The 71,464-nt window shown below is 48.3% G+C and overlaps 1 protein-coding gene and 1 long non-coding RNA gene across 3 annotated transcripts; one reads left to right on the top strand and one right to left on the bottom strand.

The window, feature by feature from the left end:
• LOC106508654 lies at positions 12,797 to 52,070 on the bottom strand. The gene is made up of 5 exons (XR_002339575.1): positions 51,365 to 52,070; positions 45,230 to 45,471; positions 32,783 to 32,933; positions 26,500 to 26,601; positions 12,797 to 14,007 (listed from the first exon to the last, which is right to left on the bottom strand). It is a non-coding gene; the product is annotated as an uncharacterized LOC106508654 (long non-coding RNA).
• Positions 41,433 to 56,491, top strand: LOC106508653. Of its 2 annotated transcripts, none has more exons than XR_002339574.1 (2): positions 41,433 to 41,699; positions 46,900 to 51,355. XR_002339574.1 is itself a non-coding variant. In XM_021076734.1 (2 exons), the coding sequence occupies exons 1-2, from the start codon at positions 41,590 to 41,592 to the stop codon at positions 56,205 to 56,207; spliced, it is 723 nt and encodes a 240-aa protein (XP_020932393.1). In that variant the 5' UTR covers positions 41,433 to 41,589; the 3' UTR covers positions 56,208 to 56,491. The 2 variants fall into 2 exon arrangements, 1 of the variants encoding a protein (XP_020932393.1); XM_021076734.1 differs by lacking the exon at positions 46,900 to 51,355 and adding an exon at positions 55,595 to 56,491.

Raw genomic sequence — 71,464 nt, 5'->3', positions numbered from 1 at the left:
TATAGATTCTGATATGGAGTGTCTTCATGGTCATTATTGTTTTTCTCACATCTGTAGTTTCAACTTTTATTTTCTCTTTACCTAGAAGTTGTTTCATACGAGGTTTGTAAACTTCAAGGCAGAATAGTACTGCAGTTTTATTTTGAGCAGAGTGTTGTTTGTACTACTTCTATTTTATGGAAGTTACTGATATGTTCTTTATGATCACTTTTTTTGTGAATACGCTATGGACACTTAAGAATTTTCCATTATCATAATGTAGATTTCAATAATGTCTCTATGGTGTGCCCTGTTAATTATGTTGTTTTAGATCTTTTATCTCTTTCTTCCCTCCCTTATCATCTATCTGGTACCCAGAGCCGTGTATCACTGTCTATTATTAATAGGTTTCCATAGGTATCTTCTTGCATCTTTTCTAGTTTTTTGCTTCATGGAGATGATCGCAGTGCTATTTGGTGCATAAATATTAATGTGTTATACCGTCATTTTAGATTGAAGTTTTTAATGTTAACGAGTGTCCTTCATTGTCATGTTTAATGCTTTGCGGTTTGAATTTGACTTTGTCTGATGTCATTATCAGCCCCTCTGGTTTTTCATTTGTTTGTTTCTGATTGCCAGATATATTTCCATCCATCTCTTTTTGAATCCCTTTGTTTTTTGTATGTCTCTTTTACACAGCATATTGTTTGGTTTGTTTTGTAAGTCACATTTAAAATATTTTCTTTTGAAAGGTGACTTAAGCTCATTCACAATTTTTGTAATAACTGTGATATATAATAACAATTTTATCTCAATTATATCATATTATTTTGCAATAACATATATTCTGTTATATATGCTATGTTTCTCTCTCTCTCTCTCTTTTTTTTTTTTTTTTTTTTTTTTTTTGCTTTTTAGGGCCACACCTGCGGCATATGGAGGTTTCCAGGCTAGGGGTCCAATCGGAGCTACGGCTGCCGGCCTACACCACAGCCACAGCAACATCAGATCCGAGCCAGGTCTGTGAACTACACCACAGCTCATGGCAACACCGGATTCTTAACCCACTGAGCAAGGCCAGGGATCGAACCCATAACCTCATGGTTCCTAGTTGGATTCGTTTCCACTGTGCTACGACAGGAACTCCTATATTTGCTGTGTTTCTTAGAGGACATTCTTTATATGGTTTAAATCCACTTGAAAGTTTGAGATTTATTTTATGGCCAGCATATGGTTTATCTTGGGGTTTTTTTGTAATTGATTTGTAAAAGTTCTTTATATATTAAGGATAGAGATCCTTTATCAAATATGTTATAAATCCTCTCTGCTTTTAGTTGATGGAAAGAGTTGTTGTCTGAGGAGAACAGAGAGTCAAATGAAGAACTGCATATTAAAAAGGGTGAATATTTCTCTATTACTCATTAAACTACTTGAATGCGTTCCCTCTATCTGTAATTGTCTTAATTTTATTTATTTATTTTGTCTTTTTAGGGCAGCCCCTGAGGTATATGAAAGTTCCTAGGCTAGGGGTTGAATCAGAGCTGCAGCTGCCAGCCCATGCCTCAGCCACAGCAACGCCAGATCCTTCATTAAGTGCTCAGTAAATGGTGATGACTGTTTTTTTTTAAATTGAAGTATAGTTGATTGACAATGTTGTGTTAGTATCTGGTGTACGGCAAAGTGATTTGTTTATACACACACACACACACACACACACACACACATATGCTTTTTCTGATGATTATTACTGTTAGGAATTACCAATGGGCTTCATTCAGTTGCAAAGTTTTCTCTGAAATGTAGTTTGAGAAAGTAAATAATAAAAGCCTATAAACATAAAATTAAGGTTCTTTGAAAAAAATAACTTCTAAGAGATATCCAGGGTTACAGCCATAATAACAGGTTGACAAGCTCTAGTCAGCAGTATTGACGATTTGCTCTTTGGAAAAATAAATAGTCCAGTAATGTGCTAGATACCACATTTTAAATAAATACTGAAAAACTCATGCAGAAAAACCTTATTGAGAATGGTCTTGGTTAGTGTCACAAAGCAAATGTGGAAATTGAAGAACCCAAAAAGAACTATGATCATTCCAGGAAGACAGCTTGCTTCTGAAATATAAACTAGCGCTTAGTGAAAGTAAAATGCATTTGTGTGAGTGATAAGTGAAAACTGCGTATCATACTCCATCCTGAAAACCTTCTCATGGCCCCCCTGTACTTTAGAAAAGCCTAGCTCTTGACCATGGCCCTTCAGATCCTGCCAGTGATGCCCCTGCCCCTTTTTCTGAACTCACCTCCTACAGCTCTTCTGCAAACACCTTCTCACACATCTGTTAGATTCCTTCTGGTCTCAGGGCCTTTGCACCTGCTGCCTGGGTTTCTCTTCCTCCAGATCATTGCATTGCTATTCCTTCTTATCATTCCAGTCTCATCTTCAGTGTCACTGCTTCAAGGGAACTGTCAGCTTGCCCTAGTATCCATTTCAGACTCTCTTCCTGTCCCATTACTTTTTCATTTGTCACCATGTAAAATAATGCTATGATGTCAGTATTTGTTTATTGTCTGTCTCTCTGTGAGGGAAGAGACCTTGTATGTCATATTTACCCATGTCTCTAGCACCTAGAACAATGCCTGACCTACAGTTGGTTCTCAGGAAGTATTTGTTGACAGGTGCTATTTCTGGATGCTTTGACAGCCTCAGGTGAATTTTTGCCTGGGGGACTTGGCCATCAGACTGAGTCCTATTCTGATCAGAGTACACCCAGCTCATTGAAGATATGGAAATCAAATAACAATAATAGCAATGGTCAATGAATAGTTGTTTTTACTTCATCTTATCCTGGAAAGTATTTGTGATAGACTAGGGCTCATAGTAGAAAAATCATGAGTTACCTTTCAGGATCAGAAAAGGGACCATTCAAAAAAAGAGGCCATTGTGGGAAAAAGTGAAAAGTACTTGAAACATGAAGTCCGAAAAGCCCCTATAAATGGGTTCCTAGCTTCCTGGCTGCTAGAGCAAAAAAAAAAAAAAAAGAAAAGAAACACAAATATTTATAGAATCCACCATTGCTTCATTGACTTTTAGTCAAGAAACTCGAAACTGGAGTTCCCTTCATGGCTCAGTGGTTAACGAACCCGGCTAGGAACCATGAGGATGCAGGTTTGATCCCTAGCCTTAGTCAGTAGGTTAAGGATCCAGTGTTGCTGTGAGTTGTGGTGTAGGTCACAGATGCGGCTTGGATCTGGAGTTGCTGTGGCTGTGGTGTAGGCTGGCAGCAACAGCTCTGATTCGACCCCTACCCTGGGAACCTCCATATGCTGTGAGTGTGGCCCTAAAAAGCAGTAAGAAAGAAAGAAAGAGAGAGAGAGAGAGAGAAAAGAAAAGAAAAGAAAAGAGAAAAGAAAAGAAAGAGGGAAAGAAGGAAAGAAAAAACCTCCCTGGCACAGAGTTCTCATGAAAATGTGTCACCTGGGGCAGGTGACAAATCTACTGAGGAATAAAAGCAGATGATGCCTTTATTTATTTATTGTCTTTTTTTAGGGCCGCACCCGCAGCATATGGAGGTTCCCAGGCTAGGGCCCTAATTGGAAACGTTGCCGGCCTACGCCAGAGCCACAGCCAAGCCAGATCCGAGCTGCGTCTTTGACCTACACCATAGCTCACAGCAACGCCGGGTCCTTAACCCACTGAATGAGGCCAGGGATGGAACCTGCAACCTCGTGGTTCCTAGTTGGATTGTTTCCGCTGCGCCACGACGGCAACTCCCAGATGATGGCTTTAAACCACACCCCTCAGTCCACTCAATGACTGGTTCCACTAGATGGTGTTGCAAAGCCCAGACACGTGGCTGGACAGCCAAGAGCATTGCTGCTGTGAAATGGTGGTTGTTGATTCCACTTCAAAGGAACCAGCTTCGTTACCTTGTGCTGGTCATTTTCCCCTTTCCGAGCCTTGGCTTCTCCGCTGAAATAGTTCTGAACAGCACCAGCACATAACGGGAGAACAAAAGAAAGATTATTATTCCCTTTATAGTTCAGCCCTTAGACTGTGATCAGAGGATGAGCAGCTGGAGACATATTCTTCCTGAAGTTTGTCCAAGAGATGGGCAAACTTTTGATGAATCCACGGGAGACCTGCCTTCTGTTGGCTAATTTACTGGAACGCTATTGGGGAATCGCAGCTGCAGGAAGACAAGGCTTGATTTCCCAGGACGAGGTGGCGAGGGAGGTCTCTCTTGGACGTGGAAGAGAAAGGGTAATTAGGTTCCACCTTCTTTTAGAGCGGATTGCTGCTGTGGGCCTGCCCACCCTTGGGTCTGAGAGACCTGACAGCTCCAAGGCCAAGTGCCATGTTCCCAGGTGGGAGGGTATCTTTAGCAAGTGCTCCTGGGGAGCTGTCACTCACATGCTGCCTGACCCCGCAAAAGATCCCAGAGGAAGAAATAGATTCCAGGCAGGGACAGTGCTGTGTCTGTCTGCCAATGCCCCGCTTCACCCAACCCAGGTTGGCAGAAAGCCTGAGCAGCCACTTAAGGTCGGTGTCTATCTCAGGGTTCAGGGCAGGTTCATCCTACCAGGTGGGGGCTCAACGCCTAGACCCAGCCTCGGTGAAGCCTTGGATTGATTACGGGGCAGTGGGGGACATGTAGAGAAACACAGATGGATTATGTGGTCACCATGCACCATCTCCATCACTGCCATTCTTCCTTTCTTTTTTTCCAGGGCTGCACCCTCGGCATATGGAGGTTCCCAGGCTAGGGGTTGAATCACAGCTACAGCTGCTGGTCTATGCCACAGTCACAGCAATGCAGGATCTGAGCCACATCTGCGACCTACACCACAGCTCATGGCAATGCCAGATCCTTAATCCACTGAAGGAGCCCAGGGATCGAACCCACATCCTCGTGGCTCCTAGTCGGGTTCATTTCCACTGAGCCACAACGGAAACTCCCTGATGTTATTTCTTGTAACTCCCCCACAGCAAGCCAGGGAGTTGGTCTTGGCTCCAGGTGAGAACATTATGATTCAGAGAAGCAAAGGGACTTGTTCAGAGTCACACAGCCAGCAAGCGATGGAGCTGGGATTTGAACCCGACTGAGAGAGGATAAAAACGTCTGCCCTCTTTGGAGAAGGGAAAGGAACAGGAGGTAGAGAAAGAAGAGCAGGGCAAGTTGATGGAAAAGGAACAGAATGAGAAGGAGCTGGAAGAGAGGAGAGGGTACAATGGGCAGAGGGGCCAGTGGAGGAGGAGACAGAAGACAGAGGAGAGGAGGTGGAAGAAAAACAGGGCAGGGTCGGGGACGAGTGTGTCTTCCTTTCCTCCTACTGCTCTGAGTCACTACGAACTCACGGATTCAACCAAGACAACTGTATTCTCTTACAGGGATGGAGACGGAAGCCTGAAATGACACTTGCAGGGCTGAATCAAGGCGGTGGCAGGGTCGATCCCTTCTGGGGGGTCCCAGGGAGCATCTGCTTCCCTGACATTCCCAGCTTCCAGTGACGCCAGTATTCTTTGGCGTGTGGCTCCTCCCCGCAAAAGTCCTGATCCGTTTCCAGCCTCACACGACCTTCCTTCTCTGACTCCCCCTCTCCTGCCTCCTGCCGCCCTCTTATAAGGCACCTTGTGATTGTATCAGGCCCACCCAGGTAGCCTGGGCGGATCCACCTGGCTCTAGATGTTTAACTTCATTGTATCTGCGAAGACTCTTTTGCCATAGAAGGTAACCTTCCTGGATTCTGGGAGTTACAATGTGGCCCCGTTTAGGGGCCATTAATCCACCTGCCACCAATATGAAGGAAGAAGAAGAACAGATGGAGAGGAAGGGGAGCTCTCTTCGTGGCTTGGTGGTAATGAACCCAACTGGTGTCCTTGAGGACTCGGGCTCAATCCCTGGTCCCATTCAGTGGGTTAAGGATCCAGCGTTGCCGTGAGCTGTGGTATAGGCCGGCAGCTGCAGCTCCGATTTGACCCTTAGCCTAGGAGCCTCCGTAAGCCTCAGATGTGGCCCTAAAAAGCAGCAGAAAAAAAAAAAAAAAAAAAAACGATGGGAAGGAATAATACATAGGGGGCTGTGATGGTGGAGATGAAAGAAGAGAGGCTGGAAAAGGTCCTTTTCCTCTTGGAGCCTTGGTTTCCTGCTCTTAAAACAAGCATGATGACAATCTCTTCTCCCCAGGGTTTTGGGGTGCTACAGAATCGTGCCCTCCAGGCGCTCAGCCCAGCTCCCACCATGGCCACGTTCTCTCCTCACCTCTCTGTCAGCCCACCTCCTGCCCTCCGGGGTCTTACCCTAGGGCTCCCAGGTTCTTGCTTCCCACTGGAAGTACCTCGGACCCTCCTCACCCCAGCCCTACCCCAGCGGGGACCCTGGACTAATACATTGCAGCTTGAGCCTGCAGACGGCCTGCTGGCAGGGCGAAGGCGCCCTGCTCCTCCCCAGCCCAGCCCCACCCGTCACTTCCAATCACTCCAATACAAAACATCCCGCCAGATCCTTCTCAGCTGCCTTTCTCTGCTCTTGAACGCCAGCGCCTGGCCCTGAGCTCAGACCTGCAGGGGTGGGTGCCTGTGGACTTCAAGGGCAATGACGGCTCACCACCCCGTCTCCCTCCGTGGCCTTGGCGCTTTTGCAAAACGCCAACCTGTGCACTGTACCCTCTCCTGACCATCAGCATCCCCCAGTCCGTCTCCATCCGGGTCACCAGAGAAAGCCCCCCGTGAACATGAGCCACCAAGGATCCTTCAAGACATCACTGTTTCTTTATGGGGAGGGGACTCACATTTCTTGAGTATCTCTGTGAACCGGGTCCTTTGTAGACATTAGCTCAGATAACCCTCATAACACCCCTGGGAAGTAGGAGGGCTGAGGCTCAGAGCAGGCATGCCTCTCTCCGAGGGCGCACAGCATCCTTCCTCCTGGGTCTCACTCTATATCTAGCTACCCAACCACCAGCCCCAGTTATGCAGCACCTTCTGTGGCCGAATACTTTATGGTATAGTGGGTTGTGTCCCCCTGTCCCCCCAAAAGAAGGCTAAACCCTGGTACGTGTGGGCATGACCTTATTTGGAAATAGTCTGCAGAGGTAATCAAGTTATGATGAAGTCATACTAGATGAGGGTGGTTCTAATTCCATGACTGGTGACCTTATAAGAAGAGGGAAATTTGGACACAGACACACGGAGGGAAGAAAGCCATGTGAAGGCTGAGGCAGCAACTGGTGTATTTATTGGCCAAGGAATGCCAAGGATTTTTGGCAACCACCAGAGGCTAGAGCGGGCAAGGAAGGACTCTTCCTGGGAGAATCTGGAGGGTGTGTGGCCTGCTGACATCTTGATTTTGGACTTCCGGCTTCTAGGATGTAACCGTTTCTATGGTTTTAAGCCACCAGTTTGTGGACATTTGTTACAGCAGCTCTGTGAAACTAATACAGATGGTGTTTGATCCTTGCTCCAACCTTAGGACATAGGAACTCTGTTTCCATTTAGTAGAGGAGAAAATTGAAGCTTGGAAAGAAAAATGTGTTGCTGTGGGTCCCTTGACCAGTCAGGATAGAGCTGTCACTTAAACCCAGGCTCAGCTAACTCCCAAACCTGCACCTTCCGCTCAACCAGTCATGGAGCTGCAAATCTGGATACGCACGCGTCACCAGGGGCGCTGATTAAAATGGTCATGCCCAGACTCCATCCTGCAGATGGCAATGTGGTCGGCCTGGGCAGGGCCCCCCGCCTCCCCGCGTCCATTATAACAGCATCTCTGGAGGGTCTAAAGCAGCCCTGCTGGGAAAATGTCACTTCTCACTGTTCTCCCCTCACCCAAAGAAGTATGTCTGCCTGTTGGGTCATTTGGTGATTTGTCACAGGAGGGAGGGGCGAGGACGAGGTGGGAGGGGGTCGGAGGTGGCAGTGGGGAATGCTCGGGGTGCAGAAAACACTCCCTCCACACCCGCCCAGGGAAGCTCAGCCCTCCTGTCACCCATCTCGCAGGACCCCAGCTCCCTCAGCCCTACCCTGCCCCCACCCCAGGATTCCAAGCCTCCCAGCTTTGTCCCTCTGGGGCCTTCTAGAGTCCCTGCATTGCGGATCTGGAAGTTGTCCACGAGGCATCTCATTCAACCAGCCCACTCACGCCCGCCACCCTGTTACAGTTGGGAGAAATGGGGCCCCGAGAGGGAAGGGGCTGGTCCCAAAACACCTGACATCCCTGACAAAGCTTTGCTTTAACTCTGAGGCCCCCGACTCCCAGAACATACCACGCTAAGCCAGAAAGCAGCCACGGGCAGGCGTCAAGCCAACAAGGAGCAGACGATGGGCCTCCGGAGAGGTGGGCAGACAAGGTGAGGGACTGGAGGAGAGTCTCGCATACACTGCCCTGTGCCAGCACTGTTTAAGCCCATTTTGCAGATACAGAAACAAAGCCTCAGAAGTCAAAGAGGGCTAAAGTCACCTGCCCAGGCTCTGGGAGCTCAAAATTGGTGGAGCTGGGTTGTGAGTCCAATTCAGCTTGCCTCTCAAGCCCCGTGCCTCCTCCATCCTGCCCATCCACGGCTCCAGCCCTTCAGCCCTGTTCCCAGACCACACCCTCCCAAATATGAAACTAATTTGCAAACCAAGTGTTCGGTGCCATTGGCAAGAGGCACAGGCCTCGGAGCGATTAGTGCACAGCAAGTGCAGCTGAGCTCACAAAGAGGCATCCAGAGGGTGTTGGCAGCAGCCCCCCCTTCCCCAATATTTCAAGGGAGAGATTGAAGCCACATGTTTGGAGGCCATAAGCTGATGGCTGGAAAGACGTTCCATATAAACAGCATGAGGCAGAACCTGTCACTCGGCCTCACCTTTGGTCTCTGACCCAGGCTCCAGCCCCCAGAGCCAGCAATTGCCAACCTCCCCCGCCCTCCCCAAATGCTGGCTCCAGAGTGCTGAGGGTGGCTGAGCTCTGGCTGGGAAAGGGTTAAGCAGAAGGCAGCAGGTGCAAGGGCAGAGAAAAGACAGGTTCTCCCAGGCCTCGGGGTGGGTGGATGGGAGCCAGACAATGGGGGGCTGGGGGGGGGGGAGGCCGTTCTCCAAGTGGCCTTGATCCCCTCCTGCCGCCTGTGGAGTCTGGGGTCAGGCTCCCACTTGGCCCTTTATCCGCAGCAAGCTGGGCTCCCTCTGGGGGCCTCAGCACCTCCTTCAGAGACAGAGCAGCTCGGGCCCCAAGCTCTTCAGGTCCTAGAGACCCAGCCAGCTTCCCCTGGCAGGGGCTGAGCGAGGAAAACAGGCCCCTCGGAGACCCAGGTGGGGTGGGGAGGAGGGGGAGGGGGGACCCCTGCGCCACACGGGGGGCTGAGGGCTCAGGGTTACCAGAGCCAAGGCAACACACGTGTGTTTCGAATTTTCTTTCAAGTCTTCTCAGTGCCTGCCTGCTCGCATCCCTCCCCCAGCCTCCCTGTTCTGGGCTGTAATCAGTTTGGATGGAGAACAGCAGACACACTTGGGGGCAGGGGGCAGGGGGCGGGGGTGGGGAACAGTTGGGGCTGGGAATCATTTGGGGGTTTTGTTACCTGCCAGCAGCTTGCAGGCCCATCTGAGGGGGAGGGACGTGGAGGTGCTGAGGCTGGCGGTGCCCCAGTGGGCAGAAGCACTAGACAGGGGCTTGGAGGAGGGGCAGGAGGGGCAGCCCTTGAGTTCCAGCTGCACCCAGGGCCCACCCTCTGCCTCTGGCCCCGTGTGACCTTGGCTGTATTATTTGACCTCTCTGAGCCTCAGTGGCCTCCCTTGTGAAACAGACCCAGGATGCCTGTCCTGGCTGTGAAGATTAAATCGAATAAGCCTATGGAGGGCTTGGCACAGGGAGGCGGTCTGCAGGCATGGACTCCTTTGGGGGAGTGGGGAAGGCAGATGAAACAAGGTCCCTTTGCCCGGAGCCTGCGAGGCCACAAAGCCAGCCCTTGGACTGCCGAGGCCATCAGCTCAGTGTAACTCATGCCTGAATAGCCAGTCGTGCTTTCTGCAGCCGCTGACTGTCGCCTGTGTCTGTGGGTATCACTGGGAGGGCAGGAGGTGTCTGCGTCAGCCTCCCCCCTTCCCCATAAAACTGCTTCCCTCCCCAGGAGGCAGAGTCCCCGCCTGGACCTCTCCTGCCCTGACCATTGGCCACTGCTGTCCCCAACACCCCTTACTCAGCATCTGCTCAGACACATCCGCGCTGCTCGCTCCCCCTTCAGGGACACCCCCATTTGGGGTGTGAGGGGCTGAATTGTACTTTCTGTCCCCTCAGTGTCGGGACGTCCCTCTGGATGGGGCGGGCCCACCCCCCAGGTTCCAGGTCACTCATTCTGGACCTTTTTAAGGTCCCAAAGTCCCCTGAGAATCAGATGAGAACACTGCTCCTTGCTTCTGGGAAAACACAACCCCCACCCCCACCAAACTCTTCCCACCGCCGTGTCAGAGGCTCACAGATGCCCCCGGAGCTACTAAGTCAAGAAGACGCCTGCTCGAGAACTTGAACCCCATTCTTACCAGAGAGAGCTGGTCCTGGGATTAAGCATCCCTGCTCAGAGCCCTGCTGCAAGGGCAACAGAGGACCTTGGTGTCAGATGATCAGACCCCAGCCAAGGGGGCTCAGGCATTCTGCTGGGCGATCCCGAAGAGGGGCCAAGACTCACCCATCCTGCCCCGTGGCTGCCCTCCCGTCTGAAGACTCTCCCCTCTCCAGACCTCGGAGACATGGCTTCCCACGTCAGGGCCGGAGGATACAGGGAGCTATGCCAGCATCATCCACCCTCGTCTTACAAAATGGGGAAACAGAGGCTCGGAGAGGCTCCCTGTGTCAGCCGAGGTCACAGGACCTCGGCCAGCTCACACTCCGGTCTTGGCGTCTGAAGCCCCAAGGGCACCGTGGGCTTGGAGCAGGGGATGCGGCCGATGGCGAGGCAGCCAACCCATGGGGGCAGGGGGCAGCCCCCTCCCCACCCCCGCCCCTCGGCTTTTGTTAGCAAGGGATGCAAAGTGGCAACTCGGAAAGCAGAGGTTTCCGGCTTTTGCCAGATTGTAGCTGGGAGAACAGATGGCCAATTCATCCCACCAAACTTGGCACCTCGAACAAAAGAAACAATATGTGTTTGGCTCCCTAATCTTTTCCTCAGGTTCCCAGGCAGGTGACTGGAAAGTCTGATGACAAGAAAGAGTCGACTCACTTCTCTTAGGACACAAACCACAAACCAGGCCCGGCCATTGTTCCACCTGCCCCCTCCACCCATCCCACTCTTCCCCACAGCTCCCCCTTCCCCCAGGGGCTGTCCGGGCCCTCTCAGCAGCAGTTCAGAGTCCCCCACCTGCAGAGCGAGGGTGGGATTGGGGGGGCGAGGACATGGGGTGTCTGTTCTCTAAGCCTCATACCCTTTCTCCCTTCTCCCTCACAGCAGCCTGATTATGCTCCTATTTTGCAGATGAGAAAACCGAGGCTTGGGGGGGTTAATGGACAGCCCGCATGGTCTGGAAGTGGCAGAGCCAAGCATGATAAGAGCAACGGATCTGTGTTGAGTTTCTTCTGCGGCCCAGCCACTGCCCTGATTTCAAAATATTAGGTGGGGCGTTCCCGTTGTGGCTCAGCAGTTAACGAACCCAACGAGCATCCATGAGGACCCAGGTTCGATCCCTGGCCTTGCTCAGTGGGTTAAGGATCCGGCGTTGCCGTGAGCGGTGGTGTAGGTCACAGATGCTGCTCAGATCCTGCGTTGATGTGGCTCTGGCATCAGCCGGTGGCTACAGCTCCGATTGGACCCCTAGTCTGGGAGCCTCCATATGCGGCAAATGTGGCCCCCAAAACAAAACAAACAAAACCCCCCAAAGCCAAAAACAACCCAAAATGTCAGGTAGCACGGCCTGGGGTCTGGTGAGCTGGGCATGGGAACACTCCGGTGGGGAAGTCTGAAGTTGGGGCCCAGGTCTCCCACAGAGTTGTGAGGCTGGGGAGCTCAGCGACTCCATGGGGATGCGCCCTGACAGCTCTGGGTGACCGCGCACCTACTGTGTGTCTGCACTGGGTTGGGACTTCCCATGAGCTTCCCCTCATGGGCTCTGTTTGGTGTGAACCATGGCCCTGGTTTTACAGACGAAAAATCTCGAGCAAGGAGAAGCGATCTGCCAGAGCCTTACAAGCAGTTACGGGCCGGCGCTGGGACTCTTTCCACTGCCTCAGCGGTTTCTCTTCGCCCTCCACCCCCACCCCCCACCCCTGCCCCAGGGAGGGTGTTAATGAGGCTGTGCTGGGCGCGGTAGGGGCAAGGCGCTCCGTCCACAGGTGCCAGCAGGTCTTCCCGTGGTGGCCAGACCTGGGCCTGGCGCCACTCGGCCCCCGCCTGTCTGCTCTCCCCCACCTGGGGTGGTGGCTAACACCCCTCTGGGGTGGGGTGGGGGGCCCTGCTTGTGTCTGGGCCCTGCCCAGACCCCACCCTGGAGACCCAGAGTCTGTCTCCCGAGGATGGCTGTCATTCCATTCTGGAACTGGTAGGCAGGGCGCAGGGAGTCCCAGGGCCGGCTCAGAGGACTGGGGAGCCCAGGGAGGTGGGAGGTGATGAAGTCTGACCTCCAAGGCCTTGGAGGCCTGGTCTCCTTTTGTCTTGTGTGTGTGTGTGTGTGTGTGTGTGTGTGTTTTAGGGCCGTACCGTGGCATATAGAAGTTCCCAGGACAGGGGCTGAACTGGAGCTGCAGCTGCCGGCCTACGCTAGAGCCACAGCAACGCCAGATCCCAGCCATGTCTGCGACCTACACCCCAGCTCCCAGTGATGCCGGATCCTTAACCCGCTGAGCAAGGCCAAGGATCGAACCCGAACGCTCATGGTTCCTAGTCAGGTTCGTTACTGCTGAGCCTCAGCGGGGACTCCTCCTCTTGTCTTTGGCTCTCTCTGTACCGTCCAGTTGGATCCTTGACCCTTTCCGCTCTGCCTCTGAGTGACTCAGGGGTCAAAGAGTTTGTGGCCTGATAGGAAAAGCCAGGATGGAAAGCCAGGAGGCTGAGTCTGGGCCCCGACGCTGCTGGGGGCTCTGGGATGTCCTTTCCCCTCTCTTGGCCGAGCTGCTGGACACACTGGCTGCACACACTTCAGAGCACTGCAGGCCCCTTGGGCCCCCACGCCCAGGCCATCCCAGAGCAGTGAGGCGCTCAGGAGACACTGTCTGTTTTCTCCCTCCAGGGAACACCTGAAGAGCAGCTTCTGGTCCTCAGCAGAAAGAGACTGAAAGAGGGAAATGTAAAAAGCCTCGAAAGCGCCTCTCGCCGACAAGCTCAAGCCCTGTTAGCTTGGCTTCCATGCCCGCCCTACCTCTCTGTCCTCTCTTGACTCGGCAGCCACTTCTCAACCCCCTAGCCAGCCCCTTCCCATAAGGTCCTCCGCTTCAATCTTCTGCTCAGGAAAGCCTGCTTCAAAATGCACGGTCAGGGGAGGATCCAAACAGGAGGGTTGTCACTGAGCTCCTACAAAATGTATCATCACCTCCACCACCGCTACCTTTATTACTATCACCATACTTCATTTCCATCACGGCTGTCATTACCACTGCGGCCACCACCTCCATCGCCACCCCACCCCCATCATCACTGCCATCGTCACCATGGCTACCACCACCTCCATCGCCACCACCATCGTCATCCTACCATCATTCTATGTTCCCTTTGCTCCTCTAACAAATGACCACAGATTTGACATACGGAACCTCTCACTCAAGCTCCTATTACAAAATACCCACAGGCTTAAAAATAGCAGAAATTTATTTCTCACAGTTCTGAAGGCTCTGAGGTCCAGGATGATGGTGCTGGAAGATGTGGTTTGTCTCAAGGTCTTCCTGGCTCATAAATGACCGTCTTCTTCCTGTGTCCTCACTTGGCAGAGGGAACAAGGGAACTCTGTGGGGGGAGGGGGGCGTCGCTTATAAGAGCGCTAATCCCATTCGTGTGGGCGGCACCCTCATGTTGTCATCACCTCCCAAAGGCCCCCATCTTCTAATGCCATCACATTGGGCGTCAGGATTTCACCATAGGCATCTGCAGCCAGAGAGAGAGACACAAACACTTAGACCCTAGCAATAGGTGACGTAACACAAAATATTTTATCTTACAGTTCAGGAATTTGACATGTAGGAGTTCCCGTGGTGGCTCGGTGGTTAATGAACCTGACTAGTATACATGAGGACATGGGTTTGATCCCTGACCTCGCTAAGTGGGTTAAGGATCCCGTGTTGCTGTGCGGATCCATATGCCACTGGTGCAGCCCTAAAAAAAAAACAAAAAAAACAAAGATGCTTGTGATGACACTGGGCCCCCCCAGGTCCTCTAGGCTCACCTCCCTATCTCAAGATGTGCTAACTAGCAATCCTCATTAACCCTCGCCATACACTGGCACATATTCACAGCTTCCAGAGATTAGGCCTTGGGCATCTTTAGGGGCCCATTTTTCTGCTGATTGCAATTGACATCTCGACCTCCAAAACTATCGCCAATATCCCACCCGCTTCTACCACCACCACCACCATTTTCAGCAGCACCCCTGCTACTAGCACCAGCACCTCACCTCTACCTTTTAAATCCTGGCTCAAATGTCAGACCGTTCTACCTCTGTCTTTTGCCTTTTTTTTTTTTTTTTTTTTTTTTTTTAAGGGCTGCACCCGCGGCATATGGAGGTTCCCAGGCTAAGGGTCGAATCAGAGCTGTAGCTGCTGGCCTACATCACAGCCACAGCAACACCAGATCCGAGCCATGTCTGCCACCTATACCACAGCTCATGGCAACACAGGATCCTTAACCCACTGAGCGAGGCCAGGGATTGAACCCGCAACCTCATGGTTTCTACTCGGATCCGTTTCCACGATGGGAACTCCAGACCACTCTATATAAAGAAAGGCTTCCTTCCGACCCTCTCCCCCACCTTCCACACACAGACACAGACACAGACACAGACACAGACACTGGAAGGTAACTCCTTGAGGGCAGGGACTTGGTCTTATTTGTTCATTGCTGCATTTAACACCTGGCACTGAGGAGGCATTCAATACATGTCCACTGAATGAATACATGAGTAGATGAACAAAGAAATGGTCGTATTTGAGCCTATCATAGGGGATTTGACCTGGTCCCGAATGCCAGGGAAGGTGTCTCTAAATGGGTGACATCAGGGCTGAGATTTGGGGGAAGGGCAGGGGTTCACGAAGTGGTTGAAAAACACAGGAGCAGGAGTTCCCATCGTGGCTGAGCGGTTAATGAACCTGACTAGCATCCATGAGGATGCAGGTACCATCCCTGGCCTTGCTCAGTGGGTTAAGGATCCAGTGTTGCCGTGAGCTGTGGTGTCGGCCGCAGACGTGGCTCGGATCTGGCATTGCTGTGGCTCTGGCACAGCCAGCAGCAACAGCTCTGATTAGACCCCTAGCCTGGAAACCTCCCTATGCTGCGGATGTGCCCCTAAAAAGACAAAAGGCAGAAGAAAAAAAAAAAGGTGTATTGTCAAGCAAGTTCCCATTATGGGAAAATAAAGCTTAATCATGCCAGGGAGCTCTGGGATCCAGTGAAGAATTCTCACCCCAGAGTCACGAGGAAGCTGGGCGACATCAGTGATGCTTAGTCACTGGTTGGAGGCTGCTTTCGAGGGCCGCTAATCCCCATCACCTCCAGCCGTCCACACATAGGGACAGGAAAGGCTCAGTGGCAAGAAAAAGCCCTCAGGCAGAAAGGTTTAGGTCCTGAAAGTTGGAGGTCGGTTGTGTGCCCTGAGATGGTAAGGATGGGCTGATGAGGGGAGAGAACTGATAGCATCTGCTGCTGGCAGGGAGTGGTGAAGTGAGAGTTCAAATCCAGGTCTTTGAGATTTCAGAGTCCATGAATGGATACGCACATGGATGGATAAACAGATCGACACAGATGGACAGAGATGTGAACAGATGAACAGGCAACTGGATGTCTCGGTGGGTGAGCAATGGCTGGCTGGCTGGAGGTCGAGGTGGGTGAGTGGATGGGCAGATACGTAATGGATGGATGAATAGATGAGGAATGCACGGTGCATGGAGAGATGGCTCGATGATGGAAATTGCCGTGTATGAGCAAATCGGTAGATTGTTTAAAAATAGTGTCTGTGACTAAATGGATAGATAGAAACATGAGCTGAGGGGGATTGGGGGATATACGTGAGCAGGTAACGGGGAGGCTGGATGACCAGGTTTGGGAAAAGAGAGGGACTGTGACTTAGGAAAGTCTCAACCGTGGCCTTGGTTGAACTGAACTCAGCTAATAGCACCTCGTGAATCCGCAACCCCCACCCCCACTGCTCCAGGAGGTTCCCAGTCTCAGAGGCTTCCCAGCTGTGGTCTCATATTGATGACCAAGCACATCCAGGGAAGACATGCAGAAGCAGGGCCGATCCAGCGTGGCCGTGGCAGAGGGTGTGGGTTGGGGGAAGCCCGTGGGATGAAACTGGAGGAGCAGGATGGAGCCCAGTGGGTCTTGCACCTAGAACAGCGCTGCCCAGCCCAGAGCTGGCTGGGAGCCTGTCCAGGGGAGAACGTCAGAGGGTTGACTCTGGCCACCCTGCCCTGTGGGTGGGGGCTGGACATATTTGCTCCCGCCCCCACCCAAGCAAGGCAATGTTGCAGAAAGGGAAGGCAGCTCTCCCAGTAGGAGCAGCGCTGGCTCAGAAAGGCTGGGAAAGGAGGCTGATAGCAGGACAGGGAGTCCCTTCATCTTGGCAGAGCCAAGCAGAGCCCGGGGACACCGGCTCCAGCCCAAGCACAGCTGATGGGCCCAGCTCTGCCAAGTTTCACCGCCTGGAGCACATTTTTTTTTATGACTGAAGAATAATGAGAGGCAGGCATCCCAGCCCTGGCCTTTCCCTGGTGCACGCGCACACGTGTGTGTGCATATGGTTTGCATGAGTGACCGTGGATGCCGTAGGTGGGTGTCTGTGTGGGTTTGTGTGTCTGTCAGGGTTGAAGGAACATGCTGGAACATTTGGCATGTGTGAGTCTGAGTGACTGAGCACACTTGTGTGTATATGCGGCCGTGTTTGAACGTGGGTAGATATGCTTATGTGTATGTGAGCACATTTGTGTGCATGCTAGTATTTGTGTGAATGCTTGCACAGGGCTGAGCCTGTTGGCATTTGCATGAGCCTGTGTGGCTGGAAAGATATTCACATCTGTGTATGTGGGCCTATACTTGCTGTTTGCATATGTGAGCGTGTGGTGCGCGTGTGCATGCATGCACACACATGTGTACGTGCATGCAGGTGGCATTGCGTACCCATCAGGGAATGGATTTCCTGGCATAAGGAGTGCCCCTTCTTTGGCGGCAGCCCTCTTTCTTGCTGTCCCCTCCCCCACCTTATCCCTCTAATGCAAACTTCAGAAGCTAACCATTAATGTTCACAAACATTCTAGGTTATTTCAGGCCTCCGTGACTTTGCAGATGCTGCCCGCAATGCCCTCTTCCTTCTTTCTGCCCATCTTCCAGGTCCAGGCTCATACCTTCTGTACTATCTGCCTGGTCACCCCAGATGCCATCCTCCTCCAGGCCCCCTGTGGCCCCTCGGACAGCCCTCCCTTATGGCCAGGAGGTATTTTCTGCTCCTCTTCTAGACTAGGAGTTTCCCGGGGGTGGGGTCTGTGTCGGATTCCTTTTTGGATCCCCAGGATCCAGAATAGGGTCTGGTCTGGAATGGGTGGATGGATGGACAGATGTCTGAATGGCTAGATGGACAGAGGGGTGGATTGATGGGCAGGCAGGGGGACAGAGAGATGGGTGGATGGTGGGTGAAGAGGTGGGTGGATGGATGGATGAGTCATGACTAAATCCAGCTCTTCGGCTCTAGACTCCTGGATTTGAAGAGAGCCTTGGATTTGAAGGCTGGCAGAATCCTGGATTTGAACCCTGGATTCGAAGGCTGGATTTGAAGGCTGGCTGAATCCTGGATTTGAATTCTGGATTTGAAGGCTGGCAGCTCTTGCTCGGCTTTCCCTGCCTCGGTGCAGAAGCGGTGGTCTCTGCTTGCAGAGGAAGGCTGCAGCCTCGGAGCTGGCCTGCTTTCTCTCAGGAGGGCTGGCTCCAGACTGGCCACCTACCTTACGAGGGAGCAGATTAGGCCTGAAGAGGCATTGCTGAGTGGCTTAAGTTCGCCCCTGTTTGTGCTCGGGGCTTTCAAAGGCTGGGGAGACTGCAGAGGAGGGGTCTGACTTCAGGCCCCACTGCTAAGTGGGCAGGGATTGTGTGCCCTTCAGGCCTTGACGGCAGGTGGCTTAAGGCCGGGCCCTAGGAGTTTTCAGACAGGAAAATGGTGTTTTGTCTTGTTAATGCATTCACATGGCTTTGAACTGGAGAGTAGTCAGGTGTCCCCAGACGGCTGCTTTTGAGCTGGTCCAGGGAGGGGGCAGGGCCTGGCCAGGCCCCGGATTACAGAGGCCTTCCCGGGGGAAGGGGGCCTTTGATGGGGCCGGGTCTGTTGTCCGGAGTCTGCTTTGCTGGTGGCTGGAGCCCCTAATGAGGGGAAGGGCTGTTTTGAGGCATTGCCCTGGTTCCCCTTGGGCAGCAGGCGGAGGCCTCCTTTGATGTTGGAGTCCTTAAGCCAAGTGGGGACTAATTGCCACAAGGTACAGAATGTTCTGGTAGCTTGGGGGGTCTGCAGCTTACTCACAAGGCCACAGCCACCCTGGTGTGCAGAGGGGGGGATAGCAGCCACTCTCCTGATGTGAGACAACTCAGGAGGGTTTGGGGCTGGTTTTGTTTGGTTTTGTTTTTCTTTCATGCTCACAGACCCAGCATAGAATGGGAAACACACTGTATACGAGAGACACACACACACACACACACACACACACACACACACTCCTTACTCTACAGCAATTCTGTAAACAGTATTGTGTTTGAAAGCATGATTTTTTAAATCAAAAAGTCACAGCGGTAGGTGTGATAACAGCAAAGAGAAAAAGAAAGCAGTTTCTGGTAGGCTGGTGGCAGATGGATTCAGATCTCAGCCCCAGTGTAGCCACTTATTAGCTGGGGCAGGTCTCTGAAGCTGGCTGGACCCTAGCATCCTTCTCCGCCTGACACCAGTAGGTGCTTATGTGCATCTGTTCTTTCAACAGTTAAGGTGACTGCATTCTTTTTTTTGTTTAGTTTTTAATTTTTGTTTTTAGAGCCGCACCTGTGGCACACGGACGTGCTCGGGCTAGGGGTCGAATCGGAGCTGCAGCTGCCAGCCTACACCACAGTCACAGCAATGCAGGATCCAAGCCACTTCTGCGACCTACACCACAGCTTATGGCAACAGCAGATCCTTAACCCACTGAGCGAGGCCAGGGATCAAACCCACATCCCTGTGGATACTAGTTGGGGTCATAACCCGCTGAGTTACAACGGGAACTCCCAAGGCGACTACCTTCTTGAGATAATTCACTAAAATTAAACGTCTGTTTCCTGCAGGCGTGGGGGCAGGTGGAGAGCCTGGTGGGCGGCCGTCAGTTCCATCTCGCTCATCTGATTGGAGAACAGGGAGAGGACGTTTCCTTTGATGTTTAGTATTTGTGCCCGTGGAGCTTCCATCTCAAAGGAAGATGACCGTCCCGTTCCTGTATGATGCTCGTCCACACCCAACTCTCACCTCGCCCTCTCAGTGAAATCTGGAGTGAGCGTGGTTTTCTGCTATACCAGGCACAGGGGCCAGGTGATCTGACTATATGGTCTCTAACCCTCACAGCGATACTTTCAGAGATGGGTCAGCCTCTTGGCCAGATGAGGAACCCAAGGCTCACAGAGACCAGTGCCTGGCCTGAGACCCTCCTCTGGGGAAACGGGAGAACCAACGTTCTGATCAGCCTGGCTCCCGCACCCAGGCCCTCTCCAGACCGCCCCACCTGAGTGATCAAGCTGCTCTGAGCTTCATTTTCCCCGTCCGGTTAATCAAAAGAGTAATAGTCAACTCTGCCTGGACGTAAAGACATTTAAATGAATATATAATGTAGGACTGGGTCACTTTGCTGTACAGCAGAAATTGGCACAACATTGTAAATCAACTAAATTCTAATAACAAATTTTAAAAATGAGATAATCCCGGCAAAAGACCCTAGGGAGGGCCTGATGTACCTGGCAGGTACTCAGTACACCAGCTGTGTCCCTCCAACCACCCTCATGACCTGCTCACACACACACACACACACACACACACACACACACACACACACACACACACACACGAGTCCCTCTACTCTCTGGAAGCTGGAGAGGGGGCAGGTCTGTGCAAAGGGGACTCAGTGTCCCTCAAAGTTGTTTTGGGGTCCAGGGCGCCCCTCGTGTGTGGTTCTGTCCTGATCTTCTGGCGTCTGGAGAGGGGTCCTCCCTGAGCCCCATCAGTGACAGAAGCCTCCGTGAGCAGCCTCCTGAGTGAAGTTCAGAGGGGACCTGCCCTTCCAGCTGCTTCCCCAGTCAGCAGCTAAAAAGCAGGAGCGAGGCACTGGTGCCCGGTCAGGAGGGGCAGGTGGAGAGCAGAGGGGGCTAGGGGAGCCAGCCTTGGTTCTTCCAAGGCTGGACGCCAGCGCCAGAGATCACATATCACCCACATCCTTTCGCTCATGGGATCCTTCTTGACACCCCACCATCAAGAAACGGTGACCCTCAGCTACACACGAGAGGAGGGGTGGCCTGACGCAGCTGGCAAGAGGCTGAGCAGAAGCTGGCACCCAGGCCAGGAAGCAACTGAGAATGGGCCTCAGGCGTGGCCTGTGGTCGCAGACAGATGGGTCCTCGGGGCCTCAGCCGAGAGGAGACACCTGCCCCGAAAGACCTGTCCTGAGACAGACGCCGCAGCTGGCCGAGGGCACCTGGTCCCGGCCTGCCTTGGTTCACTCTCAGCCGCCCCATCATGCCAGTCTTGGCTGGGGGAGGGGAGGGGTCTCCGGCCGAACTCAGGACACATGGGGGAGGGTTGGGCACTCTGGCACACTCCCTTTCTTCTTTTAAAAAAACCCACGTGGAAACGGCTGTATTGTTTTATAACAATACATAATAAAAGTATTGTTCTTTCCGTGTGGAAAGTACAGGTGGTAAGATACGAAAAGAAAGATGCCCAGAGATGGCCACTGTCCCCAGTCCGTTGGGTACACACACGCCGGGGGCGGGGCTGCCTGTCCCCACTCAGTATGCCACGGGCATCCTTCCAAATGTCCATCCCCACTCCGATTTTAAATGCTCACATTTCCAAGGACCATCACCGTCTCTTTAACCGGGACCCCCACGGTGCCGCATTGACTGTTTCCCGCATTTCGCGGTAAGACCTCTTTCCCCACTGGTGCAGCCTCTCCGGAGGCTCTGCGTGGAAAAGTGGCATGGCTCTGTGGAAGAACCTGGGCATTTTGGATGCTTCTGATGGCCATGCTGTCCACTGGGAAGGTCTGTAACTGTACCACCAGCTGAAGTGCCCAGAGAGCTGTTTCTCCTCCTTGGGACCAACAGCGGGTAGGCACAGTCACATTTTCATCTTTGGTGATGGGACAGGTGAAATAGTACCTTGTTTCCATGGGAATGTCTTTGCTGCCTGAGCTTTCTGCTTTGTCTTTGTCTTTTTCTTTTTTTTTCTCTTTCTTTCCTTTCATCCTTCCCCTTTCTTCTTTCCTTCCATCCTTTTTCTTTTCCTCTTTAGGTTTTATAGCTGCTTCTCTAGGATTTGCTTTCCAGTTGATTTTTTTTTTTTGGGGGGGGGTCTTTTTAGAGCTGCACCTGAAGCATAAGGAAGTTCCCAAGCTAGGGGTCGAATCAGAACTGCAGCTGCCAGCCTACACCACATCCAGGGCAACACTGGATCCGAGCTACATCTGGGACCTACGCTGCAGCCTGCAGCAATGCCAGATCCTTAACCCACTGAGTGAAGCCAGGGTTCAAATCCATATCCTCCCGGGCCCTATGTCAGGTTCTTAACCTGCTGAGCCATTATAGGAACTCCCTCCTGTTGATATTTAAAAAAATTTTTTTTAACATTAGAGTATATTTGATTTACAACATTGTGCCAATTTCTGCTGTACAGCCAAGTGACCCAGTCATACATATATATACATTCTCTTTTCTATATTATCTTCCATCATTGTCTATCCCAAGAGACCAGATAGCGTTCCCTGTGCCGTACGGTAGGAGCCTTCTTCATTCATTCATTCACTCAACACAAATTTATCAAGTGCCTATCCTATGCTAGGCAGCCTCTATTGCAGGGAGGGAGGGCATATTTTAAAGCAGAAAATCAAACCAATAACCTCTCCATTATAGTTGTAATCAGCCTTATGAAGAATGGTGGCCCAGGGGGATGGGCTCATGGGGGTGTCTGCTCCTCCTTAATTTCTAATGGACTTGATTTTCTTTGATAAGGAAAATCAGCCCTTCTCAATCTTATATAAAGTGCTGTGGAGTAGTTCCATTTTATTCCACTCCCAGATTTCTCCTAAACTGCTCCAACAAAGACATCTCTAAATGAGTGACTCTTGTTAAGGAGAAAAGGCGCAAGGGGTTCTTACTTCTCTGCGAAAAGTCTGGCCATCATCCAAGGCCCATTCGGGCTGTCACTTTCTCCAAAAAGGCTTCCTAGGTTCCCCAATATAACTTCCTCTCTTTTGATAAGGACAGTGATATAATCAGGATGAATTGGGTTTCCCCTCCACAGTAGCTGGTTGGGATCAGTTCTCTGATCAGACACCCCCCCCCCCCAGGGCACCAGGACTGAGATTCAGCATATGGCAGGTGGGTTGCTCTTACATATGTACTGTTTAAACATCTTTTAAAATTGGGAACAGTTTTTTTCATGATAACTGAGGTTCACAGAGCAATTTCTGGGTGTTTGTTTGGAGACTCGTCTGAGATCCACTTCACCGAGAAGGGCCAGGAGCCTGCCCAGGGTCACAAAAGCAGGATGGACGCCAGGACAGGACCCTGGCATCATGGCCAAATTCAAACCCTGTGCTTCTTTGCTCTTCTGGACTAGAACTCCTGTGAGACCCGAGCCTTTCAGATTCTGGAGCTTCTAGAAAGGGTTCTTGTCAGGGGTGCCCTGGCCTGGGGCTTGTTGGTACCTCCAATGGCAAACTGAGACCAGAAGCCCAGAGCCCAGCATTGCAGATAGGCATCTGGGTAGTGCCTGCAGATGGTTCCAGTTGTGACCGGCCATGGGCTAGGCATGCCTTCCCTGCTGGCTGACGTCATGAGCTCATTAGAGCAATGGGGTTTATTGTACAAGGCAACTGTCCAAACAATAAATTAAGCTGCACAATTTAGCACTTAATTATCCTCCCGCTCGTCTACTTCACTCTCGTTCCCTGGGTGTCTGTCTGGGCCCTCCAGCTAGATGGTGAGACCTTCCCTGTGCCTCACACCCAGTTGATCCATCACGAAGCCCTGTTGGTACCAGCTCGGGAACATCTTTCAAATACTTTCCCTTCTCTGCATCCCCATGGCCTTGACCTCAGCCAGCCCTCACTCTCTCTGCTGGCTTACTGCCACCCTGATCTCTCCTGTGACAACCCCCGTCTCTGCACTGCCCAAGGGATATGGATGGGGCTTCCCTTGGTCTGAAATCCACCATCCCAAGCCCTCATCTTGGCCTTCGAAGCCCCCCGGGAGCAGGGTGTGCTGCCTACCCCAGCAATCACCTCTTCCCAACCCCTCGCAAGGGCTCCCCGCCCCCTCAACCCTGAAGACCTTGCAGTTCTGCCCCCAGGAGGGGCAAAACCCCACTCCAGGCTATTTCACTGCAAGAACTTCTGCACATGCCACTCTCACTCTGTGAATTCTCCCCCCACTCAGCCCTTGCCATTCAACTTGTCAACTCTTGCTTGTCCCAGCATTCAGCTCTGGAATCTCCTCCTTTGAGAAACCCAAGGGTATTTTCTTGGCACACCCCACAGCTGAGATTCATTTCCTTTGCCCTCTTGGGGCTTCTCTTAGGATGCTGGTCCACAGGGATGCCTGGGAGAATAACATCAATAAAACTGTCTGCCGGTGGAGAGCGCTCTCACTCCCAGACCAACTCACTTTACGGTCCCTGCAGTTAAATCCTTACCACCAGGCCCTGAGGAGCCACGATAAAGGTCCCTCTGCAGGTGAGAAAACTGAAGTTTGATCTCCAGAGCTAGGTCCCCATTTGGCCAACCTGGCCCAAGTCTGGAAGGGAAGGGATGGTGCCAGGGCTCAGGGCAGACAGCTTAGGGGACCACATGGGGCATCTTGGTGGGTGCGGAGGCCCAGGGAGGGCCTCGGGGGATGGGGAAGCGTGGTGGTTTGGATCAGGGCCACCTTTAGAGCCAAGAGCTCTTGGCTGGTCAGTTAATAGCACCTCCACCAAGCATTCCCTTTTGCTCCCCCATTTCACAGTCAGGCAAATGAAGGTTCAGAGAAAAGGAAAGAGGAACAAAGTTATAGAGGAATAAGGACCAAGTTATAGAGGAATAAGGACCCAGAGGTCCTGGGTGCGGGTTCAATGGTCCCAGTGGGCTTCGGGTCCACTTCTCGTCTCCCCCCCCACTGATTCCATCACGATCCCCCTGGGGAGCCGGGTTCCCCACTAGCTGTTAAAGGTACAGAGGGCCCCCACCTGCTTTGCTCATAGCTGGGCTTGCCTGGCACACAGTGGGCACTCACTAAATATGTGTCCACTGAACTGATACATGAATAAGTACAGGGAGAGTAACCTGCCTCTCTTCGGGCCCGCAGGACCTGAAGGAATGGTTAAGCAGCTACCTAAGCCCCGTATGCCCACGGCCTCCTCACAGCCACCCTCTGAAGGTAGCGTCCTCACACCCATTTTACCGGTGAGGACACTGAGGCTCACAGAGAGGACAAGATTTGCCCAAAGCTCTGCAGTCAGAAAGTAGTTCTCAGCCACCCTAGGAAATAAAACATTTACCAGGCTGTTTTTAATTTTTTTTTTTTTTTTAAGGAAGGATGTTTTCCTTCTGGTGTGTAAACAGGGGAATGGCTCCCCTTTGTAAATATCGTCACTCCTCAGGGGCTCTGTCAGCTTATGTTGCTTTATTTATCAACATTCAACATTCTGCAGTGGGGGGAAACCCAAGAATAGATCCTCAAGTGGGATGCCAAAGAAGATGTGTGCTGGGGGGGGGGGGGCGCGGGAGTCAGGTGGGCGGTCTTTCCAAGCGCAAAGCCCCGGGCTGGCCAGGAGCTGGGAACAGGGGTCCAGGCGCAGGGCAGGGCGGGGCGAGTCCTTCCAGCATCTCCTGCCGGGGGTGGAGCAGCAGGTTGCAGTTCAGTGGCATGTCCCTCATTTCCATAAGGGGGAGCTTGTGCACAGGAGATTTCCTCTCGGCTAGAGGGGCCTCGGCATCCAGGGACTGGCTCTGGGAAGTGGCCATTGGGGTGGCACCTGAAGGCGTCTGCCCTGAGCACTGTGTCCTTCCCCGGGGGGCAGAGGCAGGGGCTGCCACGAAGCTATAGGCAGGCTGCCCCATCTCATCTATCCACCTGGGGAACCGAGGAAAATGAGGCGCAAGGCCCTGTGTGGAAAAAACACAGCTTTGGAGCTGGACAGGACTGGGGCTCCTTCTGGTGCCATCACCAACCTGCCCATGACCTGGTCACTTCCCCTGGACCACGGTCTCCTTATCTATAAAACGGGAACGATATCCACTTTAGGAGTTCCATGGAGCAGTGACAGCGTTGCTGGGAGCACAATAAATGCCCCCCAGACAAAAGGAATACCCACTCTCTCTCGGGTTCTTTTCCTACATAGATTATCACAGATTACTGGGTAGGGTTTTCTGTGCTATACGAGAATCAGAGCGAGAATGGCTGTGTGTACACGTATGACCAGGTCACTTTGTTGTGCAACATAAATGATCACAACCTTGTGAATTAACTATTCTTCAATAAAACTTAAAAAACAAACCAAAACCAAAAAAAGGAACAACAAAACCAAAAGGAATATTACTACACCGATTGTTGTCTGGATTATTCGTGCAGGTCTCAATGGCCACCCTCCCCCTCCCAGAAATTTCTGCTTATTCCCCAGCCAAACCTCAGTGGAGATTTGTACAGGGTTTGGCCTCCCTGAGCCAGACAGAGACAAGCCCAGCAGAAAGGCATTTGTTTCCTTATTTATTTTAATATTTTTTAGGGCTGCAGGTGCAGCATATAGAAGTTCCCAGGCTAGGGGTTGAATCGGAGCTGCAGCTGCCAGCCTACACCACAGCCACAGCAACGCAGGATCCTTAACCCACTGAGCAGAGCCAAGAATAGAACCCGTGTCCTCATAGATACCAGTCGGTTTCGTTTCTGCTGAGCCACGATGGGAACGCCCAGAAAGGTATTTAGAGCTCCTATGGGCAGGTGCCAAACCAGGTGCTTCTCTTAACAGAAACGATGATGAAGCAAAAACGTTACAGAATATTTTAGAAGGAGGGGAGAGGACACATCCCCCCCCCCCGCCGCCCCCCACTTAACTCCTCACCCGGATTCAACAACAGTGTCTCTTCCTTCTGAGTGCGACCCACCCTGGTCCACACTGACCTTTTGTGGAATTGCAATCCTGGAGATGCTATCAGGTGCTGCTTTATTCCCGACTTGCTGTAGTTTCGGATCTGACTCACACCATCTTCTTTCATTTGGCTCCTGCCAGAAAGCAAAGCACATGTTTCACGGTCCCTTCTCCCCAGGAGGAGGAATTTCTCCACAGGCCTCCCTCTGAACACGCTCACGGAGCTGCATTTGGGGGCAGAAAGAAGGGATGGCGACAGTCTGCTGCCCTTTGGCTGCCTTCTTAAGATGGAAATAGCATTTTCTCTCTGATTATCAAAGTAACTTACATGTCCTTTAAGAAATGGGGCAGTTCTGAAAAGTTCAAAGGACGAAGGTCATCCAGAAAAAAAAAAAACCCCAAAATCACTGCTAACATTTCAAATTTTAATTCATCCATGCACGTACCAAGCCAGTTACAAGGAACTCTTACAAGATACCTTGTTTTTATTCTGATTTTCTCGGTCAACCATTGTGGTCTGACTCACTTATTATAAGTGGTGCTGCATCATGTTATGGTATGGATACCACACAGTTCCTTTAACCAGTTCTCTACTGTTGGACATAGGGGTTATTTCTGCTTCTTCCTTTTCTTTTTTTCCTTTCAATTTTATTTTGAAATAATTCTAGGTTCACAGGAAGTTGCAAAGACAGTTGAAATAGTGTCTGTGTATGCGTCACCCAGTTTTCCCAATGGTTATGTAACAATCGTACGTTATCGAAGTCAGAATATTGATATTAGCCCACACTGTGCATAAGTCCCTGTCACGGGTGGTAGATCTGTGTACCCCCCACCGCAGCCAAGATACAGAACCTTCTGTCCTGCTGTCCCTTTAGAGTCACACCCAGCTCTCTCATCCTCCCATCACCCCAACTCCTGGCAACTGCTCATTTGTCCTCCACCTCTATACTTTTGCTATTCTGAGATCGTTTTATACACACACACACACACACACACACACACACACACACACACAAAACCACTCAGCATAATGCCCTTGGGATTCATTCAAGTTACTGCATGTATAATTTTTTCCTTCCTAGAGCTGAGTTATATTCCATGGCATGGGTGAACCACACCTATTCACCTATTTCAGGGCATTTTCGTTGCTTTTATTTTTTAGCTACTACAAATAAAACTTCATGAATATTCTCGTAGAGGTTTTTACATGGACATATCTCCATCTCCCTGGGATAAATGTCCAGAGTCTGATTCCTGGGTTATTTGATGAGTGTATGTTGCGCTTTTTAAGAGACTGCTAAACTATCTTCCAGAGTGGGTGGCTGGCCTATTTTCCATTTCCACCAGCAATGTGATGAGAGATCTAGCTTTTCTAAAACCTGACTGACATTTGCTATCATCACCATTTAAAATTCTCCTTGGAGTTCCCGTCGTGGCTCAGTGGTCAACGAATCTGACTAGGAACCATGAGGTTGCGGGTTCGATCCCTGGCCTTGCGCAGTGGGTTAAGGATCCGGCGTTGCCGTGAGCTGTGGTGTAGGTTACAGACACGGCTCAGATCCTGTGTTGCTGTGGCTCTGGTGTAGGCCAGCGGCTACAGCTCCAATTAGACCCCTAGCCTGGGAACCTCCATATGCCGCAGGTACGGCCCTAAAAAGACCAAAAACAAACAAACAAACAAACAAACAAACAAAAAAATTCTCCTTGTTCTCATAGGTGTGTAGTGATATCTCATGGTATTAATTTCTATTTCCCATATGGCCCATGATGCAGAATGTCTTTTCATGTGTTTATTTGCCATCCGTATGTGCTCTTTGGTGAAATGTCCCTTCATATCTTTTGACTATTTTCTTATAAGTTTCTTTGTGATCTTACTGTTGAATTTTGGGTCTATACATACATATATATACATATAAAATATATATTAGACATACTAGCATACATATATATCCTAGATATGAGTCTTATGTCAGATATGTGCTTTGAAAATACTTTCTCCTAGTTTGTTACTTGTCTTATCATCCCCTTTAGTAGATAAAAAATTTTTTCTTTTTCTTTTTTTTTTGTTGTGGCCACACCTGCGGCCTATGGAAGTTCCCTGGCCAGGGGTTGAATTGGAGCTGCAGTGGCTGGCCTATGCCACAGCCACAGCCACACTGGATCTGAGCCGCATCTGAGAACCGTGCTGCAGCTTGCGGCAACTCCGGATCCTTGACCCACTCAGCGAGGCCAGGGATCGAACTCACATCCTCCCAGGGACAACATCAGGTCATCAGGTCCCCAGTGAACTCCCCAAAGTTTTTTCATTTTGATGAGGTACAATTTATTGACTTCCTTTTATAGATCAAGGTTTTGGTGTCATATCTAAGATCTTTGTCACCAAGCCCCAGGTCCAAAAGATTGTTTCTGCTCCTTTTCCTCTAAAAACATTGCCATGTTAGAATCCTTCCAAAGGCGTCTGCACCCAAATCCATAGGACCTGTGAATATGTGACCAAAACATGGCAAAGGGTACTTTGTAGATGTGATGGAGTTAAAGCTCTTGAGATGGGGAGATTGACCCGGATTTTCTCCATGGGCCTAGTTTAATCACAGGGGTCTTTACGTGGGAACAAGTGGGCCAGGCAAGTTGGAGGAGAGGTGCATTTGCCAGCAGTGGCTGGAGTGAGGATCCCGCTGGCTAGAAGGGTAGTCTCTAGAAGCTGGAAAAAGCAAGGCTACAGATTCTTAGAGCCTCCAGAAGGAACGCAGCCTGCTGACACCTTGATTTTAGCCCAGTGAGATCCATTTCAGTTTCTGATTTCCAGAGGTGTAAGATAATACATTTGTGGTGTCTTAAGCCTCTAAGTTCGGGATAATTTGTTACAGCAGCAAAAGGAAGCTAATGCAAACCCTCTGAGAAATATCCTCATACATAAACCTTTGCATACTTTCCCAGTTACTTCCTGAGGATCAAATCCTGGAATTCAAATTGGTGAGTCAAAGGGTAGGTATCGCAACTGGTACCCATTTACACTTCATTAGCTTTTAAGCTAATTACCCATATTCGTCATTACTCATGTTCATCATTAGCTTGTAAGGATTCCTGTTTCCTTGCTTCAGTAAACACTGGTTCTTACTAATGTAAAACATATATTTGGAGCTGCTTTGATTTTCTCGTGTGTGTGCGGGTCCTGCATATGTGTCTAAAGGAGGTGAGGGAGAGGAGTCCGAGAAGAACAAATGCTTTCTTTTAATCGTCCAAACTTGCCCATCCAATATGGCGGACTAGTCAAAGTGTGGTTCTTAAGCACTTGGACTATGACTCCTCCAACAGACATGCTATTAGGTAGAAAAGACATACTGGATTTCAAATCTCTAGTACCAAGAAGAGGAAGGAAGGAAGGAAGGAAGGAAGAAGGAAGGGAGGGAGGAAAGAAAGAAAGCCGAAAAAAGAAATCTCGAGTGATGTTTTAGAATGACTATAGATTGAAATTATACTCTCTGGGTATACATTAGGTGAAGTAAAATATATTAATAAAATTAATTGCGCCTGTTTCTCTTTACTTTTTCAATGTGGCTACTAGGAAATTTTAAATTACATATGTGGCTTGCAGTTGTGGCTCCTGCTGTGTCTATTGGTCAGCCTGAATCCAAACTCTCTCACCCACAGCCCTTTATGATCGGCAGTGAGTGGTGACAGTGGAGTGGCCAGGGCTAGGGGCTCAGTTGTCAGCCACCACAGGAAAGTCAGCCAGGCCCTGTGGTCCTTGTCTCAGCAACCAGTGCCCAACCACAGACCCCACAGGGTGGTGGAAAAAAAACTTAGGATCAGAGAGACTTTGGTTTGAATCCGGGCTCCTTCCGAATTTTCTTGTATTTGAATCTTTATCCTTTCAGTTTCCTTATCCACGACATGGGGAAATAACCCCATAACATTTATGGAGACATTCCCTTATTCAACCAGCTTTAAGTGAACCTAGAGGCACTGGTCTAGGCTCCAGAAATACAGTAGCACACAACCCAGAAGGAGGCCTGGCCTGGTGTTCTGGGACGCGGTGTGCTCTATCACTAAAAATAATATTTGGGTGGAACAGTACATCCTACTCACTACTTTTAATCAGCCTACCCATTCTCTGAGTTGGAATAGCAGCTCTAGGTGTGGGTTTGACGTCATCTTAGCTACTACCACTTTGTGGCTTGAAGAAATTCCCTGCTCTATTCCTCATTTCCCCAGCTATAAATTGGGCTAATAACATTACCCTGCTCACAGGGTGTCTGTGAGCCTTAAAGAAGGCAATCTATGCAGAGCACAATTTGTGGACCTTAGTAAATGCTAAGAGTAGTGGTTGCTAAATACAAACGACTGTATATAAAATAAAACCACAAAGTCTTATTAGACAGCACAGGGAACGATAGTCAATATCCTATGATAAGCCATAATGGGAATGAATAGGAAAAAGAATATATACAAAAAATTATATATATTAGTATAACTGAATCATTTTGCTGGGCTGTGATTTATAGAAACTAACACAAAACTTTGTCCACTCCACGTCACTTTTTTGTAAAGTAGTAGCTGTTAGCAGTAGTGGCAGTGCTAATGTCATTATTTTCTTTGCCTTAACATCCCCAGGATTTCAGGGTGCTCCTAAGAGAGATGACCCAGAAAGAACAGATCTGGAGAGCGTGCACTTGAAACGTCCTTGGGCCTTTATCCGAGTGATGACCACATTGCTGCATATCTTGTGGCTCAGGTGAAGAAGGGCTGCTCAGCCTCGTTCACCTAAGAAGATCAACTCTTTTCTCTGGCTGAAAAGAGCTCGTGCTGCTGGCTGCAAACACAGGCTTCATCCCTGGGTTTCACGTGCTGTTAGTGCCCCTTCCACAGCCCTTCAGGGCTCCCCTCTACTGGCAAACACCTGCCCTCCTCTGCCTGAGGGCTTTTTCCTGACCTAATGGAACTTGCTAGGTTTGTCCCCAGAGCCAGCCAGAATGCTGGGTTCGTGACACTGGAAGTAGCCCTGCATCCGTAAGGAAGGGGTTGCTGGTGGAGAAATAGCTTCCTTGGCCCCTGGTCAGGGCGCCCCCGAGGTGGGTTCTATATCATCCTCAGGTTTTTCACTGGATTAAGTTCCAGGTGCCCACAGAGGCTACTGGCCTGATAACGCACTGTCACTGGCTGTCTCCCCGTGTCTGTCCCAATGCCTCATCCTTCGGCTGGTGTTTCTTTAGCAGTTCAAATTCTGCTTCTAGGAGAACCCAACAGAAATGCACTTGTTCTTTTCAAGAAAACTCTGTTTTGGATCAGTTATTTGCCCTCCTCAAGAGCCCTGATCCTTGAGGAGTTTGACACCCGCCCCCCCACCCCCTGCCTGGCAAGAATTGGGTCAGACAGGTCAGGTAACGGAACTCTGGACAGGTCAATATGAGGGCAGGCCCGCTGCTAAACATAGTTTTCTTCTTCCTAAAAACTGTGCTGCAGGAAAGGCCCCGGTCCTCTGAGAGATGTTTCTATGTTTGAACATGATTCTAGGGCCTCCTGGTGCCATCTTGTTTTCATCCTGAGAAGGAAGAATGGAGCCATCCATCCATTCGGCAGAGCAGAGTTTGGAAGAACCTATGCTTCTGATGACAACATGGGATCCAACCCACCTGGACTGCCTCTTATGTGAGACCATACAATCTAAGGAAACTTAAAGACACTCTTCAGTTTAAGCTGGGAATTTTGTTACTTGCACTGCTAACAAAAGCATCTAAACTGCTCAGTTAATCTTTTTTTTTTTTTTTTGCTATTTCTTTGGGCCACTCCTGCAGCATATGGAGGTTCCCAGGCTAGGGGTCGAATCGGAGCTGTAGCTGCCAGCCTACGCCGGAGCCACAGCAACGCGGGATCTGAGCCGCGTCTGCAACCTACACCACAGCTCACGGCAACGCCGGATCGTTAACCCACTGAGCAAGGGCAGGGATCGAACCCGCAACCTCATGGTTCCTAGTTGGATTCGTTAACCACTGCGCCACGACGGGAACTCCTGATCAGTTAATCTTAATACAACTCAGACAGCTAGCAATCCTTATTGACATCCCTCCTTTGCAGATGAGCAAACTGAAGCTTGAGGATAGGATACAGATGAAAGCCCTCTCCAGGTGTGGGAGGTCTTCTCATGTGCCCACGCAGCGACTGCATGCTTGAGAAACTGCAGGTGTTACAAATGGAAGGTCAAGTTCACAGGTTCTGTGTCAACTCTCTTTATAAAGTGAAAAATGATTTCACAAGGTGACAGCCCATTTGCTAGTTTAAGAAAGAAAATCACTACTGAAGGTCCAACCCACCTACCGTGCCCATTCCATAGTTGAGGACACCGAGGTTCAGAGAGGGCCAGTCACTTCTCAAGGTCACACAGCTGGGCAGGTGGAACTTCAACTCTGAGTCTGATCCCACGGCTTTTCCCACCAATCCAAGCTGCTCCCACGGAATCTGCTTTAGGCTGAAATGAAGGCAAGTTGTGAACGTGCTTGGCTGGCAGTAACAGTGCCCACTCTTAATTGACCTGGCCTTGTCCTACCCTTGCTCTGCCCCCATCCCAGATTTAGCATTTGCCAGCAAGTACCCCTCATCCCCCAACTCCCGCTCCATTTCTCTCCCTTCAGAGCCAAAACTCTCAAACACCATTCCCCAGAATGCTAGCTTCCTTGTGTGTTCCCCTCCTATTTAAAAATCTATTATTTTAGTGAGAATTTTTTTTGGTTGGTTGTCTGTAATGTACTGCTTCCTACTGCTTTGTCTGCTCCTTCAGTTAGTAGAAGCGGCAAGAGAGAGGAAAGGAAAAACCATCATTCCTGGTTGTAAAAAAAACTTGGCTAATGTGATGTTTCCATACGATGGAGCCTAGCAAAGAGCTCTCTCACCAGACCCATATCCTACTCTGCCACTTTTATTTATTTATTTGTTGGTTTGTCCTTTAGGGCTGCACCCGTGGCATATGGAGTTGCCCAGGCTAGGGGTCCCATTGTAGCTGTAGCTGCTGGCCTACACCACAGTCACAGCAACGCCAGATCCTTAACCCACTGGGCGAGGCCAGGGATCGAACCTGTGTCCTCACGGATGTGAGATTCGTTTCCACTGAGCCACGACGGGAACTCCCTTACAATGCCAATTGTAAAGATAACACTTATAAGCTGTTGGGACACTGTTCTTTGGGCTGGTGACATTTGATACCATGAGATGTGACAAGTGATTTGGCTTTTTCTGCTTCGTAGCCTAATTTGGGCAGGACTGTGTTCCACGCAGACAAGCCCCTTGATCGACCTTAGCAGGGCTCGGGTGTCAAAGCTTTTCTCCCTGGGAGTCCGGGAGGATGTTTTTCTAGGGGAATGCACAGAAGACACCCATATTTCACACCCTCATTCATTTAAGGCAATCCGCGGGACAGAAGGGCAGCAACTAGTCACCTTGGCCACTGGTCCCCCCTCTCCTGAAGCCGCCGCCTCCCTGGAAGGCTACTTGATATTGGTGTGCTACCACTATGAGGATTGAGGTTCCCGATTTTTAAAAATTAAAAAAAAAAAAATTTCTGTTTACAGCACTTGGAAATTCCCAGGCTAGGGGTCAAATCAGAGCTGCAGCTGCCAGCCTGTGCCACAGCCACAGTAACGCCGGATCCGAGCCACATCTGCAATTTATGCCGCAGCCTGTGGCAATGCTGGATCCTTAACCCACTGAGCAAGGCCAAGGATTGAACCCGCATCCTCACAGAGACTATGTCAAGTCCTTAACCCCCCTGAGCCACAATGGGAATTCCTAGGGCTCCTGATTCTAAACACAAATTTAAATTTAAGAAACAGACAAGTGGAGAAGGGATATATGATGCATTGAATGGGGTCCCCTCAAAACAGTAGGCCCATGGTCTAATCCTGGGAACCTGGAAATGCAACCTCACTGAGAAAAGGACCTTTGCTGATATAATTAAATATCTCAAGACGAGTTCCATCTGGATTATCCACCTGGGCCTTAAATCCAACTAGGCGTCCTTCTAAGAGAAATGCAGAGGGAGAGAGACTGAATACCCACAGAGAAGTGGGGAGACCGTTTTTGGAAGAACAAATTCCAGCACAGGTGTTGGCTACATGTGTCAAAGGCTTTAGCTGTTGTGAAGTCACGTCTTTGTTCTCCACGCTAGGCTTCAGCCTTACCTGGGAGGCCCTGCTGTGTGGCTTTGGACATGATGGTGGCCCTCTCTGAACCTGTTTCTTCCACTGTTTACAGCAGAATCACCACAGGGCCCACCACCCTGGGGCCACTATAAGGGTCAAGGAGGCAGGGGCGGCGGGGTGGACATCGGCTCACAGGCCACCTCAGGACACAGACCTATTTTGGATCTAACCCAGGCAATTTCTTTTGCAAATTTGAATTTGTTACCAACAGGAGGCTTTACGCAAAAATCCCGCCTGCTCTTGAGAAGCCAAAAAACCTGCCAACTGAATGTCCCCATGAAATAATGGGCCAGGGCTGCCTCGAAGCTGGCTCTCAGTTCCCCACATGCTCACAGCCCCCCACAAGCTGGCAGCCCCTCACCGTGTACCTGCGGGCTCCTTGCTTCATTCATTCTTCTCACCTGACTGGCCCCTGTGGGCAGTGGAGCTAGCAAACTCAGTTTGGGGCAACCTTTCTGGAAACCGTTGGCTAACTTCATTCCTGTTCCACAAAAGAGAAATCTCAAACCAGCACTCTCTTTCAGGAGAGTCTCCAGTAGCGGGAAGGACAAATGAAAACCCCCATCAGAATTTTTTGCTCAATGGAATTTGTTGTAACCAGAGCAGCAACCTCCTTTAATCCCAGGCTGCTGACTCGTGGAAATCTCTTTGTTACCCAGAATGAGATGCAAACAGTCCTTGTTAAAACCCGGCGTGATGGTGGAGAGAGACTTGCCTTTAGGCTTGCTCTTGCCAAGATTTTGATGTTCCATCCTTCTCTGGTTTAATAGTTAAGTAAACGTTCATTTTGGATTCTGATTCAAACCAGTTCAAAAGGCACTTTTAGGAAAAACCAACACCTTTGGTTTGCATTTTGTCACCAAAACTAGTGATGATTTTCTTGGACTTCAGGGCTTAGAAAGTGAGTCCCATTTACGGACTCAGACTCAAAATGTAGCTCTGTCTCTTGTGAGCTGTGTGACTTTGGGCAGTCTTTTAACGTCTCTGAACCTCCGTTTCCTCATCTCTAAAAGGGATAATAATAATAACCCTTACATTACGGGATTGTTGTAGGTGTGCGAGATGATGTATGTTAAGCTCGTGGCATGGGAGCCAGGACACCGGCGACAATTATTATCGTTATTATTATGATTGATTATTCTTTTATGAGGCTGCCTTGCTTGTAGCTTGGGAAGCAGAAATACAAATTGTGAAGATTTTTCTTTATGTTATTTTTTTAAACATTTTAATGAAAATATAGGTGACTTATAATGTTGTGCCAATTTCTACTCTGCAGCAAAGTGACCCAGTCTGTGTGTGTGTGTGTTCTTTTTCTTACATTATTTTCCATCATGGTCTGTCCCAGGAGACTGGATCTAGTTCCATGGGCTATACAGTATGACTTTATTGCTTATCCATTCTAAAGATAATAGTTTGCATCTACCTTCCCCAAGCTCCCCATCCATCCCACTCCCTTCCCGTCTCCCTTGGCAACCACAAGTCTGTTCTCTATGTCTGTGAGTCTGTTTCTGTTTTGTAGATAGGTTCCTTTGTGCCATATTTTAGATCCACATATAAGTGATATGTGGTATTTGTCCTTCTCTTTCTGACTTAACTTCACTTAGCATGAGAATCTCCAGTTGCACCCATGTTGCTGCAAATAGCAGGATTTCATCCTTTTTATGGCTGAGTAGTATTCCATTGTGTATATGTAGCACATCTTCTTTATCCAATCCTCTGTTGATGGACATTTAGGTTGTTTCCATGTCTTGGCTATTGTGAATGGTGCTGCAGTGAACATAGGGTTGCATGCATATTTTTGAATTATAATTTTGCCCAGGTGTATGCCCAGGAGTGGGACTGCTGGATCATATGGTAGTTCTATATTTAGTTTTCTGAGGAAAATCTGTATTGTTTTCCATAGTGATTGTACCAATTTACATTCCCACCAACAGTGTGGGAGGGTTCCCTTTTCTCCTGGATTGTGAAGATTTTATTACTCACACATAACTGTAGTAAGACTTCTGCTTTGATCTGCAAGCCTTAGAAGCAATAATGATGAGCTTGATAATAATTAAGAGGGCCATTATTTATTGAATATTTCTAAAACAGACAGAATTCTCCTCCCTTCTCCCCATCTCACTTCTATTCCCTTCTCTGGTGATATCTTGGGCACGTGTGTATCAGTTGTACATCGAGATGCAATGTCTTGAAGATCCAGAATAAGAAAATATTCTCCAAGGCCGTAAAATCATACACTTTCGAATTGCAGGTGCTGCCTGCATGGGGTTGGATCAAGAGTGGGTAAATGAGGAGTGCTGCTGGTGCCGTGAGGGACAATGCTCCAATCCTCAGCTCTCCTTCTCCAACTGCAGGAGGTTTAGCACTCCTGGGCCCCCGGCACTAGTGCTAGTTCTAGCAACGACCAAAAATGCCCTCCCGTGCATCTGAATGTCCTCAGAGGAGTTTGAGAACCACCTGGAGTCAAACCAAGCCAACTAGTGAGAATATTCAAGCTCTTCCAAGCCTGCCAATTTGGGCCAGACCTTCCACGTATCTCTCTGAACCTCAGTTTTCTGACCTGTCAAATGGGGAGTTATATCCATCTCACTGGGCTGTTATGGAGGCTAAGAGGGCACGTATATGTGGCAGGCCTGGTGCTCCCTGGCTTAGAGCAAGTCCACTGCCCAGGGGGTGGGGGGGAAGGGCACATGACAGAGTAAGCTAGCAGCCGCAGACCCTGGCTCCCCTCTTCCCACTGATCGTGTCTCCAAGTGACAGGGCCAAGGGGGGGCCCTTCAGAGCCCTCCAGACTTCCCTTGCTCTAATTGGGAGTCATCGTGGAACGAAGTCCAGTATTTAATTTGGCCTGTGTTTGACAGATCCTGTGTGCACCGCTAACAGAGCTCACACAGGGCCCGTGATACAGGGGGGATTCTTGGCCTGGGCTCAGGGCAGATTGGTGGAGAAAATGTCGCATTCAATTACGGCTGATTGGCCCTGACAGTTGTCTGGGTGAAGTTTATAAGGTACATCTAATCTGGATGCATCTGGTCATAAAAATGCAAAACAAGCCATTCCCACCCAAGTTCTAACTCCAGATGTGGGCTGATTCTCAGTGATTGACACCATATTTTTTTGCAGCTGTCCCACATTTCAAATCTTTTTCTATTTAAAATATATTCATCATAATTATGGAATGCAATAAACAAACTTCAGCCTGATGACAAGCTTTAAATATAAGAATGTTTCGGCTTAAAATAAATGCCGTGATTTCTTAGCCCAGGATGGTGTGTTCGTCGAAGGAGCCCTGACCTTGTCACCATGAACCAGACAGAGTTATTTTCTCTCCAGTATTGACTGATATTTGGCGGGGGGGTGGGTGGGGGGGGAAGGAGGAGGAGAAAAATCAAAAAGCTATTTATATCAGATAGAAAAATGTGCATAACCACCAGAAAGCTGCCCTTGCAAGACAAAGGAAAAACAATTGGATGTGACTTCATCTTGTTTGAGGACTTCCCATTGCACGAGTTCTCCCCAAGGCAGGGTACGGCAGGGTGGTGGGTCTGCACCTGGGGGCCAAGTCCCTGGTGGCAAATCCCAGCTTCCACAATAGCGAGTGTGCAAGAGGCATGAGCGAGTATGGTTACCAGTGTCAGCGGACCTGTTCCTCTGGCTCTTCTAAGGGAGACACTGCAGGTCACCTGACCTGCACGGGGTGGAGTAGGGCACACGACAAAGCTGGGGTGCACACCCTGATCATCTGACTTCACTACAAAACATGCCTACGAGGGGTCACTTTTGCTCGTGTGAGCATTTCTCTGTCTCTGTTTAATGGTTGCCCAAGTTTTAACGGATGGCTGTTCTCCCTGGGGGTGGCTGGCCTGGGATCCAAGAGCCTCCTGTTCATTCTGGACAAAAGAGCACCTTCTGTGTCTGCTTCTGTTCCCGGGGCTCATCTTTTCTTTTTAATGCTATTTGAAGAAGCCTGTAATTGAGACTGTTAAATAAACAAACACTTAGGTTAATTATAGACGGGTCATCCCATGACCAAGCTGCTGGAGCTCTCTAGCCGCTTGTGGACTTCAGCCACATCCGCATGGTTCTCCCCTGCACAGCGCGCACGGCTTGGTTCCTCGAGAAAAACGGGAACTACCCGCAGTTCGTGTCAACAATCTGCTCCTCCTTATAATGAGGCCATAAGTCACAAGCCCTCCGAGTTCCCAAAAAAGTGTCTGGAGCTAAATTTGTAGCCTGACGCTGATGATTGTTCTCCTATTAGGCTGATGAGAGAATTCGCAGAGCCAGGGCCTCCTGGGGCTGTGCCCGCAGCGCGCGCCAAGATGGAAATGACTCTCGGAGTTTTCTTTCTGAGACGTGTAAGAGGTTTGTCCATCGCTGGGCTCGTGGGCACAGGTTCAATATCACCATCGTGTGTGCCATCGCTCCCGGGAGACGGACTCCGGCCCTGGCAGGCCCTCTGCTTCTAGCGGGAATGAGAACTCTCCGCCGGAAAGGGGGTGGCCTGATTGAGCTCCCCCAGAGCCCTCTGGGCGGCCTCGGTGACATCTCGGAGCCTTGCCTTTCCTGCTGGATTCCTGTTGAGGGGGAGGCAGTGTGGAACATTGGCAAGAGCATGCCCTTGGGAGACAGACCCAGGTTCAAATAGAAACGCTGTTAATCACAAGCTGGGTGAACTGGGGTGAGCAGCCCAGCCGTCCTGCAGACAAGCATGTGAAATGGCAACGCCTATGTCTGACTGACTTGCAGGGTTGTGTCCAGAATGAGAAGAGATGACGCGGGACAAAGATTAGGCTTGAAGTTGGTGCTCAGGCTTTACCTGTGGGGTTGACAAGGTCCGTAATGTGGTGTCTGGAATCGAGAGGTATGTTTTTCCCTCTCTAGCCAGGATGACAAATAGGCTGTACCTCTCATTTTTTTAGAGTAGTCCATTGGAGATGTCTGCTTGAAGTGCAGTGATTGATTTGTAATGTCTGCCACAGACTAGGAAGGGGGTGGTAATGGTATTTTCTGTGTGCTGTTATCTCCCTTCCAGAGTGTAAGTTTTGAAGCCAGGAACTGGGTCTGAAAAATATTCTCAGCAAAGCACTTTTTGCATCTGTGATCTCCTCAAACATGGCATCCTATGTCCCCACATCCCTGGTATTCAATCCTGTAATAATTATCATCTCCATTTGATGGATGTGGCCAAAGATCAAATGAATTATGTGGGCAACTGATAAAACAGGATTAGATTTTAAAAGTTATCTGCAGTGTCACTCTAGAACACTGCCACTGCCTATCATGTCCCACTGGAATCTTGAGACACACGCACAGTAAGGCACAGGGGATATGGGATTTAGCCTCTTCCTTCCTTCCAATCAGCCAAGCACCTTGGAAAAGTCCCTTTACTTTTCTAAGGCTCAGTTTACTTATCTGTGAAATGGACATAGCACTACCCCATTCTCCCAATATCAAACAGCTGTGTCAAGATGAGGGAAACTGTGGGTTGTGACAAATAAGACTTGCGTAAAGTCACCCTTCTGTAATGGAGTAAGGCCCTGTGGGGCTCCTGGGCACACAAGCCTCCCTGTATCCTCCATTGCTTGTTTTTAGGCAATAAGCTTCAGCCTCCACGACCTTCCCTGAGTTCCAAAGGGCAGCTGCCAATCAGGGAAGGGAGGGGATGCAGAGACCTGGGAGAAGCAGTCAAGAGACAATAGTGGGGAGTTCCCGTAGTAGCACAGTGGTTAACGAATCCGACTGGGGTCCCTGCCCTTGCTCAGTGGGTTGACGATCTGGCGTTGCCGTGAGCTGTGGTGTAGGTTGCAGACACGGCTCGGATCCCCCGTTGCTGTGGCTCTGGCGTAGGTTGGTGGCTACAACTCCGATTCGACCCCTAGCCTGGGAACCTCCATATGCCGTGGGAGCGGCCCAAGAAATAGCAAAAAGACAAAAAAAAAAAAAAAAAAAAAAAAAAAGGAGACAATAGTGCAGCTTTGGGGCAGGTCCTGCTTCCTCCTCAAGGAACATACATAACAATATCTTTGAGCCTTTCTGCAGAACTTAACCCCCCCCACCCCAAAGGGAAGAACTACTTGATGAAGTGCTCTTCATTCAGGGCAGGACTACCGACCATCAGAACCAGTCCTGGGGCCACTAAACACCAGCTTTGAAAGACAAGGCAAGCTTGCCTCTACCCTGATCCTTATATTTGGCCCTACTTTTCCACTCCCCAAACTATAAAACCACCTCCTAAGATCTTCCAAGGTCGGGGCGGGGGGGGGGGGCATAGTCTTTAAGGCATTAGCCTGCTGTGGCCCTCTTTGCCTGGCAAAGCAATAAAGCTATCTTTTTCTTCTTCACCCAAAACTCCCTCTCTGCGTTTCTACTTGGCAGTGGCAGACAGAGGCTGAGTTTCAGCAATACTTCTTGCCAGAGACATACTTATCAAAGGGAGCCTTTGCAAGCTAATTTCTGGGGTGGGAAAATACCTGCAATTTCCCCAGACTGCCACGTGGATGCTTCTGCTAGACAACTGACTTTGTTTCAAGGCTAGACAACTGACTTTGTTTGTTTGTTTGGTTTTGCTTTTTAGGCCCACACTCACAGCACATGGAAGCTCCCAGATGCAGGGTCGAATCAGACCTGTAGCTGCTGGCCTGTGGCACAGCCACAGCAGCGCGGGATCCAAGCCATGTCTGCCACCTACACTACAGCTCACGGCGATGCCGGATCCTTAACCTTGAGCGAGGCCAGGGATCGAACCCGCATCCTCATGGATATTGGTGGGGTTCGTTTCTGCTGCACCACAACGGGAACTCCTAGACTGATTTTGTGACTTTGGCCAAGTCACTTCCCCTCTCTGTCCTGCAGGCTCTTTATCTGCATGACTGGATGACTATCTTCCTGGCAGGGCTGCTGTGAGGCCCAGGGCCAAGGTCAAAAGTCATGTGGAATGCAAAAGGCACTCAGCAAGGGCCAGTTTCCCTCTTCCCGGGGACCTGCCAGAGAGTCAAGGTACAGATCGCTGGTTTTCAAAGAAATGGCGAAAAGAAAAGGTATGTGAGTGTGTGTGTGTGTGTGTGTGTGTGTGTGTGTGTGTGTGTACGGAGGGTGGTGCACGGATGTGCCAGCATGTGTGAGGCTGTGTGTGTGAGTGTGTGCGTAGGAGGAGAGGCTTGTGGAGAAATAAAGTCATGCTGGGGAATAAACAGCAGAACGTCTGAGTGCCCTGCAGATGAAAGCTGCTTTTCGCTGGATTCATGAGCCTTCTAACACCCAGCTTAGCTGCGTTTGGAAAAATACTTAACTTGCCATAGGATGCCAAGGCGTGGCTGTGTCAGAGAGTCCATTTGAGAAATTTGCATATCCTTCTCCTAAGAGAAAAACTCCTATTGGAACAAAGTGCTCAGGGCCTACTGGGGCCGTCTTGCTGTTCTTTGCGTGAGGACCTTCTAGAAGCCCGTCGGGGGTAAAGGGTTTAGGCAGATTCTTCTGGAAGGTGGAGAAGGAGGAGGCCAAGAGACAAGACCAAAAGAGGAGAAAAGACTGAAAAAGAGCAGAAGAGGCAGAAGAAGAAGTGGGGAAGAGAGAGGGAGGAAGAGGAGGAGGAGAAAGGCTATAGAGGGGCCGGAGCAGAGAGACGAGGGGCTGGGAAGGGGAAGACAGGAGGAGAGGCCAGAGGAGAGACTGGCAGATGCTCGGAGCACCAGGACAGACAGACGCCCAGGAGCGCAGACGGAACCCCACCCGCCCCCTTTCATCGTGGCCCCGCCTCGGCTTAGGACAGGCTGACGTCCTCCGCTTTCAGACCCCGAAGCTTCTCTCGGGTCTGCCTGCCTCACCCGCCGCAAGGCTGAAAGTGTCCATTTCTCAAGTGGAGCCAGATGGGGGATCCGAGCCCGCCCGCCTTTGACAACCAGATGCTGGGCCTGAACAAAGGGGTCGTCCCGCCTGGCTGCCGGCCCAGGTGCTTCACTTTGCAGACCACCCTCCGCTCTCCACGACGGAGACCCCTTGACAGGCCCTGCCCCAGCCTCCCTCAGCCGCCAGGAGCGCCCTGGGAGGCTGGTGGGAGCTCGGCCGTGGAATCAGACAGAGCTGGCTTTGAATCATGAGCCTCCCACCATGTGCTCTGGGCACATGGTTTTGAGCCTCCATTGCCTTATCTGTGAAATGGGTCTAGCCAAAAAAAGCAGGTCTCATGGCTGGTTAGAAGATTAAAGGGGAAATGAAGTATAAAGAGTCGGACACAGAGGAGACCAGGGGTTTAGACCCAGGTGAAGCTGGCTGACCTCAACCTGAAGAGAGCCTGCGTCTGACCTCCTTCGGGCTTCAAAATTTTTAAATTAATTGCTCACATTAAATAACCCAGGAGATGTCTTATAAAAATCCAAATTCCTGTTTTCTTGTGAAAGACTATAGTGCCAAAGGCTGGAAGCGAGCAAGAGGTACCTCATCTCTGCCTCAGACCCCACCCTGCTCTGACCACCACACTCCCCTGGCCTCGTTCACAGCCCCTGAAGTCATCTGAGTGGCCAGATTACCTTGCAGGCACTCACGTTGTGTGTGTTTGTATCTCTGCCGTGGTAGACACTGCCTTTCATGGAAAGGAAAGTAAAATCACTGACAGGTGAGCTGTCATTTCATTCTCAGCACAAAGCTACATTTCCAGGGCTGACCCCATCACCCCCATCAACACGAGGGGCTGGACTCACAGAGAGGACACCCCAATTGTCTAAGATTCCAATGGGTGATTGCTTCAATGTAGTGTTTCACTAGCATGGCTTTCAGTCCAACCATTGTTTGGAGCCTTCCAAGAATCTAGGCGTGAAATAGGTAAAAACATGCACCTTCCTCTCCTGTCCTACCGCCCAATGGATGCATCCTGCAGCTTCTCCAGGATTGGAGACTTGGGGTGTACGTGCTCAGAAGGGGACAGCAAGCCATAGAGGAAGAAGGGCCCAGGGCTGATGGGGGGAACTGCCTCCCATGGGTTGAGAATCTGGGTCCCACGGCCAGCGAGGTGGCCACCAGGTGCGATCTGCTCACTCAGACTTTCAAGCCTCGCGTGGCGGGGAGGGGACAAGAGGGAACCAGACTGGCACAAGTTTCTAAGGGGGCCCTGGTGAAACACCCAATTCTGCTGGAAGGAGAGGGATTTAGCTCCTGGAGGTAGAGAAGCCCAAGATGATGGGTAGGAGCAGGGGTGAGGCAGGGATGCGGAGGGGCCCTGCCGAGAGGAGATGGGAAAGATCCAGGTCTGTTGGCAGGTCCAGAAAGATGGGGGGGTGGGGTGCTTGAGAATAACGTGAGGGTTGACGAGGAGGGCTGGGTGCAAAAAGCACAAGGGGGAAGAGCTTGGAACGCGGTGCTGAGGGATTGCGAGTCAGGTTGGAGACAGTCCTGTGGGCATCAGGGAGAGCCGCAGACAGGTTTTGAGAACCGGGGTGGCGTGATCAGAGTTGCGTGTTAGAAAGATGAGTCTGCAAATGGCATTATTGGGGTTGGTCGATGCAAACTGGTACATTTAGAATGGATGAGCAATGAGGTCCTGCTGTACAGAATGGGGATTGGTGTCCAGTCTCTTGCTATAGAACATGATGGAAGAGAGTATGAGGAAAAAAAGCATATATATATCTATATCTGTATGACTGGGTCACTTTGCTATACAGCAGAAATAGACAGAACATTATAAAATCAACTATAATAAAACAAATTTTTAAGAAAGAAAGATGATTTTGGAGGCTGCGTGGTGCGTCTGAAGGCCGGAAGACCACAGAGAAAACGGGCTTGTGGCGGCGGCTGTGAGGGCAGGGTGGAGGCAGTAGGTGGGGAAATCCATGTCACCGGAAAAGCCACTAAGACTTGGTGACAGCTGTGGAGTCCCCCAAAGACTCTGATTTGCATAAACACAGGGTCTCTGCAAAATTCCACCCCAGCTGATGGGTGGCTAATTGAATTCATTCATCCAACAGCAAACATGTATAGAGGCGGACTCCGCTGGGAGCCCAGAGCTGGGTGCTGCGAGCAAGAATAGGATTCTTCCCTGAGACTGTTTCCCAGGGGAAGACCAACCCCCTCCAGTCTCACCCCCCTGGGAGGCAGTTCAAATGGCAAATTCCCAGGCCCCATCTCAGACCATCCAAGCCAGACTCTGCGCCTGGGACCAAGGGATGTGCACTCTGATAAAGTCCTGGGGTGATGCTGATGCACCCCAATGTGTGAGAGCTCAGCCTTTTGGCTTCTCGTGAAAATCAGATAAATCAGCCCACCCACCCTTCACGGAGCAGTCCCTAGAGGCTGCACTATTGACCTGAATCGATTTATGGAATCACTCTGGCAACCAGAGAGACACTGTGACTTTCCTTCCCATTTTACAGAGGAGGTAACTAAGGAGGCCGGCGATCCAGAGCTTGTCTGGATTGGGCAGGTAATCATTGGCCTGGGCACATTAACAGCCAGCTCCCTTCCTCTTCTTCCTCAGGGTGAGGGTTCAACCCGAGGGGCACGCATGCCATGGGCCAACAGAGGACCCCCCACACCCTGTGAAAGCCAAAGGGCTGAAGGGCAAAGACCAGGTACTCACAGGACTTTGCAGACACGGGGCCACCCAGGAGGGCCTGGCAAATTCATCCGAGACTGTGTGGCCTCAGGAGAGCCACACAACCTCTGCCAAGCTGTGAAATCTCAGGGAGCCATGTTAAATCAGCCAGGGGGTATAATGCACAGAAGGAGTTGCAAGCTCCAGACACAGCTTTTTTTTTTCTTCTTCTTCCAAATCAGGCAGTGGGATTTGTCCATGGTGATGGATCCTAAATACCTTGACTCCTAAGAAGAGAGGGGAAAATGTGTCTCAGTGAGACTGAGGCTTCTTGCACCGGCATCTTTGTGTGGAGGTACCTAGGGTTGTATTTTTTAAAGCTAATAAATCATAAACCTTGTTTGAATCCCAATTCAGAACAGATGTAATGCATATGGTCAGTAGACTGGGAATTGCAAATAAATATGTTTGGAGACCAAATATTTGAAAAGCAATTCTTCTTCTCAGTCTTCTTTTTTAAATGCCACTGCCAAGATTGGTTCAGGGATTTGGTTTCCCCCAAAGCTGTTGCCACAACACCGTACTGCCTCAGCCAAAATGGAGATACAGTGCCCCTGACAAGAGGTGCATAGAGGTTTCGACTTGCTTCCCAGTTCAGGTTGATTGGTTGTGGCTGCGGGGAGGGCTGTGCTGATAGGGAACCTCAAGCTCATCTGGAAAGAGTGCCATGATCGATTAGCAATGTCTGCCTTAGAACCAGTAGGAGAAGTGGAGGTATGAGTGCCACAGGATTGCCATCCCTGTCCTGGGTGTTGGGAGATCAGCTAACTCTGGACTGCCTGCTTCTCTAACAAAACTGTGCTTTATTTTGCTTATAGTGCAGTGAACATTTTAGGGCACATAAGAATCAGGGACACTGAAGGGTTTCAACTATGCTTTAAACGCAATGCCCAAGTAATGTTGAAACAATCTTCTTGCCAATCCAATCCTCTTCCTGAAAATAGGAATCTTTGATCATCTGAAGAGGTCAGGGACCCAGGGCCCTGCACTTTTCACAAACAGCAGTTCTTTTGTTTATTTACCTGTGTACTTGACCATCACCTGTTTCTCCCCAGGGTATGAGCTTCATGAGAACAGGGACTTGGTTTTGTTCATTGTGCTAGTCCTCACATCTAGCTAGAAGTGTATGGCACATAGCAGGGACTAGATAAATCTTTGCTGAATGAAAGCATTTTCTTTCTCTTCATTCCTTTGTGCATGTGCTTATTTATGATCCTCACTACACTGGCCTCAGCAGGGCCAGGTCTGTAGATTCAGGAACAACAAGACAAATGAGAAACCTCCAGCCTGAAGAGGGAGACGGATGCATAAACTGATGATTCTAAAATAGCAGGAAAAGGGGAACAATAGACATAGGTATTGGGGCAGAGGTGACTGATATCATGGAGAGATGACGCAGCTGGAGCACTGAGAGAGCCTCCATAGAGGCTTCCCATTGATCTAGGGTTTTGAAGGATGAATAGAAGTTCTCCAAAGTGTTGGATAGGTTCTGCTTTTTATAAGGATATAGCAGATCCCTATCTTGTGTAAGAATGACCCTGTGATACACAATGCATTAGTGAAAAGAGCAGTAGAATTGTCTTAGAGTCAGACATAGAAGTAGTGACCTTGGGCAAATCACCTGTCCTCTCTGAACTGCAGTTTCTATCTTGCAGACTGAGAATTCTAGAGGAAATGGCTGTGAAACACCTGGCACCAGCCCCAGCACCTCATAGGCCCTCAAGATGTGACAACTCTTCGTGTTATGATGCCAATTAGAACCCTACTCTTATCTAGTCTTTGGGGGCAGACTCTGAAGCTTCTCTGGGGTGACTCGGAGGAAAGCAAGTCTCTCTGGCCTGGTCCAAAGGGACTTAGTGAAGGACATCCTGCAAGGACCTTGTTAGCAGGGGAGCCTTGTCCCCAGGGGCCCTGCAGTGAGCTCTGTTCCCCCTCCCCCTGCCCCTGCCCTGGGGACATTGTCCTGTCTCCCTGCCCCACCCAGGGGCATGTGCAGCCTGTTTTTACAGCTTTTTATTGAGCTGAGCTGTGAGAAAATGCCAGCTTGATCCATTTTTCTTTCTTGTTCTTGAGACACATATGGGCAAAAACGCTGGCTCAGCAGATTGCTTCAAGTTCAGCATCTCATCATTTAAAAGACCCTCTCTCTTCAAACATAATGTTAATAAAAATAACAACAATAACAGTTACCATGGATGCCAAGTTCACTCTGGGAAGGCATGGACATGCACTATTCTATACATCTCACCAGGGCCCTGCGACAGCTCGTATTTTCTCTAATTTCTGATGTGACCCTTAAGTCCAAGTTTACAGGGCTCGGAGCGACAGGACTGGAAAGGCAATCCAGGTTTTCAGTCTTCTAAACTCACACCTCCGCCTTCGATTTATCTGTTTGTTTGTCATTTCTTTGCTGATACTTTCTCCCTTCAAAAAAGATGTGAGGCAATGAGTGGCAATACAATCGGTGAAGAAGAACAAGAGCAACCAAGGAAATCAGAGCCAGGACAACCTGAGACCGGAAATAAGATGTTTCTGCAATGGCTTGGTGCCGTGTTCTAGAGACAGCAGATTAGTCAAGTGTGGTCATCATGGCTTCAGTGGTTTCTGTCTGCTTGTTCTACCAACAACTGAAACATCTGGGTTAAGATCCTCCACTGTGATTTCGGATTTGTCCCTTTCCCTTTTTGGTCTTACCAGTTTTTGCTTGTTTTTGAAATCCTGTTACAAGGTGAATGCACACTTAAAATTATTGTGTTTCTCGTGGAATGATGTATTTTATCATCATGACAAGGAATCTCTGGTAATGGTTCCTCCTGTGACGTCTCCATGGCTGATACCATAGTTTAGCCACATTTGGATGGCTTGCGTTTTTTTTTTTTTTTTCATTTTTATGCAATCAGCTTTTCTGGGTCCTTATATTTAAGTTGTGTGTCTTGTAAGCAGCATATATTTGGTGTTGCTATTGTTTTAACCCTAGCTTGACAATCATCGTCTTTTTTTTTCCCTCCAGTTTTATGGAGATAAAATTGACATACAGCATTGCCTAGGTTTAAGGGGAGGAGCCTAATGATCTGACTTATATTGTGAAATGATTACCACAGAAGATTTACTGAACAACCATTATTTCATATAAATACAAAAAGAAAAAAAAAGAACAAATATTTTTTCTTGTGATGAGAACTCAGGGTTTATTCTCTTAACTTCTTAATAACATACAGCCGTAAAAATTATATTAATCATACTATGCATTACATTTCTAGTATTTATTTATCTTGCAACTAGAGGCTTGTACTTTTTGACTACTTGCATCCAATTCTCCTTCCCTCACCTTCCATAATCTTTTAAATGCAATATTTAGTTCATTCATCTTTAATGTGATTACTCATATACTTATACATAGATGTGCCATCATATTATTTATTCTCCACTTTTCCTATCTGTTCTATGGCCTTCTAGCTTGACTTTTTCAACTTCTTTTTGATTAGTCTTTTATTATTAATTAAATAATATTATTAAATAATAACATTATTATTACTATTTTGTCAGTGTCTGTTATTTTGTCAGTGTGCATTCTTGTACTATTTTTTGAGGAGTGGGTCTTAGCAATTACAGTAAATATCTTTGTCTTAATTAAAGCCTAATATAAGTTAGTGCTTTTACCATTTGTGGACAATAAAATGAAAATCTTTTAATTTCATTTAAATGAAGTCTAATTTTACCTTTTTGAATTTACCTTATTATTGTCAAATATTTTGATTATACATATATTTTAAACTCTATAAGACATCATTGTTATTATTATTTTATACAAACTTCTTCTAGATTTACCTATGTATTTATCCCTTCCCATTGCTTGTCTATCCTTCCTGCATTTCTGTGCATTTTCCTGGGATGATATTTCTCTTCCTTGCAAAAGCTTTTTTACTTTTTTTTTTTTTAAGTGCAAGTCTTCTGACAGCAAATTCTCTGTTGTTATTTATCTGGCAATGTCTTTAGTCATTATTTTTAAGGATATTTTCAATGGGTATAAGCTTATAATAATTTTCTTCCAGTTAATATGTTAATCCCATTATGGATGTGTCCTCAATATGTTAGTCCATTGTCTTCTGGTTTACACCATTTCAGTTTCATTTTGCTTTTTGATGGGAAAGTGTCATTTAACCTGCCTAATTTTATAATCTCATCTTTAGTTTTCATCAGTTTTATTGTGATGTACCAAGGGTTTTCCTTGTATTTATCTTGCTTGAGATTCTGGTGATTCTTGAATCTGTGGTTTGACATTTTCATCAGCATTTAAAAATATTCAGTCCTTATCTCCTTAAAGATTACTCTGTCTCGTTCTTTCTCCTACCTTTGTAAGACTCCAATTACAGGTAGGTTAGACATTTTCACCATTTTCTTTTCTTTTCTTTTTTTTAAATGAGAGTTGCAATGTTTATTTCAGGTTTTTTCTCTCTCTTTTCCTTTTATTTTACTGGCAGCATGTGGAAGTTCCTTGGCCAGGAGTCCAACCTGTGCCACACAGCAGCAACCAGAGCCATAGCAGTGAAAACACAGGGGCCTTAACCCATCAGACTATTAGCGAACTCCCCTTTTCACTATTTTCATAGGTATAAGTTCTTTTTCTGTATTCCATTCTTCTAAGCTTTATGATTCAACCTGATATTTTTTATTAACCCATCTTTCAAGTCACTATACATTTCTTCAGCTGTGTCTAATCTGGTGTTAAAACCATCACTGATTCTTAATTTCAATTAGTGTATTTTTAAATTCTAGATTTTTTTCACTTGGCCCTCTTTCAAAGATTCTAGTTCTCTGGTGAATATTTTCACATTGTCATTTACTTTCTTGAATATATTAATATCAGTTTTTAAAGACCCCATCTGGTAATTCCCATGTCTGGATCACCTGTGGGTCTGTTTCTAGTACATATTTGTTCTCATGGTCCTGTTATTGGTGTGCTCAACAAATTTTGATTGAATAGTAGAAATATTGTATTGAAAATCATAGAGGCTGAAGATGAGGTTATTTTCCTCCAGAGAGGATTTTCTTTAGCTTGTGGAAAGTCATTAGGTAATTCACTTTAATGTAATCAGAGATCAAGCTAATTCAAGGCTGATTTTTAATTTTTTACCAAGATTACAGACTGGCCTATTTCTAGTTCACTTTTATTCCTAGGGTGTAGATTGCTATGAATTCCATCTGAAAGCCAATGCGAATTAGCTCAGGAAAAAAATGTAGGTTATATCAGATGAGCATTATTACTATAGGAAGATAGGAGTGCATCTGATCCTCAGGAACCACAGGAACCAGGGAGTTGAACTCTTGCTTCTCCACCTGACATGTCTCTTTCCCCTGCTTTCTGTCTTTAGTCTCTCAGGTAGAGTGTGGCTGGGAACATGGTTACCAGCAACTCCTAGGAGTGCATTTCCAAGATTTTCTACCACAGAAAGGCTAAGACTTGCTTTTTCTAATCTCCAGGTCAAAAATCTCATGAAAGAGCTTGACTGGTTCAGTTTGGGTCAATCAGTATAGCCAGGTGGGAAGACTCCTGGGGAACACAGCCTGCTCTTCTAGACCTACAAGGCCATGTGGAGAAAGAAATATTTCTCAAAAGAATGAAGGGGGATGATTGGGCACAAAACTATCGATGTCTAGAGCAACTATAGATGTCTAGGCACCATTTGATATTTCCCAGCTAGATGTACTTCCCTGGAGGTGAAGTAAAATGAATTCCCTCTAGTTAATACACTATGAGTATTGAAGGGTTTTCCCAGACTCCTAGCAAAAAGAAACTTCCCTGCAATATCTCTTGTGATAACAACGGTATTAATAACTGCTATCTAGAAGCAGCCCAACCCTGGGTCAGGAGAGCCATTTACACAAATCTCACATGAACTTCTCTCATCTTCTTGCAAAGAAGGTGTAACTATTTCAATTTTCCAAGAAGACCCAGATTTAGAGGGACTTGAAGCTTATAAAATTACAACTAAAAATTAGATACAAAAATGACGATTTATATAGTGAAAGAAAAGCAACAACACGTCTTTTTAAGAGCTGACAGATACCACAAAGATCACGAAAGTTAGAAATTTTACTTTACATTTTTAAATTACTTACCTACTTATTACTTCTCTATCATACATACATCCCTATATTTTTGGCTGCACATGAAAAATATGCCAAGGAGGTAGCATTATTTCCTATGGAGAGAACAGAAAGATAATTCGGTCTTTCCCCTAGTATGGTTGGGCAAAACTAATTTTCTTATTGAGAGCTGAAATGCCAAAACATACAAATTCAGGGAAGATTCCACTAGCTGTTTGTACTTCTGCTAGAGGTTTGTGCTCTACAAACAAAATATAACAAATGATATTTCACACAGTTCCCACTGAAAGAAGAAAAAAGAAGAGTGAGTTGATAATCACATATGCGACATGACTGAGCATATTTCTGAGAAGGAAGAATTTCTATTTTAATTAGATATGTACAAACCCCAAACCTCCCACTTACAATTTTACGTGACTGATGACCAGAATTATTTTCGGCAGACTAGCTCCTGGCTCCATACATTTCAAACTTGGTTTTTCTTCTGCTACCAACATACCTCTGGTGTGAAGCACTCTAGGAAAATTTCATATTTGGGAAGGGCCTCTGACTCTGCCTCGTCAGGTCAAGACTCCTGGTCCTGGGAGACAGGATTGTTCAAGAGGAGGTAGAAGCATTTTTAGAAGCCATTCCTCCCCTAATGAGGCAACTCGAAGGGCGTTCCCACTGTGGTTCAGTGGGTTAAGGACCCGACATAGTCTCCAGGAGGAGGTGAGTTTGATCCCTGACCTCAATCAATGGGTAAAAATCTGGCATTGCCACAAGCTGTGACATAGGTCACAGAGGTGCCTCGGATCTGGCGTTGCTGTGCCTGTGGTATAGGCTGGCAGCTGCAGCTCAGATTGGACCCCTAGCCTGGGAACCTTCCATATGCCACAGGTGTGGCCCTAAAAAAAAAAGAAAGAAAAAGAAAAAAAAGGCAACTGCACAAATAAAGTCCACTAAACTCAAGGCAAATATGGCCCAATTCATCTTCACGTTAGCCTGATGCCCAAAATGACCATGCCAGAGGAAAGTAAGTGGAAAGAGACAGTGGTCCTTAGCCAACTGGGACAAAAATATCTTACTTTTCAAATTTTACTAAAACATGTGAACACATTGCCAGAGCTCCTTCCTGGGCTCCGAGGAGACCTGTGCAAAGGGAGAGACCCCAAAACCTTAGCTTCATCACCTCCACGGGAAATATGTCATTTCTACACTCAGATGTGGAAACTGGGATTCAGAGAGAAGTCACAGGGTCCAGGTCATGGGCCTAATAAACGATGACGCCAGGAAATGGCAAATGCGGTCTTTGGAAAATAGCCGAGGTCCAAGGTGTGTAGGCTCCCCTCTCTCAGTCTCCTCCTCCTCCACTGGCCTGGGAGAAAGCAGGGACATGGAGATGGTAAAGGGTCTGCCAAGATCAGACAAAGAGTGAATGTCTTTGCAGCACCCCGAACCCAGGGTACCCAGTGCCACCATCACAAACTCCCTCTGTCGGGACATCAGCATAAACTCGTGGTCTTTGATGGAATGCAGAGGACCCCTGAAGGATCCGCCAGGGTCAGCGTGGAGCGTCAAAGCTCTGGAATCCAGGCTGAAGCCATGGTTCTGTTCTTTCCTCTTTCCCGGGGAAACTCGGTGGCCTCCTGGGCCAGATCTTCGCTACTCCCCAGCCGGAAGGGTCCTGACCCTGCAAAGGGGTACAGGTGCAGGATGCAAGAACTTCTCCATGTCACCTCCCTGTCATGCGACACGGAGCAGTTCACAATGCAGGATATGCGCCTTCCTGTACACAGAAGACGTGCGCCTCCATTGCTTTAAAAGCGAAAATGCAGGGAAAGGTTGCCTTTAGCGGGATCCCTCTCCCCTCTAAACGCTTCGTTGCATCTGTGTTTGAAAGTCGGTGCTCACACATGCATCCCACCACGCCTAAAGGGTGAGCAAGATTCCAGGATAGAGTCTCAGTGAGCGTCCTGCCCCGGCATCATTGGAAACAGACACGCGATGCACTGTGTAGTGTTAACACGCAGGAGGTTAAGTCAAGCTCTCAGGCTCTTTGATGTATTAAATACCAAGGACTTTAACGTAATAGAACTGTAAACCTCAAATCAGAGCTAATCACACTAATTTGCTGAACTCCAAAACCAAACCAAAATGTTCATTTCTTCTTCAACCGAACCACAAATCCAAGTTGTTTTGATCTACGAATCTATCTAACAAAAGATTTGAGGTGGCTTACAAGAAATACACACAATAAAACAAAAATCTAAGCAGATAAAAACCAGGATTGGGGGGTGGGGGGAATCAAAACCAGAGGGAATATTATGACATAGTTATTCAAGACCTCTATAGGAATTTGAGTTCCTGAGCCCCCTGGCAGCCCAAGCAATATGGAAGATACATTAGTTACAGGACATGCGTTATCCACAGAGAGAAATGATTTTTAAAGAGCAGTTAACTGCTTTGAAACCAAACTAAATCTCAGATAGCAGAGGGAACGAGGTAACAAAATATTCTCTGAGTCATGCGTAAAGTACTTCACTTGGTTCAAGATTGTGGTGGATACACATAATGGTTTCAAAAGCACTAATTTCTGTATTATTCGGTTTCTATTTTCTACTGCTTAGAGACATTACAAACCCTGCTTGGAGACATTACAATTCCCATTCGTCCAGTGCGTCCAGGTTTTCCCTTTTTTTTTTTTGCCTTCTTGCCTGAAATTCTTTCAAGTTCTTGCTGTATCGGTTTCGTATAGGACCTCATTGTTTTAGCAATTAAAGAATAAAACTTCACGCGTGTCTCTGGAGACATGCGGATTCAAGAGGTTAAGTGCAGGTCTTGCACTGCAGAGTGTGGGTCCTAAGCCCCAGAGGGCTCCCCTAAATTGTTTGGATAAACTGAGGAAATGTCAGGGGGAGTTCTGACACTGAGCATGACATTAATCTTCGTAACCATTCCTCCAGATGTGAACACATGTTCTGAGGATGCCGAACATCCAAGTTCGCTGTGGCAGCCCCTCCTCCCCGGGGATGGAGGTGGTTAGAAGCAAGTGGGGGCAGGGCAGCTGGTTTGGTTCTTTTTCCTAAATGTCCTTGAATCTGGAGATCTTGAGAAGGGCTGTGTGCTTGTGCTCACAGAGATGGTCACCTTGGTTACTTGAAATGATATTAAAAAACAATGAGAAAATGTGCAGCATCCCTCACGAAGTGAAAAAGCAAATTAGGACACAATACTTGCAAACATACAGAGAGCCATGTCAGTATCTACGTGGACATATAATCTACTGGGTGTGTATACATTTAAATGTTAAAGATATTTTTAAAATATTTATTTAACATAACACCAGTTCTCTCTGAGTGGAGGGATTTTTACTCTTTACATTGTCCTCAGTACATACACTGTTTTCATAATGACACCCTCCTCCCAAAAAAAAATCTCTTCTATAAGCCTTAAACTTATTCTTTTTAGAAGATCCAAAAGGTTTCACATCTATCTGTGGCAGAAAACTCTGTACAAACATGATGTATCAATATTTTCTCCCTAGGGGCCATAGTCAGGTCGTGGCCAACATCTGCTCGGGGGCACATGCATTCTAGGCAAGGCACGCTTTCAAGATTTTTAAGTAGTCCCACCTTTACGAGAGATAGGAATTGGGTTTCCGATGATATACTTTCTCTTATTGCTTCTGGGGGGCTCATATCAGTTTGCAAATATTGTTGAATTTAGAAAGGAGTTTTAATACCCACTGTGTAATTTGTCCTCACCCCATCTGTCGACTGCAGAAACAAATTAGCTTCTCTCCACATGGCCTGCCACTCCCCTGTTCCTTCCCCAGCCCCCATCCTCTCGCTGCAAGCCCTTTCCAAGAATCCAGGACTTGGAAAGAAAAGCCGAGTGCGAAAAAGGCAAGAACTTTGCTTGCCAAGACAATAAGTGGAATGGGCGGCGTGTGCCTGCACCTGTGTGTGTTATGTGTTTATGCACGTGTGCGTATGTGCGTGTGTATGTGAGCATGTGTGTATGTGTTGTGTGTCTTGTGTGTCTGAGTGTGTGTATGTGTGTACGTGTACATGTATATATGGGTGTGTGTGTGTCTGTGTGTATATATGTGTATGTGTGAGTGCATGGCTTGTGTGTGTACATGTGGAAGTATGTATGCATGTGTGTTTGTGTGTGCATACATGCGCATACTTATAAATGTATTTATGAGTGTCTGTCTATGGAAATCCACACAGGTAACCAGTATGTCCATTCCTCCAGCTCAAGGCACAAAATAAGGTCACATTTCTCTTCATGGCCAGACGACAGCCTCTTCTGCTCACAAGAAAAAGCCATACTTCCCCAGTGGCCCTTTGGTATGAGCGAGGGGTCCAGGGCCGACTTGGTCCAGGAGGGAAGACCTGGGTCCCGTCTTCCAGATGAGGAAGTGAGGAAATCCAACCACGCCCTCGGCTCCAGCTCTCACCATGTGGTGTTTCGGCAGAAACAGACAGACTCTGATGCCAAGCCCCTCTCACCCCACGGAGCAAGGCAGGAACTACCACCTGCCATGCAGGACACCAGGACTGAGTCCAGTTTTGTCTGCTGCATCCAACACTTCAGGAGCTTGGACCCCCCCCCCCCCAAGTCAGCATTTCTCAGGGTAGGATGGGGATTCGAAGTCCCATCCTTCAGGGGGTGTGCACCACTCTGGGTCTCTTTGCTGCAGGAGGTGATGCCAGGGGCTGGACCAGAAGGGGCTATGCCCAGAATTGCCCCCCTGGCCACCCACCCACCTGGTATTGTGCCCTGGTTCCCAGGCCAGATGCCCTCTCTGGATGAGGAGTCTCTGGTCAAGTGCTCCCTCCCATCAGAGGCCTTCTTGCAGCTTTGAACCTCAGAGGTGAACGATGCGGTCTTAACTGCCTTCCTTCCAGAGGCTCCTTTGGCCCATGTGGAGACTGACGCACGTCCTCCCAGTGACCTTGAGCAGAGAGGATGAGGCAGAAGGGGGAAACTGAGTCCACTGGAAACCAAAGCCCAGGCTCCAAAGAAGGTAAATAGCATTCCTCTACCAAAGCCCCATCTCAAACCCCAACAGGGTTTATTTGTCTGACATCCACATAATTTTTTTTTGTCTTTTGTCTTTTTTTAGGGCCGCCCCCACGGCATATGGAAGTTCCCAGGCTGGGGGTTGAATTGGAGCAGCAGCTGCCAGCCTACACCACAGCCACAGCAACACCAGATCTGAGCCACATCTGCAACCTACACCACAGCTCACGGCAATGCCGGATTCTTCACCTACTGAGCCGAGGCCAGGGATCGAACCTGCGTCCTCATGGATGCTAGTCAGATTCATTTCCACTGAGCCACAAGGGGAACTCCCTGACATCCACATAATTAAGAAAACAATTCAAGTGCTTTGGGTTTGGGCACAAAAGTCTGCTTCTGCTAGCAACAGAACTGGCTGACAATTATAATGACAGTTTTGCTTTAAAAACAATAACATAGAATAATGAAAACAAACACCACGTCCATACGAACTCCAGTACATGTATACGTGCATATTTGTCTATAACAATGCTTACCATTTAATGGGCATTGTAGATATGCCAGGCATTGCGCCAAGCCCTTCATGGGCAATACAGTCTTTTATTCTCCAAACAATTCAGTGAGCTGAAAAGTCCTCGATTGCAAAGGATGAAACAGAGGTTTGCAGGGGTTAAAATAACTCGCCCAAGGTCACACAGCTCAAAGTGGTATTATTAAATCCAGCATACAAACCCAAGCTATCACACCAAAAGTCCTCATTGTGTGTGTGTGATTTTTAAAAAATTAATGGGCTTTATTTAATTCATAGCCTTTATTTTTTAAAAAACACTTTCCGATGTACAGAAAAATGGAGCAAATACTGCAAGACTTCTACACCGCCCCCTCGTACCTGCACAGTTCCGCCCCTAATGTCTTACATTAGTGTTACAACCTTGTAACAGTTAACTAACCATCACCTGTATGTTATTATGAGCTAAAGCCCATAGTTGATAAAGATTTTTAAAGTTTTTACCTAATGTCTGTCTGTGTGTTTCTTTTTCTTCCTTTCTTCCTTCCTTTCTTTCTTTCCTTCTCTCCTTCTCTCCTTCCTTCCTCCCTCCCTCCCTCCCTCCCTTCCTTCCTTCTTTTTTTCCTTGTCTTTCTAGGGTCACATCTGTGGCATATGGCAGTTCTCAGGCTAGGGGCCACATTGGAGCTACAGCTGCAGGCCTAGGCCAGAGCCACAGCAATGCCAGATATGAGTGCATCTGCGACCTACACCACAGCTCATGGCAACGCCAGATCCTTAACCCACTGAGCAAGGCCAGGGATCGAACCCACAACCTCATGGATACTAGTTGGGTTCATTACCGCTGTCCACAATAGGAACTCCCCTAATGCCTTTTTTCTATTCTAGGATCCCATCCAAGATACCACATAACATCTAGTCATTGTGTCTCTGTAGGCTCCTCTTGGCTGGGACAGTTTCTCAGACTTTCCTCGTTTTTGATGACCTGACAGTTTTGATGATTCCTGGTCAGGTTATTTTTGTAGGAAACCCCTCTAGTGAAATTAGTCTGATATTTTTCTCACAATTAGGTCTTGGAGAGAGAGATCCTGTAGGTAAAGCACCAGCTCCCTCACAGCCTACCTTGCCCAAGAGCTAAAGTAGGACATTGGTGTGATTTTGAGACCCAGGCAGAAGGAATTCTTGGAGGTGGAATTTGTTGGTCTTTGCTCAGGATCTTATAAAACCTTCTAGGCAGCTTCATGTTGGTCCTCAGGGCAGCACTCACACCCCTGCACCAGGGACCCCCAGACACCTCTCCCTCCACAGGCTCCAGGCAGCGGGACCAGGTCCCCATCTCCATCCTTGAGACCGAGGAGGAAGATGGCCCTGCTGGTCCCAGGTGTCCCTTTACTACATTAATGACCACAAACCTCCCAGCCTAGAAGCTCCAGGGCTCAAGAAGGCAAAGATGATGCCTTTTTATTTTATTATTTTTTCTTTTTTTAGCTGCCCTGCAGCATATGGAGCTCCCAGGCCAGGGATCAGATCCAAGCTGCAGTTTCAGCCCAAGCCACAGGTGCAGCAATGCTGGATCCTTAACCCACTGTGCCTGGCCAGGGATTGAAGCTGCATCCCAGCACTTCCAAGACGCTGCTGATCTTGCGCCACAGCGGGAGCTCTGATAATGTGTTGAACGATGCTTCATACCAGAAAGCCTAAAGCCTGCCACTTAACCCCAGACAGGGGGGCCTGGGCTATGGCTTAGAACTGTTACAATTGTTTCACCTCTTCATGGCTGCTTTTGGTACTTTATGCTAATCAGGGCATCTAATAGGAAGGTACAGGCATCTCTGATGGTCCCCACAACCTGGGAGTATGAAAACGTCTTACCTAACATAAACACTTGATGAGAAGGATGAAGTTTTAAAACCAAGTGGTGCTTGGGTTTGAAGAGGTAGGGTCCGTTTCTCAAGGATCACACACTGGCAGTCAGTGGATCCTCAGGCCACATCCTGCACCACAGACAGGATGTTGTTAATTTTATTTTGTTTTGTTTTGGTTTTCTTAGGGCTGCATCTGTGGCATATGGAGGTTCCCAGGCTAGGGGTTGCATTGGAGCTGCAGCTGCCGGCCTACACCACAGCCACAGCCACAGCAGACCCGAGCTGTGTCTGCGACCTATACCTCAGCACGGCAACACTGCCTCCTTAACCCACTGAGCGAGGCCAAGGATCGAACCTTCGTCCCCATGGATACTAGTCAGACGCATTTCCACTGAGCCATGAGGGGAACTCCAGGATGTTGTTAAGTTTTAAAAGGAATAGACTTCACTTTTTTTTAGAGCAGTTTTAGATGTCACAGACAAACTGAGCAAAAAGTACAGGGTTCCCATCCATCACTGCCGCCTCCCCCGCCCCAACGGATAACTTCCTCCACCACCGACATCCCCCACCAGACTGGGATGTCTATTAAAATCGATGCAAATGCACAGATGCACCATTATCACCAGTCCAGGGTTCACATTAGGGCTCACTCTTGGTGTACATTCCATGGGTTTGGACAAATGTATGAGGACACGTGTTCACCGCCATAGGATCACACAGAATAGTTTCGCTGCCCTGAAGTCCTCTGTCCTCCACCTACACGGCCCTCCCTCCCTCTAACCCCTGGCGACCCCTGATCATTTCGGGGTCTCCATGGTTTCACCTTTTCTATGTTGTCCTAGAGTTGTGACCATACAGGATGTAGGCTTTTCAGATTGATTTCTCTCTGTGATTTCTCTCGGTAAGCAAAATGGTCTTAAGCTTCCCCGGTGTCCTTCCATGGCCAGAGAGCTCCTTTCTTTTTAGCAGTGAACGATCGTCCATTGTCTGGATGGATCGCAATGTATCCTTTCACCTCCCGAAGGATAACCTGGTTGCTTCCAAGCTCTAGCCATTGCAAATAAAGCTACTATACACATTTGGGTACAGGTTTTTTTTTGTGGAGATAGAAGTCTTGACATCACTTGGGTACATACCTAGGAGCACAAGTCCTGGCTTGTACTGGGAAGAGGATGTTTAGCTTCGTGAGAAACTGCCACCCTCTCTTCCCAAGTGGCTGTTCCATTTTGCAGTCCCACCAGCACTGCGTGAGAGTCCCTGCTGTCATAGTAAATGGGACCACGCCTCCCGGCCCTGCTCTTTGGTGTGGTTTGAGCATGTGACCCACACAAGGTCCATGCCAATCGTCCCCCATGAATTTAAAATTTGAGAGTAAAGGGGTAGTTGTTGGAACGGCGGCTGTCGGAGCAGAGTCACAGAAAAGGTGATGCTCAGAGAAGGTTCTGGAGACTCCAAACATTGAAGGCCCCTGGCGGCTGGGGTCCTCCCTTCCTGTAAATCACTACTTCATGTTTCTTTGAATGTGTGGAAACCTCTTGACTGTCCTTCCCAATGAAAGGAAAATTCACCCGTTCACCTTACTATCAAGCTGTCTATGAAGCAGACTCACAGTTAGAGGAATCAAGAGGAAACAGGCCAAGGTAACTAGGAGACCAAAAGAACGACCCAGACGTCAGGTTTGTGTAGCTGCTCTGTTATGTCTGGGCAGCCCCCTTTCTTCTGTTTTTTGGCTCCCTGGGAACTTTCTAGGTAGAGCGGCAAAGGGGTGAGATTGGGAATCTCTGAGCCCTGATATCGACAGTGGCCACATCTTCTCAGGGCAAAAAAAGTCAACCTTGAGAAGGAGACATGGAACCAAAAGGCAAAAACAAGCAACATAGAGAAAGACTCCTAGCCATGGCAGAGGCCATACTTGCGTTTAGTGAAAGGTGACAATAAATTCCCGCTTGGCCTGAGCCAAGGCGAATTTGGTTACTTGGCCCCAAGACCATCTGACCTAGGCAGATATTTCTAGCAAGGATGGTCCTGAGGACAGGACATCTTTTACAACCATAGGACTTGACATATAGGAGGCACTCAATAAATGTTTGTTCAATGACTAGATGAGTGAGCAGAATCCGGTTGGCACTTCCTGCTCCTGGGGATTGGCACCATTGGACGACTGGGCCTAGAAGGACTGGCAAAGAATGGGCAGAGAAGATGATGGACTTCAGAAGACCTCCTCATTCCAGACTCTTCACAATTAGAGAAGGCTCCAACTGGCAGCCCTGCCCATCACAGACACTGTGAGCAGGAGCAGAGATGGCCACTATAGAGGCAATTCCTGGGGGCAGGTCATGGTTGGACTTGCCTTTGTGGTTCTGTGCTTGGCCAGCATCTGGCACAGTGCCCAGGACACAGTGAGTGCTCAATACGTAGTAATGAGAGCAAGACTAAGTGAGGGGGCCTCCGTGACTTGGCTCCTCCGCATGAGAAGACTCAATCCTCACCCTCCAGTCGAGCACGGCAAACTAAAACCCAGTAACCATCAAGTAAGAATGACGGGCTACACTGCAGGAGCTAAAGGCATGACAAAAGACTGATTCATTCCTTCCATAGCTACTGACAGCAGACTCTCCCTGAGGGTTTGGAGCTGGGCACCAGGGACTCAGATACGAGTAAGACACTGTCCCAGTAATTATGGTCCGAGCAGGAGTGTTCCATAAAGAGGCTAATAGAGTCATTTGTTCATTCATTCAAGAAATCTCACCAAACTCCTGCTCCCTATAAGGCAGGATGGGAGAGACATGGCGTGGTACTAAGTTTGCTCTATCCTCTTAGGGAAATCCCTCATCCTCTGTGGGCCTCAGTTTCTCCATCTGTAAAAATCAGGGGACAAGACCAAAGCATCCAAATGCCCTTCCATTTATAATATCTAAGACCCCTGTGAGGTTTCAACTGAAACCTGATCTTTGGAGTTCCCATTGTGGCTCAGCGGAAACAAACCTGACTAGTATCCATGAGGATGCAGGGTCGATCCCTGGCCTCCGTGGGTAACGATCTGGTGTTGCCGTGAGCTTCGGTGTCGGCTGCAGACGGGGCTTGGACCTGACATGGCTGTGGATGTGGCTGTGGCGTAGGCTGGCGGCTGCAGCTCCGATTCAAACCCTGGCCTGGGAACTTCCATATGCCACACCTGCGCAAGCCCCTCTCAAAGAAAGAAACCTAATCTTCAATGTCTTCATCTTTGAAGATGGGTTTATAGCAAATAGCCCCGACTTCACTGCGTTCTTGGGAGAGTTAAATGAAAGAAGAGATGGAATGTCTCAGGGCCTGGCCAGCCCGCAGTCAGCGCTCTCTACCCAGTAGCCTCATTACTTTTACTATTATCCTGGCACCTGCCTTGCAGCCCTGGGAGTGCTAGCACAGAGCTAGGCATTGCGGAGAGGAGCCGGAAAGACCCTCCAGGGCCCACCCTTTAGGAGTCGTCAGGGGAGTGTGTGGAAGGAGGAAATTCAAATCCAGGGTGGGAAGGTGAGCCCAGGAGCCTGCTGTGGGGACAGAGCTGCAAGGGAGGAAGGTGCAAGGGAGGAGGGGGAACCCCTGGATGGGAGGGGAGCGACTGGGGGGATCAAAGGATGCCTCCGGGTGCGGGTGGGGGGGCTGGCTCTGCATCCTTCTCTTCCAGGAGCCAGTGGTGGCTGGGTCTGGGCTAAGGGTGCCGAAAGGTGGCCTTGTGGGTAAGTCCTTCCAGCTGCGGACAGGTAATCCCTGGCCTTGGAGCAGGAGAGATGATACCCCCCGAGGGCCAGTCCTGGTCCCGCTCAGGATGCTTTCCCTGCGAAAATGCTCAGCAGCCCTGGCGCTTAGGAGTGCTCAGGTCCAGTATGAATCATTCCTTTTTGAACTTGTCTAAATGTGTTTATAAAATAAAGCTGCGGCCCAGGGCTGCTCCGGGCGGAGCGGGAAGGTAATATGTTTTTAATTGGAGAGATTGGGGGAAGGAGGCAGCCGGCCAGGGTGAGCTCACCCCGCATGCATGCGGCTGGGCAGAGAGCGAGGTACGTTCACATTCCTGGACTACAACGGACCGGCTCGGTGGGCTCTCCTCCGCCGCACCTCGGCTCCACCATCGCGCACGCCGCCCCAGGTTAGGCGGGGAGCCGGGTGGGACTGTGCACACTCAGAGCAGACCTGGTGGATGGGAGGTGCGGGACCCTGGCAAAGGACCCAGGCGCCACTCAAGTCACCTTCCCCCATCGCCAGATCTAATGATTTTTCAAGAGAAACCAGACATCCTATGTGGATGTGAAATGTCATTTTCAATGTTGGCTTGATTTGATTTGATCCTATTTTCTTACTTTGGCTATGTGGGCCAAATAAAACTGAGGTGTAGACCCTACTCTGTCCTGCAGCTGCCCGGAGAAACCAGACTTTGAGACTGCGGTATGAACCTCACTTTGTCATTTACTGGCCATCAGGACTTTAGGGAAGTTACTTAGCTTCTCTGAGCTTTGGTTTCCTTAACTAGAAATCTGGTATTTTGATACTGCTTTTCCCAATTTCTCAAATGGTTTCCAGGTTGAGGATAAAGAAGAAAGGAAGAAGGAGGGTAATATTCATCGGGCATCTGCTGGGATGGTGCTAAGTGCTTTACATGTTTTTATTGTGCTTATTTTTTTTTAAGCATCACAGTGATTCTCTAGGCCTGATACCCATTCTACAGATGAGGAAACAGAATCTTGAAAAGCTGAAACTGGAATTTTAACCTGTATTCCCAACTTTTTTTTTTTTTTGTATTTCTAGGGCCACACCTGTGGCATATGGAGTTTCCCAGGCTAGAGGTGGAATCAGAGACACAGCAATGCCAGATCCAGGCTGCGTCTGCAACCTACACCACAGCTCACGGCAACGCCGGATCCTTAACCCACTGAGCAAGGCCAGGGATCAAACCTGCATCCTCATGGATGCTAGGCAGATTCGTTTCTGCTGAGCCATGACAGGAACTCCAGTATTTCCAACTTTTAAAAAGTTGAAATCATCCTCCAAATTTAGGAAACACTTGTCATGCTAAAAACGGGAACATTGTGTCAAGAGTTAACATTTCACAGCTATGCCTAGTAAAGGCACCAACTCTGTTGGATCCTAACTCCGTGATAAAATTCACCTATTCCATAGCAAGTTTTTTTTTTTGTTGTTGTTGTTTTACAAAGTGAAATAGACAGAACCGTCAAGGGTATAATGAAGGGAGTACAGCGCTCTGGTTAGGAACTTTCCAAAGGACGGCATAGCAATGCATTTGGAAAGATTTGTACTCTCGAAAAGATTTATCCTCTTTCCCCAGTAATGTATCTTGAAGGATTCAACCCTAAAGAACTAAAAGAGCTGTGGGCAAAGATTTTCAAATAAGGATTCCCAGACCATCAAATAGTCATCAGTGATGAAATAGTAACAGTAGTAGCCATCCCAAGGAATAGGATGTAATCTTGAAAGATAAATGTTCATGGAGGAGTTCCTCTTGTGGCTCAGTGGGTTGAGAACCCGGCCTGGTGTCCATGACGACGTGGGTTTGATTCCTGGCCTTGTTCCGTGGGTTAAGAATCCTGTGTTGCTCTGGTTGTGGCGTAGGCCGGCAGCTGCAGCTCTGATTTGACCCCTAGCCCAGGAAGTTCCATATGCTGCAGGTGCAGCCATAAAAAGGAAAAGGAAAAATAAATAAATAAATAAAAGACAAATGTTTGTGGAGAAAGTGCAATAAGATGAGAAAATGCTTATGATATGATGTTAGGAAAGGGAAATAGAATATGCAAAATTAGCCATTATCTATGTGTGTGTGTGTGTTATATATATGTGTGTGCCATCTGTAGACATATACACATATAATACTCAGAGAAATGCAAAGAAAAAAGACAGGAAGGAAATTCATCCCAATGTAGATTCTCTGGGTGGTGGGATTTTAATTGAATTTTCTTCTTTCTTTTCTTGAAATTTTTAGATGTTTATCTCAGGAGCACATTGCATTTTATAATTAGAAATGTATATGACTGCAGGATGGAATGGGCCTCATCTGATCCAGTCTGGGAATTGGATAAGTCTGGAGCCAGGTATCACATTTATTTTAAAAATAAAAGCCCAGAAAGAAACTCTAGAGAGAGAAATACCACAACGTAAAGTGGTTATTACGGGCTGATAGGATTATGGGTGATGTTTTCCTCCTACTTCTTTGTACTTCGATGTGTTTTTCAAACTTTCTATGGGATCTCTTTGAACTTGGCAAACAAAGAGACAAACCACAAAATACTCCCTTGCATTGGTGGCTGTTCCAGGAGGGAGATATTCTTGGCGGAAGAGCTGTACCAGAATCCAGAAGTGCTCCAGCTCCATCCTGGGCTTCGTACCTGTCCCCCCAGCTGCCACCACCACCAATTCCGAAGATTTTAAACACTTCAAGGAGCCATTTAAATCTAAAAAACTGTGAGATTTGGATCCTTCTGTAGCTTCCAGTGGAATGGCTTGGCTCAGTCTGTTCTTGCAACCTGTTTTGTACCACTCTGCCAAGTTAAAATGGCCTAGTGTGGACTGTATTTAATTGAGGCAAACAGGCCGTAATCAGGACACTGGACATAGGCGGTGCATTCTCTGCCACTGCCCCAGGAGCTGCAGCGGGTCCTTGCTTCCTATCTCTATCTACCCTTTCAGGAAGCTGATCACTGTTCCGACTTGGAAGGTCAAAGCCTAAATATCCTTGCTAAGAGTGAAAACCCTCCCATTCTCTGGTCAGAGCTGCCTGGGGTCCTTTGTGAGATTGACCGCCCATGTTCTCTGAGATCCCCCAGGCTCTAGAGTCCAGAAGCCCTGGCATTGAACCCTACGTGGACTTGAGCTGGTTGCGGCACTTCTCTTAGGCTTCTTTGTACATCTCCAAGAGGGACTGGGATACCTTTTTTTTTTTTTTTTTTTTTTTCCTTTTTAGGGCCACACTTGTGGCATATGGAGGTTCCCAGGCTAGGGGTCTAATCAAAGGTACAGCTGCCAGCCTACACCACAGCCACAGCAACACCAGATCCAAGCCCCGCCTGCAATCTACACCACCACTCACGGCAATGCCAGATCCTTAACCCACGGAGCAAGGCCAGGGATTGAACCCACAACCTCATGGTTCCTAGTCAGATTCATTTCCACTGTGCCACGACAGGCACTCCCTGGAATACCAATTTGACCCAGCTGCTTAGAGGATCAAACTAAGACCCCGTGTTATATACAGCCCTGTACACAAAACACATCATCCTTCTTCCCATTCTAGTATCCTCCCTCTTTCCTGATTCAGGAGCTTTTACCAGGCTGCTTTCAAACATGCATTTGGGCCAGTTTCAGCAAATCCTCATAATCACGCTCTCCTCATCAGACCGCAACGGGAATGACCTGGGAGGAGACGGAGAGAGCTCAAAACTCAGTTTTCCTCATCTGCAAAATAGGGGTAATGGTTTATACCTCATGCGCTGGCTGATGACTTATGTCGGTGACATAAGTTGTGCAAAGCACAGAGAACCCTACTAGACAGCAAAGGTTCAATTGTGCGCAACCTCAGTAATCTCTTTAATTAGGGAAAAATGACTGCAGCCTTGCCTGCCTTCCTATAACCTAGGGTATCTTTGCTTCTGTTTGGCCTGGAAGAGAGAAGCAGCTCAGGATGGGAGAGAAGGGAACTTGGAAGTGTAAATGAGGCCCCCTCCTCTTGCAAATTATAAATCTCCTGTATCATACCATACGCTGAAATGCATTCCAGATGCACTGAAGAATTGAATATTTAAAAAAAAATCAAACCATTGAGGGGAAAAGACTTGAATATTTATCAGACCTCTGGGGAGAAAAGGCTGGTTAAACTTAGAAGCATCAGAAAAGATCACAAAGAAAGAGATGGACAGAACTGACGGCAAAAAAATGTAGCACATCTGTACATTAAAAAAAAAAAGATAGGAAATGAATGCAGCCAAAATGACTCGCAAGGGCATATCTTTATTGTAGAAAAAGTTTGTACTATACATATGTATATATGTATGGAAAGAGAGGAGGAAGTTATCTAGACCCTACTAGATAGACAAATGAACGAAGAATTCAAATAAATAATTCACAAGTTAAGAAGTTTATCTGGGGATAAAAGGGAGAAAGCAATCTCATTGGCAATCCAATAAATTCATTACCATTTTTCTACCATCAAAGAGCACTGATTTTTTAAAATCATAATAATACCTAGTGTTAAAGAGGGTGAAGTGTAATTGGCACACTTATACAACAATAGGGATGGAAATCCACCTAAACTCTTTGAAAAAAATTTTTATAGCATCAGGTAATGTAAAAAAAAAAAATTATCTAGCCTATGGTTTGCAGGAACCCGGAGAAAAATAAAACTGGATCCCCACCTTAAAGCATGTACAAAGGTGGACTCCAAGTGGATTATATGCCTAAATATGAAAGGTTAAAGTATAAAACTAATTATAGACAATGGAGGAGACAGTCCCACGCTGACACCTATCAGCTGTATGGCCTTGAGCAGGACATTTCACCCCTCTGAGTCTCAGTTTTCTCTTCTGCAAAATGAGGACTTTAACATCCACCTTACAAGGTAATAGACGTAAAGCAACTGGCATAGGTAGGTGTCTTTGGCAAAGATAGCTGGTTATTCCTTTTCTCTTAGGTACACAACGAGATCCCCTTGCCTGGCCTCTCTGGCCTCGGTATGTTCATGTTGGAGTGCATTCTGGCCAATAGAGGTGAGTAAACATGATGAATGCACTTCTAGGCCTCCCATGCATAATCCCATATTCTCTTTCCCTACCCACTGGGTGAGTAGAGGAGATCTGGGGCTGTAGAAGAAGATGTGCAACAAGATAGAAGGAGCCTGGGTCCCTGAGTCACCACCTGGAAGGCTGCTTGGCCAACAACAGCTGATGAGACTTTATGTGCATAAGATACAAATTTCCCTTGGGTTAAGTCACTATAATTTGGAGCTTCTCTACTATAGCAGCTAGCAGTACCTATCCGAATGAACACCATTGCCCAATAATTATCATGCAGTTTGGCCAAAAGATTCCACTTCTGGAAATCTATTGGTGGGGGTTCATTAAATCTGGTTCCTGGTGTAGCTCCTGGTGGGCAGCAGTGGGGTTTCTTAATCCAGTCACTAATCAAAAGTGCATACTGGAAGATTTCCAGAGAAGTGGCTAATAGAAAAATCAGTCCTGTTGGTTGACTTAAGGTTTTGTTCTAAATTGTTTAAGTTGGGTTTTTGCTCTCTGAGGTTGGGATTGGCTGGAGTGTTTTGACTAGACTAGACCAGAGCTCAAAAAATATTCAGAGGATAAGCCAAAATAAAAGTAGAGAAGGGAAAATATGGAAGTAATCAGATTGTCTATATCAGCTGATAATAGTCTGTCCCTGGGCACGCAGCCAGAAAATGTTAACCCTGGCCAGCCGCTCACACACTCCAGGTGATCTGCTGAGACAGAGAACTGTGACAGCTAGCCTGGGGGAGGGAGGGCACAGCTCCAGAGACAGTGAGATGCAGATAATTCCTCTGAGCATGCGCCTCCAGCCTCAATTCCCAAAATAAAACATGGTGCTTAAGGAACACTGAGGCGTGTGTGCACACGCGCAACCATCTCACTAAGATCATTTTAAACGCGGGAAAATCTTTATGCAAAAGGATATTTAGGGCAGTATTATTTACATAGGGAAAAACTTCCAAAGCAACTGAAAGGCATGTGGCAGTGACCTACCCAACAGCCACTCCCCCTTCTTGCTTAGAAAACAGTATCCAAATTGGGTTCTGGCTCCAAAAAATTGAGTCAGGATTGTTCTAAGCCAATCTCGGTCCTTCCATTCCTTCTTGTCAGTGATTGGTCTAGGGACTGGACATATGATTCAGGTCAATGAGGTGTAAGGGAAAGTTTGCTAGGGGCTTTTCAGAAAGACAAAAGAAAGGCGCTCAGGAGAATGGCCTTTCCTCCCACATTTCTATTCCCTTCGCACTTTGGACCCAGCTGATGAAGATGTGATTCCTGGAGATGCTGCAGCCATATTGTCACCATGAGGGTAAGGCCAAAGAGACTCACAGAGACACCAGTCCAGGGCTATAGAGCCTCTGAACCAATCTGAGAACTTGTTATGGGAAATAATTGTCTTTACTTTTATTTAGGTGTCCTGCTGTAGGTTCACCCTGGGATGCTACCAGAGTGAGATCGGTAGAAGAATCCTTAGGAAAACTAAATGGGTATACCTAGGGATAGTTAGATATGGTACTTGACTCTCATCAGGGAGGTATGAAGGCAAAGGCCTGGATGATCTGCCTGTGAGGACTAACGGAGGAGAGACCATTGCAGTGGGAGTGGTCTGCCTTCCAGAGTTTGGTTGGGCAAAAAATATTCAGTTTTCCCATGGGCTAAGTGGACACCATGGGACTTAGCTGGGCTAGAGCCTTCTGAAAAGGACTTCATTTAAGAGGAAAGCCTGTTAGGGCAAGAGGATGCCAGCAGGAAAAACTCTGGGTGTCCTGTATCACAAGATATCAGGAGCTGAATGTGGGTGGGCATATTAAGTGGCCAGCCAAGGACCACCTCCTACGGTAGAAAACAAGACTAGCAGAGGTCCCCACTGGGAGACCTCTAAAGAACACATAAAAGAAAGAGCCAGCATTTGTGCAATGGCTTGACAGAGTACGGATAATAAGCACAGTACTGCTTATTACCTAACGCTAGTGAAAGTACCTTGGGAAACATACTTTGTGACATCAGACCCAGCATCGCAGGATATTGGCCATTGCAGAATATTGGCCTCCTTTCCCCTCCTGCAAGCCCTACTCCAGGGCTGAAGGAGTCAGACTGAATGGAGGAAGGGTGTGGAGGAGCAAGGGGGATGGATGGTGAAAAAAAAAAAAAAAAAAGGCTCTGCCCATGTGCTAGATATTTACCTATTGTCTCTTGACTTGACACCTGCCTTCTACCATCTACCCTGTAAAGTGGGGTCTGGGAGGCTGTAAACGAAAATCTCAAGGTGTTTCCCTGGCTGTCTTCCCTTTAGGTTATATCATTTTGTATAGCTCCTCAGAGCTCTCTTCCATCGACTAGATTGGACGCCACTTGATTTGAATTGATTTTTGCTCAAACTCTAAACATTTTTACTATGTCTCAGAACATCTTTTAACAACAGAAACCGATTACACCATAAAACACCATGGACAAACATTACAGTGGGAATTGTAACCTAGAGGCTCCCCCCAAATCTGGCCATCAGACTTGTTTATTTAGCTCAGTACTTCTCTGATTCAGGGTTTCTCAACAAGTGTCATTACTGACATTTTGGACCAGATATTTCTTCATGGGGAGAGGGGGCTGTCCGGGGCATCCTTAGCAGCATCTCTGGTCTCAATCCACGAGAAGCCAATGGCACCCTTTAGTCAGGACAATCAAAAACTGTCTCCAGATATGGTCAAATGTCCCCAAGGGGTGGGGAGCAGGACACAAAATGAAACCCTGCTCTAACTGGACATTTTGCATTTTTAAAAATGCAGATTTTCAGCATCTCTTGAAAAATCTGCAGATTGGTAAAGAATGAGGCTATATTTCTACCTGGCTACAATCCACTGTTGCTGATGTGACGTCATGATTTATTTATTTTATTTTTTTGTCTTTTTGCTATTTCTTTGGGCCGCTCCATTGGCATATGGAGGTTCCCAGGCTAGGGGTCGAATCGGAGCTGTAGCCGCCGGCCTATGCCAGAGCCATAGCAACTCGGGATCTGAGCCGCGTCTGCAACCTACACCACAGCTCACGGCAACGCCGGATCGTTAACCCACTGAGCAAGGGCAGGGACCGAACCCGAAACCTCATGGTTCCTAGTCGGATTCGTTAACCACTGCGCCACGACGGGGACTCCAACATCGTGATTTATATTAAGAAATATATATATATAGTCTCTATTCCATTCCTAGCACAGAGCTCCAAAAATCCTTGGAAGGAGAGGAGCAAGGTGTCTTTTCTTATGCTAATGAGTTGACTTTTGGAACCTCAGATAACTTTAGAATGAGGGCTGGCTGCCAGGGGACTGTTGCTATTCCACTGGCAGACCTCTGGGGAGGGGAGAAGAGCTGGATACTAAGTCCAATCACCAATGGCCAGTGATGGAATCAATCCTGCCTATGTAAGGAAGCCTCTGTGGAAACTCAAAAGGATGAGATTGGAAGAGCTTCTGGGTCGGTGGAAGGGAGACTCACCTATGCCAGGGAGAGTGGCGTGCTGGGAAAGAGCATGAAAGCCCTGCCCCCTTTCGCCATACCTTGCTCTAGGCATCTCTCCCGTCTGGCTGTTCCTGAGTTAAATTCTTTTATAATAAACTAGTAAGTAAACTTTTCTTGCATTCTGTGAGTCACTCTAGTCATTTAATCAGACCCAAGGAGGGGGTCGAGGGAACCTCCAATTTATAGGCAATCGATCAGAAGCACGAATGACAATCTGGACTTGTGACTGGTGTCTGAAGTGGGGTGCAGGAGGCGGTCTTCCCGGACTGAGCCTTTAACCTGTAGTATCTGACACCCTCTCCGGGTGGATGGTGTCAGAATTGAGATCGCTTCTTGGTGTGTTAGGAGACATACTTTGGAGCTAATTGCCAGCTGCCTCGGTTCATTGGGTATCTCTTGCTGCCTAACAAATTACCCCAAAACGTGGTGGCCTAGAATGACAGTCATTCTCTCGC

This window comes from Sus scrofa, chromosome 16 (genome assembly GCF_000003025.6).
Source record: "Sus scrofa isolate TJ Tabasco breed Duroc chromosome 16, Sscrofa11.1, whole genome shotgun sequence".
NCBI lineage: Eukaryota > Metazoa > Chordata > Mammalia > Artiodactyla > Suidae > Sus > Sus scrofa.
Note: the sequence above shows the minus strand (reverse complement) of the source record. Positions and strands in the feature narration are given on the sequence as shown.

Excerpts from the sequence above, each read along its gene's own strand:
- LOC106508653 (XM_021076734.1), top strand. The coding sequence starts at position 41,590 with ATGTGGAATGCAAAAGGCACTCAGCAAGGGCCAGTTTCCCTCTTCCCG. Across the intron at positions 41,700-55,594 it reads AGAAATGGCGAAAAGAAAAG|CTCAAGGCACAAAATAAGGT; the intron begins GTATGTGAGTGT and ends CCATTCCTCCAG.